This window comes from Mercurialis annua, linkage group LG7 (assembly GCF_937616625.2).
Source record: "Mercurialis annua linkage group LG7, ddMerAnnu1.2, whole genome shotgun sequence".
Classification (NCBI taxonomy): domain Eukaryota; kingdom Viridiplantae; phylum Streptophyta; class Magnoliopsida; order Malpighiales; family Euphorbiaceae; genus Mercurialis; species Mercurialis annua.
The window spans coordinates 29,966,577-30,038,250 of record NC_065576.1 but is presented as its reverse complement, the minus strand read 5'-3'; the positions used below and the strand labels follow the sequence as shown (position 1 = coordinate 30,038,250).

At 38.5% G+C, this 71,674-nt stretch overlaps 4 protein-coding genes and 2 long non-coding RNA genes across 6 annotated transcripts; 2 read left to right on the top strand and 4 right to left on the bottom strand.

Annotated features, from left to right (window-relative positions):
• Positions 1-13,621: 13,621 nt before the first annotated feature.
• LOC126657419 (uncharacterized) lies at positions 13,622-14,821 on the bottom strand. Its single transcript, XM_050352096.2, has 2 exons — positions 14,583-14,821; positions 13,622-14,502 (listed from the first exon to the last, which is right to left on the bottom strand). The coding sequence occupies exons 1-2, from the start codon at positions 14,778-14,780 to the stop codon at positions 13,753-13,755; spliced, it is 948 nt and encodes a 315-aa protein (XP_050208053.1). The 5' UTR covers positions 14,781-14,821; the 3' UTR covers positions 13,622-13,752.
• A 25,129-nt stretch (positions 14,822-39,950) lies between these two features.
• On the bottom strand, positions 39,951-41,090 carry LOC130014872 (uncharacterized). Its single transcript, XM_056103842.1, has 2 exons — positions 40,279-41,090; positions 39,951-40,168 (listed from the first exon to the last, which is right to left on the bottom strand). The coding sequence occupies exon 1, from the start codon at positions 40,862-40,864 to the stop codon at positions 40,280-40,282; it is 585 nt and encodes a 194-aa protein (XP_055959817.1). The 5' UTR covers positions 40,865-41,090; the 3' UTR covers positions 39,951-40,168; position 40,279.
• Positions 41,091-42,307: 1,217 nt separating this feature from the next.
• LOC126657004 (uncharacterized) lies at positions 42,308-44,851 on the top strand. Its single transcript, XM_056103779.1, has 4 exons — positions 42,308-42,544; positions 43,425-44,270; positions 44,357-44,411; positions 44,841-44,851. The coding sequence occupies exons 1-4, from the start codon at positions 42,308-42,310 to the stop codon at positions 44,849-44,851; spliced, it is 1,149 nt and encodes a 382-aa protein (XP_055959754.1).
• Positions 44,852-44,969: 118 nt separating this feature from the next.
• Positions 44,970-45,607, top strand: LOC126657002 (uncharacterized). The gene is made up of 3 exons (XR_008791092.1): positions 44,970-45,164; positions 45,235-45,339; positions 45,417-45,607. It is a non-coding gene; the product is annotated as an uncharacterized LOC126657002 (long non-coding RNA).
• A 2,266-nt stretch (positions 45,608-47,873) lies between these two features.
• Positions 47,874-48,471, bottom strand: LOC126654992 (uncharacterized). The gene is made up of 3 exons (XR_007632835.2): positions 48,399-48,471; positions 48,219-48,306; positions 47,874-48,146 (listed from the first exon to the last, which is right to left on the bottom strand). It is a non-coding gene; the product is annotated as an uncharacterized LOC126654992 (long non-coding RNA).
• Positions 48,472-49,106: 635 nt separating this feature from the next.
• Positions 49,107-51,329, bottom strand: LOC126657001 (uncharacterized). Its single transcript, XM_050351622.2, has 4 exons — positions 51,143-51,329; positions 49,846-51,063; positions 49,471-49,614; positions 49,107-49,138 (listed from the first exon to the last, which is right to left on the bottom strand). The coding sequence occupies exons 1-4, from the start codon at positions 51,144-51,146 to the stop codon at positions 49,107-49,109; spliced, it is 1,398 nt and encodes a 465-aa protein (XP_050207579.1). The 5' UTR covers positions 51,147-51,329.
• Between the last annotated feature and the right edge of the window lie 20,345 nt (positions 51,330-71,674).

Below are 71,674 nucleotides of genomic sequence, written 5' to 3'. Positions count from 1 at the left end.
ATTCGTAATATATATATATATATATATATATCAATTCGAAATTAAGGATAAGTGTTTTCCTTAATTTATTATTTTTTTGAAGATAATAAATATAATAATTAATATATATGGATGATTATCAAAAAGAAGTTTTTGATAAACATAAACTTGTAAGAATTGCAATGAGATTGAAATTCGAATTTGTTTCAAACCCTAGTGTTGTTGTATCACTATAAATACACATTAAGCAATTGGTTTGAAGATAACAAAATTCATTATTCACTAAATCACTAAAATTCGAAATTGCTTGTGAAACAATAGTGCTAGCACACAAGAACTAGTTTTGGCTAAGATCTGTCCGTGTGGATACTCGTAGAGGACGCATTCTTTTGGAGGTGTTTCTGATCCGAGGCCAGGTATCACCAAAGCGAACCACCTCCTTCCTTCCTACATTGCTGTTGAATTCGACATACAAGTAAGCACTTATTCTGTTGTTAATCTATTAAGTCGAATTACATGGATCTTGGTTTGGGTTTTATATAAATTTTTTGAAATTCCGCTGCATTATGAACCTAGAAAACCCAACAGTTATCATCATCGCGCTCAGCCTACACATAACCAGAAAAAGAAGCATAATCTCCACGGCCGCCTTGGCCTCCAAATCCATGGCCTCACCAGGACCCAGCTCAGCTTGTCGCAGCCTACCCTCTATATCCTCAATGCAGTACTACAAGAAACCAGAGAGCAACTAGAGCAATAATTACATACGTGCATACATATAGAATAAAACATTTTGCATTTTGGCATATTTACCCTTATCTGTGCAGATACGGTACATAGCTGATCCCTCCAGTAATATTCAGCGTCAGCCAACTGTATAGCCTCAGACACCGGCACCTATAGAATAAAAACAGGCACTCAGATAAGCGGACAAGAAGTCTCGGTAAATACAAAAGCGCAAGCATGATAAACAGACTCACATGGGTACAGTCGAAGGGCACAAAAGAGTGCTCCATATAAGCAGTACGAATATAATCCTACGTAGCCACGCGCGTGCCACTATAACAGTCTGATCTCTCCGGTATCTGACGTAGCGATCCAGAAATCATTCCAGAACCATGTCTACCAACTAAAACCTTACATAGGGACCCAAGCACATCTATCCTAGCACGGAAAGCACGGGCTCCTCGCCTATCTTCTCCCTGAGATATCATTAGATAGAAAGTCAGAAAGACATCAAATTCGGAGATATAAAGACCAAAATTTTTTTTACATACCTATGGCCTCGCAACCGCACGCTAAACTTGAGCACCAGTAACATTAGGAACCTTCCGTCCTGGCACGCCATCCCGAGGCAACCTACCTAGAAAACGAGGTACCACCAGATCATCCAAATAACTTTGTCGAGGAGTCGATACCTCTATCGTCGGATAGCCTCTAAGGTCCGAACAGAGGGTAGTGTCACAACATCCCTACCACAAAGCATCGACAACGGTGGCACCCTGGGCATTATGCGAGCACTGGGTCCGACCCACCAATGGAGCATGTGCTCCCAAAGAACCAAGATTGAAAGTTTGGGCCATGCATCAGGTAACGCATGCCCGACCTCTCGATAGCTCCACGCAGCCAATAAGGCCAATCTTCTCCCGAAGGGGTATGCCACGATGAGTAGACATGTAAAAGCAGAAGTTGTAAGAAACCAATTCTAATCAAAGAGCTATTCAACTAACAGATGTTGCGGTAGAGTTCGAGAAAAATCTAGGACCTCGGAAGTGGAAAATCCAACATAGGAAGGTCTCCGAATCTAGTCAGAATCCCCATCTGGACAGCCCAAATCTGAGAAAAGAAAACACATAACCGGTTAGATAACACGGAATAGAAATACAAAGTACAAAGCTAGAAGAGTAAAGAATAGAAACACATGTACGACGGGACACATCCCAGAAAGGCGGGATCCTACACGGACGACTCGATCCATACTAAGGTACAAATGGGCAAGAGCAGCAGACTCCAGTCGTAAGTCACGACCCGATCCGGGTCTTCCAAAGTAGGCAATACACATAGGGGGAGGTGTAACTAGAGCTGCTAAACAACGTAAACCCCAGTAGATAGAATATGAATGCTCGGGCAACCAAATCTACCGCGGCCTTGTTCCTATAGTGATCCCACAGCGCCACATACTTGAGGGTCTTCCCCTTCATCCATGGTACAAAACCAAGCATTTCAGTAAAATATGCTTATTTTCGGCGATAGTTGGCCAAACCACCGTCAAAAGGTACCGGCTGACCACCAAAAGCTATCCCTATGATAAGGAAAAAATCCAACAGAGCCACAATCAACTCCCCCACTGACAGATTGAAAAGTATGAGTGGTGTCCATCCACTGTTCCATGAGCACAAGCAATGAAGTGTTGTCACAGAGCAAGCAACGATGTGTTGTCATAGACTTTCGTCCCAGTATACAGCGCACCAGCTAAACGGCCAAAGCGTACCCCTTCTACCCGAATCCGAACATCCTCGGGCAAAGTACGGTACCAAGTTCGAGCAGCGACAAAGTTCTTAGAAATATGGAACGACTTTTCACCCTAAAAACACAGAAAATCAATACCGGAGTTAGAAACGCTAGAAAAAATGCAGAAACGACGAAAATATTAGCCGAAACAGAACATGCAAGGTACACTAGCGCCACCACCACGGCACCAGTACACACTGGTCGCGTCGACAGTGCATAGTGGTGGCAACACCACTTCCATTTGGCGCCGACGCCACTATCCCTTCTCCCCCGGGACTTCATTATTAACAGGTCCGACCCATTTTCGAGCAAAATTTGGACGTATTTCAAACATACAAATAGTCAAACTATCCACAGAATTGGAAAAAGCTCAAAAAACGTACATAGAGCTGAAATCCAGAACAGATGTGACGCTCCAAGCATAGCAAAAGTGAGACCTCTTGGCCCGCCTCTAAGAGAGACTAATGTCGGGAAGCTTGTCTGTCTGAATCTCTACATGGCTCCAAAGATTTCTAGGGTGATACCATATTGTAAACCAGATCGATAGTTGCAAGTTGAGAGAAATGCAAAAACTAGAAAGAGAAAGTGGGAATAAAAGTGAGTAAGGAAATCTCTATCCCAAAGCACTATATATGGGGCAAGATTATAAAAGACAAAAATTACCCCTATGCCTGCAAAATGACATGCCAGAGTTAAAATCTCTCTCCAGACCAACAAATACGCCCTAGAAGATCGAATTAGAAATACAGCCACCCTAGAGGATAGAATCAGAAGACCAATCCCCCAGAGGATCGAATTAGAAATACAGCTTCCCTAGAGGATCGAATTAGAAATGTAGCCACCCTAGAAGATTGGGTCTGAAACACAGTTTTCCCAAAGGATCAGATTAGAAATACAGACGCCCTAGAGGATCAGACAAGAAATGACCTCCTGTGGACCAACTAAAGGAATTCCCCAAGGAACTGAAACCCCCAAAGGACCGGATTAGAAGCACAACTGCCCTAGAGGATCAGCTTAGAAACACAGTTCCCCAAGAGGTTTGGATTAAAGACACAACCACCCCAAAGGCGGATTAGAAATACGACTGCCCTAGAGGGTAGGTTACAAGACCAAAAGAATTACCTAAAAGACGGGATTAAAACAGCCAACGATAGAAATACATCGTCACGCCATCCAATATATGCAGAACGCAACTCCCAGACTAGTATAACAGCGGTCTAGCCCTATGTGCCAGACTCCAGATAGAGGAAAATCTAGTGTCAAGAAGACACCCAGATACTGTGCAAATAAACTTCAGACACTTCCGCTAGTTGTGGAATAACTACGAAATTTAAGCACTTATGCAATAAGGTGGCCCTTAGGACGGCCCAGGGGACGTTGTTCCCTATACGAATATAAGAGGCTCCGAATAAGATAATTACCAAGCACCTAAGAAATAGGGTGGCCCTTGGGACGACCAAGGCGATGTAGTCCCTTCGCAGGTCCAAGCCACTGGATCACTCTCAAGACAGCTAAGAGTTTACAGCTCAATTCCACGGGGCACACAACAGACAGTTCAAGCTCAATGGACGACCATCAGTACCTGAGAAGACCTACTCCTGGGCAGATATGGAGTAAACCAGATCCACGGGGCATGAAGTCAGCGTCATGCACCACCACATGTAATGCTTATGCTAGGGCATTATTAAACCACATACGAGTACCTCCAATAGTGGGCAATATCCTTGTTGCTTGGCTAACAACGAGTTACTTCTTTAACAAGAATTGACCTACTCTGTCAATTCTCGATAAAGAGTGGGCAAACTATAGACACCTATTTTCCAGACAGGTAAAAAGTGAAAAGGGACTGAAGCATCCAATAATGATTTCTAGAGACAAGCATCCGAGTGACGAGCTATCGATTTGGTTGTTGGAATCTGTTTACACCAAAATTAAAAATATGGCTAAAAGGCCATAAAAACCCGTATTCTTTTTCAAAAGATAAAAAGAGTACTGTGAATAATTGGCCTAAAGTAATTTCAAAAGGTTGATTTTCAAAGGTTGACTAATTTTGACTTCAGAGGTTGATTTCCAAAGGTTGATTTCTAGAGGTTGACAAATTGTGACTTCAGAGGTTGATTTCCAAAGGTTGATTTCTAAAGGTCGACAAATTGTGACTTCAGAGGTTGATTTCCAAAGGTTGATTTCTAGAAGTTGACAGATTGTGACTTCAGAGGTTGATTTCCAAAGGTTGATGTCTAGAAGTTGACAAATTTTCTAAAGGATGATTTCCAAAGGTTGATTTCTAGAGGTCGACTACTCCAGAAGTTAAATCAAAAAGGTCAAAGTCCATTTGCAGAAGATTAAGCCCAAATTTGAGATGGCCATTAAATATTAATTTAAATGGCCCATAAGCCCAAGAAGTCTATTCCAGAAGAAAAGAAGTTAAGAAGCACGTGCAGCAGAAACAGAGACACGATTCACAGTTCTTGAAAGTGGGGAAGAACGTGTGCAGTTAACAGTTTTCAAAGGATAAAGCTATGAATAAGAGAAGAACAACCAATTTGCAACCCCCGATCAAATCCAACAAAAACCAGCCCAAAGGCAAAAACACTCAGCACTTAGCATTCTCAATTTTCTTCAATCAGTAAAGAACTTTACGATTGAAATTCTGCAATTTCTACTCAAACACTTGTATTTTCATTTCATTCAATTAGTACACACATTTACAGTTGAATTTCTTTGTTTTAGCATTACTTGACTGGAGTACTTGTTATAAGGTTAACCAAACCCCAATCGCTCGTTTTAAGAAGTTAAGTTACATTTTGGAATCCGCTTTCTGGCACGCCCGCATTTCATACACTTGTTGTTACAAACGCAAAACGCCAATAACAATTTTTGGCACGCCCAGTGGGACACTAAGAGTTATGGCTAGAAGTCGAAGTGAGAAAGGAAAAGACATTATTGTATCCCAGGATACAGTGGATGATCCTACTACTACAAATGTAGGACATGGAGACTATGTGGCTCACATGGTCAGAAGCATTGAAAAAGAAAATTTGCCTCTAGGAGAGGCGAGTGATGATGTGCCTCCTGGCTTTGAAGAGCAACAGACACCAAGTCGGCGAAATTCTGAGCCAAGATTGGTAGAGGCTTTAGACATGCTGTCAAAAGCCATGTTAGACATGCTGTCAAAAGCCATGTTAGACATGAAACAGATTCAGGCTAGCTTTAACCAAGCACATGCCGAGTTGACCAAGAAACATGAGGTGATGGATAAGAAGCAGTTCGAAATGGAACGCTATTTGGCAGAATTGATTGTTGCTGTCAAAGTATCATCTCATGGTGGTGATGTACCAGAGGCTGTCAACACGGGCAAACAAAATCCTAACGGACTCGGGGGGCAGTCATCTGGAGGAATCCAGGAGATTGGGAGCACTAGTCATGTGCCAATCTCGAACCCACCCTCTAAAGAAAGGTATGTACCTCCTCACAAAAGAGATGAACCTGTTCATTTTAATTCATTTAAAACTAATAATCAAACTGGCCGGAATTCTAGGCCGTTTAAAGCAGGTGCTAATCATCCTGCCATGGATGATCCAGAGGTTGACCAAAATTACACTCAACCTCTGGGCACTGGGGGCAATTATTTTCCCCAGGAGAGGAACCAACCTCTGCCACACCAACCTCCAGCACGGCCAATTGACATGGAGGCAGTGAGAGAGGCTGTCTAGGAGTTGTATGGTCCAGGTTTGAGACAAGTTGACCGACCTCAATTCCACAAACCATATCTAGACTATATTGACAGGGAAAATCCTTATCCTAGAGGATATAAGATCCCAAATTTTTAATTATTTTCTAGAGAGGATGGCCACTCCACTATTGAACATGTTGCTAAATTTACTGTTCAGTGTGGGGTTTTGGCCAACCTTGACAATATTGCCAATTTTAAGTTACGTTTGTTCCCTAATTCCTTAACAGGTACGACTTTCACATGGTATGCCACCTTACCAAGGAACTCAGTGTTAACATGGGCAGAGATGGAAAGGTTGTTCCACACCCAGTTCTACCGGGCCGAGCCGGAGATTTGTATTGCTGAATTATCCAGAATTTCTCAAAGGTCGGGAGAGGATGCCGACATGTATATCCACCGCTTCAAAAAGATGAGGAGCAGGTGTAAGATTGTCCTCCCAGAAACTGAGTCTGTGAAAATGGCTCAGAGGGGCTTAGACATTGAGCTCCGGAAAAAATTTCAAGGGATGGAATTTAGGGACTTTTATGAGTTAGCTGCCAAAGTCTCTGAATATGAGGAACTCCTAAGAGAAGAAAGCCACAAGAAGAAGGTGGCAATGGGCACTTACTATCAGGAGGTGGGAGCATATGAAACCGCAGTAGCCGACCTCACGGCCACCGGTGCATGCACCTGCCCTATGTTGATTAAGAAGGCACCTGATGGCTGGAAGAAACAACAAAATTCTAATGCCCAACCTCTGTACACTTTTGAGGTATCAAAAATAGAAGAAATTTTTGATTTTCTGTTGAAAGAGAAGTTCATCACTCTGCTTCCTAATCATAAAATGCCTTCAAAGGAAGAGTTGAAAGGCAGAGAATATTGCAAGTTCCACAACTCCTGGAACCACTCAACCAATTCTTGTTGGGGGTTCAAAAATATTATACAGGATAGGATTGCCAAGGGAGTTTTGAAATTCTCAGAAAAGAAAGAGGCACTTGTAATAGATGAGGATCCTTTCCCAGCAGTGGCGTCTGTGAATGCCAGTGACTTTTCAGAGCTTGACTTGAGGTTGTTGTTGGACATAAAGAGAAAGCTCAGGATCAGAGAACAATATGATCAAAGAGTTGAAAGGGAGAGGAGATCAGAGGTGAAGCGAGATTACAGAGGAGAGAGAAGGCATGTATCTGGTTCTAGAAACTCTAATAATTTTGTTTCTACTAACCGTCCTCCTTTGAAAAGGCAAAACAGGGCCTCTTACTATAAAAGAAGGCCAGAAAGGCATGTCTTCCCGGAGAGGCGATCCTTCGTGTGGAAGAGGGAGGAACAGCCAAAAGCTCCTTTGGCACCTAGGGAGGAAAAGCCAAAAGCTCCTTTGGCACTTAGAGAAAAACAGCCAGAGGTTCCTTCTACCTTTGAAAACTGAAAGAAAGAACAAAGATTTATGGTACCACCATTGGTCTCTCCTAGTCCAAGGTGGCACACCAATTATCACAAGAAGTTTCCGCCTCCACTAACAAGAACTCAGAAGAGGAGGCGCCAGAGGTTGAGGGCTGCTGCAAGAAATGAGTGGCAGTCCAGACACTTGGAAAACCCTAGAAAAGTTGTTGAGGAAAAGGGGTCAAAAGAGATCTTAATTGAGAAGGAGCAACCTGGAAGCCAAAAATCTTCTGAGGCAGTGGAAGTGAAAAATAAAACTTCCCACGTGCCTTCGAAGAAGGAAATTTCAGACATGGAGTTAGAAGCGTTTCTTGAAGGGGAATTTGCAGGAGATAGCATGAACTTAGATGACCTCCTAGAAGATGACATGGAGGTGGATGATCTCGTGGATGAGAAAATCCTAAAGGAGGGCATGAGACTTAATGACCTCTTAAAAGAGGATACTGATGATACTCCACCCGTTAAGGAAAGCGGCAAATTTCAGAGGAGATCTCTAGAAAATGGTGATTCAGAGTCGGACACAGAAGGTGGGAAGCAAATCTCCATCAAAGTGGGTGAAATCGAAATCCCCCTCACTTGCAATGCTTTTACTCTAATCCTGCCAAAAGATTTTAAAGGTCCAGATGTGTATGGGACCTTGGATGATTCTGATGAGGTAGAGGAAATTCAGAGGGAGGAACCTAAATTCCCAAAGGATGGGTGTCGCAATCAGATTACTATACAAGAGCCAACTGATGGAGGGCCAAAGAGGGTAATTTTTGACAAACCAGCAGAGGCGATGACCAAACACATCAAGCCTCTGTATATTAAAGCTCACTTCAATGGCAGGCCAACCTCCAGGGTCCTAATTGATAATGGATCGGCAGTCAACATTATGCCATTCAAAATGTTACACCTTCTGGGAAAACTACAGAAGACCTCATTTCAACAGAGGTTAGTGTGTCTGCCTTTACTGGAGAACTTACAAAAACTATTGGTGTTCTCCCAGTAGTGGTAACGGTTGGAAGCAAGACTTCTCTATCTGCTTTCTTTGTGTTGAATTCCTTAGCTAGCTACCAAGCTCTTTTGGGACGAGATTGGATTCATACTAACTGGTGTGTGCCTTCATCTCTGCATCAATTTTTGCTCTTTTGGAAAGGAAATGAGGTGGAGGTGGTATGGGCAGATACAAAACCATTCACCACCGCCACCAACATGGTTGAAGCCCGTTATTATGATTCATGTGTTGGCCCCATCAAGTTCACTGGAAGAAATAAAAAGGGCAAATCAAAGGAAAGCAAACCTCTGGAGATTCATAAGGAGGTCAAAAAGAAAGTAGAAGAAATTTTGGGATCAACGGCTATTGTTCCTTACAACAAGCCGTGCTCCTCAATCATAATTGAAGAAATTAATGATTAAGCTCACCTCCAGTGAGTTTGCAGCAGCTACATCTGCTATCTTAAAAGAACGTGTGCAGTACATTATGGAAGGAATTATGGAGGAAAATAACTTGGCAGAGGTTCTAGATGCTGAAGTAGTTTATGAAGAAGAAGAAGTTTCTGAAGATCATGAGATTGGCTTGGAGGAGCTAGAACAAGCACCTCCTTGGATAGATGATGAAGCCATCCATGTTAGAGAGGAGTTAGAAGAAGTGAATCTTGGAACCTCTGAGGAACCTCAGGTAACTTTTGTTAGTAAAAACCTAGAGGTTGGTTTAAAAACAAAATTAATTGTACTCTTGCAGGAATACAAGGATTGCTTTGCATGGCAATATTCTGATATGCCGGGGTTAAGCAGGACATTGGTAGAACATTGGCTTCCTATTAAGCCCGAGTTTCAGCCATGCCGCCAACCTCCAAGAAGAGTGTCAAAAGAAGTTGAATTAAAGGTAAAAGAAGAAATTGAAAAATTGTGTAAAGCTGGCTTTATTAGGCCTGCTAAATATAGTAATTGGTTGGCAAATGTTGTTCCAGTGGTTAAAAAGAACGAAAAACTTAGAATATGCATAGACTTTAGGGACATAAATGAAGCAACTCCTAAAGATATTTATGCCATGCCAATTGCTGACACTCTTATTGATGCTACAGCTAATCATTCTCTTTTGTCTTTTATGGATTGTTTTGCTGGATATAACCAGATTATGGTGGCTAATGAAGACATCTCCAAAACGGCATTTAGATGTCCAGGATCTATTGGGAAATTTGAATGGGTGGTCATGCCGTTTGGTTTACGTAATGCTGGTGCAACATATCAGAGGGCTATGAATGCCATCTTCCACGACCTCTTAGGTAAAACTATGGAGGTTTATATTGATGATGTTGTTGTAAAATCAAAACTAGTAAAAGATCATTTGAAAAATCTAGAGGAAGCATTTAGGAGGATGAGAGTTCACTGTTTAAAACTCAATCCTCTGAAATGCGCATTTGGTGTAAAAGCTGGAAATTTTTTGGGGTTTTTGGTCCATGAAAGAGGCATTGAAGTGGACCAAAACAAAACCAAAGCTATTCGAGAAGCTAAACCGCCTAGAAATAAAACAGAACTTCAGAGGTTTCTTGGGCAGGTTAATTACCTAAGGAGATTTATATCTAATCTTGCAGGAAAAACAAAAGTGTTCTCAGAACTGTTGAAATTAAAAAAGGAGGATGTCTTCAGATGGGAAACCATCCATCAAGAGGCTTTTAATGAAATTAAGGATTATCTAATGAAGCCTCATGTATTGATGCCTCCCAAAAAGGGTATACCTTTTAGGTTGTACATTTCAGCAGCTGAAGGTTCAATTGGATGTCTGCTAGCCCAGAGCAACCAAGATGGACATGAACAAGCTATTTATTATTTGAGCCGTTCGATGACATCTACAGAGGTTAGACACACTCCTATCATGAAATTGTGTCTGGCTTTTTTTTTTTTTGCCTGCACTATGTTAAGACACTATCTGCTTAGTAATAGAGTTTATGTGGTGTCTCAAACCAATTTGATGAAATATATGATAAACAAACCTGTTTTATCTGGAAATATTGGAAAATGGTTATTAAGTTTGGTAGACTTTCATCTGATTTATCATCCCCAGAAGTCGGTCAAAGGTCAGGCTCTAGCAGATTTCCTAGCCGACCATCCATGTATAAACCTAGGAGATGAAAGTAAATTTGACTTGCCGGTTTTTATGAATGAACATAGACCTTGGATGCTTAAATTTGATGGGTCTAGTACAGATAGGTCTGCTGGTGCTGGAATCATAATAGTGTCACCTTCTGGAGCTAAGACCTCCTTGTCTTTTAATCTTGACTTTGAATGTACAAATAATCAATCTGAGTATGAGGCTTTGATTATTGGATTAGAAATTCTCCTAGATATAGGTGCTAAAAAGGTCAAAATAATTGGAGATTCTCAATTGGTATTAGACAAGTATCTGGCGAATATAAATGCATGAGTTACTCCTTAACCTCTTATTATGCTATTGCTATATAGTTAATAGAGAGTTTTGAACAGGTTGAATTGGTACATGTTCCTAGAGAGGAAAATTGGGAGGCCGATGAATTATCACAGCTAGCATCTGGCCTACGTCTGTCGGAGGAGTTAACCCACCGACTAGTAATGGTACAAAGAAAAACTCACCCTTCAATTTTTAAAAGAGGAGTACAGCTAGATATTTTCAATATTGATGATAACTTAGTACAAGATTGGAGGAGAGACATTAAAAAGTACTTGGAGAATCCTAGCAAGAAGATGATGTATAAAGTAAGAGTGAGAGCTGTTAACTACGTGCTCATGGAAGATGTTTTATACAGAAGAGGATTCGATAACCTATTGCTAAGATGCCTTGGAACTACAGAGGCACTAGAGGTCATGAAATAAACTCATGAAGGAGTTTGTGGAGCACATCAATCTGGAGTGAATATGAGATGGCTGATCCGAAGGCATGGTTACTTCTGGCCATCTATCCTTAAAGATTGCATGACTTTCGTAAAGGGTTGTCAATCGTGCCAAAGGTATGGAAACATACAAAGACTTTCAGCTGCTGAGTTGAAGTCTGTCATCAAACCATGGCCATTTAGAGGTTGGGCCATAGATTTGATAGTTAAAATATATCCTGCGTCTTCTAAAAATCACAGTTTCATAATTGTAGCTACTGATTATTTTACCAAATGGGTAGTCGCTAAGCCATTGGTAAAACCAGAGCAAAATGATGTGATTAAATTTATTAAAGAGGAAATCATCCATCAATTTGGAATTCCACAATCAGTAACTACTGACCAGGGCACAATGTTCACTGGTAAGGAGATGCAAGAATTTGCCACTGATTATGGAATAAAATTATTGACCTCTACACCTTATTATGCTCAGGCCAATGGCCAAGCTGAATCTTCTAATAAAATTATCATCAACATAGTTCAAAAGATGTTGGAAGAAAATCTAAGGGATTGGCATCGAATTTTATCAGAAGCACTCTGGGCATATCGCACCTCTAGGCGAAATGCTACTGGAGTAAGTCCATTTATGCTAACCTATGGTCATGATGCAGTGTTACCCATGGAGGTGGTGGTGAGGTCGTTGAGAGTAGATAAGCAGAATCATTTGACTCCAGAAGATTACAATGAAACCATGATGATGGAGTTAGAAAATTTAGAAGAAGGGAGACTTCAGGCTTTAAACAATATGATTATACAGAAGAAGAAAGTCTCCAGAAGCTACAACAAGAAAGTTAGACCTAAGACATTTCAAGAGGATGAGCTAGTATGGAAGTTGATCTTACCCCCTGGTACTAAAGACAGAGAATATGGGAAATGGTCTACTAATTGGGAAGGGCCATTCTTAGTCCACAAGGTGATGAAGGGGAATGCATACTGGCTATCAAGTCTAGAGGGTGAGCCTCATAAAAAATTTATTAATGGAAAGTACTTGAAGAAATACACTCCCACCATCTGGGAGAAATACAACTTAGAAATGACTTAATGGCTTTTAGCCATACATGTACTACAGATTATGTAACTTGTTTTAGCAATATCAGTACATGAGTTGTAACATTGTGGCTTTTAGCCGAGTGTATTATCAGATTTTTAGGAATTTGGCTATTTTGGCTAAACCTGTACTTTTTCATTAACTTATGGATTTTGGCACAAGTTGTAATGTGATGGCTTTTAGCCATTTTTGATAATTAAAATTCTAAAGTTTGGCTACTTTAGCTAAATTGGTGAGGCTATAATTAATCGACTATGGAAAATTAATTCCAAAGTTTGTTCTAGAAGTTGACTTCTAAAAGTTGATTCCTAGAAGTTCCATAAGTTGACTGTTCAGTTGATCCTCTAGAAGTTGATTTCAAGAGTTGATTGTCAAAGGTGGAAAGTAATCTAGCCACCACCTAGAAATAATAAAAGAAATATGGGAAATGGTCACTTAGAAAAGACCATGCAAGACACCTTAGAGTTGACTAGCAAGGTTGCCATGAGATTCCATAAAAGCTCATCTAGCAGGAAGATTTATAGAAGCCCATAGGAGGAAGGGGAAAAGATAAGTGATAGAACTTTAATTTGTTTTTCCACTATCCTAGAGTCAAACTCCTACTATAAACAATTTATAAGTTCTCTATTCCTCTAAGACTTCTTAAACTTTGGCTAACTAAGCTAAAAGTATAAAAAGAAAATTCAACAACATTCAACAACAAACAAAAACAGCTCTGTAATGCAATGCATGGCTGTAAGTGACATATGTGCTTTGTTCGTGAAACCAGTCCTGGTATGGACATCACATCACTACACAAGTATATGGCAAAAGCCATCTTCATACCAGGAACATAAACACAAAGTGAAAATGCAATGCATGGCTGTACCTGTAAGTGAATCTTGGTGTGGAACATAACAAGCAAACAAATGGCTGGAGAGCCATTTTCACACCAAGATATTTGAAGTTTAGAAAGTACCTGAATGGCGTCTCTGTAATGCAATGCATGTACAAGTGTATATGTGCAGGTGTACGTGTCACGAAGCAAGTACTGGCCAAAAGGCCGTGTGAGCAAAAGTGTCCTGCTATATAAAAAGAAAATCCAAAAGCCAAAAGCAAAGTCTTTTGGTTCAACAAAAGTCACCAAGTCTAAAGCTAAACTACATAACACAGTTCATACACAAAATAAAAGAAAATCATCAAGGAGCTGTGGTGGTGGTGGAGGTAGAGGAAGCCAACATTGGAGTAGGTGAAGAATCTGAGAGAAGGCCTTGCAACTTGCTCCACCTCGATTGGCAAACAACTTTGTCTTGATGAGCCTTAGCACAATTTTGTACCCATGAAACCATGTCATTTGTCTTCTCTTGAATGGTAGTATGAAGAGGCTGGAGTTCGGAGTTGATTTCTTGATATTCCTCGGCTAGAAGCTTGCGTTCCACCACAAGATCAAGTTGCTTACTCTTTAAAGCTAGAATAGCAGTTTCCAGTTGCTCAATCTCCTTTTCAAAGGCCTCACCACTAGCTTCTAGAACTTGGAGTTTTTGGGCCACTTCTTGCCTTTTAGATCCCAAAGATAAATACATGGCATTATCTGCTTTTGAAGATTTCAGCTTGGGGAGGTCATTTGACTCGATCTCAACACAAGACCTCCACAAGTTGAGCGAGCCCAGAATATCTTTCTCTACTTCATCAGTGACGACGGAGTCAGGAACAAGGCGTAGAGCATGGAGAGAGGAAATGAAATCTTCCTTCTGGGAATCTGTAACAATAGAAATGTGCTGGCCGAGGACATGCTTGACTAAAGAAATAGCTCTCTCGACGTCAGCCGGCAAAGGGACAAAAGAAACACTAGCTTCCGGGGTGCTCATCTCGTCCAAGAAGCTTAAGTCTACCAGGTCTTCGTCTTCTGCTATTATCGAAGAAAGCTTCTTAATTTGCGATAAAGGTTCCTGAAGAAGAATTTGAAGGAAGGTTAATATCCAACCAAAAATATAATAAAAAACTTATCTTAACAAAGTTAGAGATTTACCTCGGATTCAGTGGAGGTAGCAGAATCTTTTTCAGAGGCCGACTTGGAGCCTTTGGAAGCAGACTCAGAAGCTGACTTAGAGCCTTTGGAAGCAGACTCTGACTTGGAGCCTTTGGAAGTTGGCTCAGAGGCTGACTTGGAGCCTTTAGAAGTTGACTCGGAGGCTGACTTGAAGCATTGCTCCTCTGAATGCTCCATACCTGAGAAGATTTCAATGAAATGAGCTAGATAACTATGACAGATAATAAAGAACAAGAAAGATGATTACCTTGTGTGTCAAGGAATCCATCATCCTCCGTATCCATGGTCGCCTTGGAATCAACATCTAGCGTTGTTTCTTCTATATGAGCGGCTTCTGTAAATAAAAAATCAAAAGTCAACGTCAAATGGATGAAACATATTAAGCATAAGAAACGAAAGTGAAACAGATTTACCTTGAAGTAGGTCCGGAAGTTGATCATCCTCTGAATCATCTTCTAAGACCACAGTCTCAGGAGGTCCAGCATGTCGTTTTTTGGGTACTTTGAGGAGTCTCCCTGACTGCCTAGTCTTAGGCAATTCTGTCCTCTCAAAAGACGATTCCGAAGAAGTGTCACGATTCTTCCTTTTAGCTTGTGTCTTAGGCAATTCCGTCTTCTCAAAAGATGACTCCGAAGAGGTGTTGCGATTCTTTTTCTTAGCCTGTTTCTTAGGCTTGCTCACTGAAGTAGGCCTTTGAGGAGGTTGAACTAGCAGCCTTGCTTCTTTCCCCACAAAGGTGTAAAGAATTAAAGGTAGAAAACAAATAGAAGACAAGTTAAAAAGATGAAGTCGTTACCTGCATTTTTGGACAGAATAAGTTGAAACCGCTCGTCCCACCAAGAGGCAAAGTCATATGGAATTAAATTTTCCACCACAGGTCAACGATAATAACCATATACCTTGACAAGCTGCTCTACAATAGATCTTGTCCACTCACCATCATGTTGTTCAAGGAAAGGATGAATTTGAGAAAGGTTAAGCCCAAACTGCCTACCAGAAAGGCTACTCATGTACAAGTTTGACACACAATGTTGACTAGAAGCACGAGTAGAGAAGGCTTGAGATCCTCCTAAAAATAACATCCTAGAGGTAGTAAAGGCACAAAAGAGCTTTCTTTTGATAAGGAGGAGCGCACTTGACTTCCCTGAGAAAATGTCCATCCACTGAGGAATATGTGAGTGATGATCAAAAACGGACAAAGCCGAGGCTTCCTTAGCGGTGCGTTCAATGAGAAAATCAAAGACAGCGGTCTCCCCAAAACAACACTTGACTGCCAATAGATCCACAATAGGAGTGCACAAAGTACCCACTGCTACACCCATTAGCTCTGGGAAGTAGGAAAAAATCCACAACTGCAGCAACCACACATGACCATCTAACTTGGCCAAGAGGTGAGTAGTAACAGACTGCTCAAAAGCATAGTAGAGGGCGCCTAAAAACACAGGCCCCAAAGCCACAAAAGTCTCGTTGGCTAGATTACTTGCAAGCTTCCAATATTCCTTGGTAGAAGTGCCGGAGGAGGGGCACATGATGAACTTGCATATTAGGACCCATAGAAACTCGGTATGTTCTTCTAAAGAAGGAGTTGTTGTTAAGACACTCCACTTGGAAACACACGCCGGGTAACTCGGACAAATTGGATAGGAATAGAGGTCTTTCGTCTCCACCTCAAACAAACAAGGGGCGTCAAATCCAATATCCGGAAGGCCTGTGAGCATGAAGACATATTTTAAAGTAATTGACATCGGACCGAAAGGAAAAATAAAAGAATTGGCCGAACTACTCCAATAGCGAAGAAAGGATCTACACATACCAGCATTCAGCTCAATATGTTTGTCGCTTATCTCTATCAGCTGGAGTAAACCCAGTCTCCGCCAATCCCTCTGAAAGTAAGGACGTAGACGAGCCACCCAATCCGTCCATTTAGGAGGCTGTCGAGGCCATGAATTAATGGCGTAAGTAATATCAGAAGCTCCCGTCACTTCACAATCCCATACTAATACGTCGCTCGCATGCATAGGGTAGGGAGGAGCTTCTGGGGTAGCTTTATTGCCAATGCCCTGGATGATGAGATCTTTTATCAAAAGGGGAGTTAAAGAGGTGTCCCTGCCGAGAAAGCAATAGTTTTAAATAAACAAGACTAAGGTGAAAATTGGCTAAAAAAAATCTCAAGTACAAAACTTACTGGAAGGTGACATAAGGTGGAAAAGTAGCAAGGGCGGATGGATCCAGAATTTGTCTATAGAACTCCTAAAAAAGAGAAGTATTTGCTCACAACATGAAACACAGTCTCAAAAAGAAAAGGGGAGTTCACCATGATATACCTCTGCAATAGCATCCTTACGGCTAGGAATCCCCACTAGGAGAGAAGAAATAGGGACATTCACAGTCCTGCTGACTGGTGCCGTAGTAATTGTCCAAAACCTGTAAGTGCAAATTTGAATATTCGTATGCATCTTCAAAATTGGCTAAAACAAAAGCAAAAGAAATTGGTTTTTGCAAATTCGCAAAGTAAAATAAAGGCTTAATTGCGTAAAAAATCACCAACTTTCGCGTATTTTTGGTATTTAACATAATCTTTTTTTATTGGCATAAAAAATCACCAACTTCTGTTTTTTGGCATATTTATCCACGGGATGTGAAACGGCGCCGTTTTGAATGTAAAACGGCGTCGTTTTGTGCTAAAACGACATCATTTTGCGGTTAATTTTTCAAAGGAAACAGTTATGTGGACGAATATGCCAAAAAATGAAAGTTGATGATTTTTTATGCCAAGAAAAAAAGATTATGTTAAATACCAAAAACACACGAAAGTTGGTGAATTGTGGTGCAATTAAGCCTAAAATAAACATAAACCAATCACTTAGCCAATTTGAGTTTCTAAATGGTTGAAGTAAAACCAAAACAAACATGGTTCAAGTGGAATATCAAAATTTAGGCCTAAAAAGTCACAAGGCCTTAAGTGTTGATTAAACTTAACCACCTAGAAAATTGCAACTTCTAAAGGCTTAGATTATTCTATCTAAATCAATAGCCTCAAGAATTTACAAATTCCTGGTAGCATTATTGGTATCCTAAACCATTAAGATAAAACCTGCATCAAAATTCTTACCAACCAATCCACTCACAAAAGCAGGTAATATAGTGGTCTACCTTTGCCTGAAGGAGAAGAGGTGGATGGTATAGCAAAAGGGTTGAAAGCCGGCTTTTGAGCCGCGAAGTTAGAGAAAGTAGTAGCTACCAACTTAGGAGGACCTGCAAGTACCAAGATATAGATGTATTCAACCATCCAGAAGACAAAATGCATCTAAAGTCCTAAAAATCAATTCTTACCCGTTGACAGGGTTACAGTTTGTTGCAAATATTTGGTCACTATATTGGGTTGGAAGGGTGGTGTAAATAAAGTACCATCAGCAAGATAAAGGACCAACGACTCTTTAGAAGCCAAAGCAAGGTCTAAAATTGATGCCAAACACTATTAAGCAATTGATCTAAATGGTTCTTGGCACTAAGTTAAAATTTTGAATAATTGAACTTAGTTGTTTTTAGCATTGAATTAAATGTTAAACAATTAAATTCAGATTGTTTAAAATTGAAGTGTATAGGCAAAAATCACAATTTTAGGTAAACCAAAAAGGATCAAGCATCACATCACAGTAGCTAAATCCCAGGAGTTTGATTTCAAAAGAAATTTACCTGAGGTGTTGGTTGGCGGAAAACTAGAAGTTGTTGCCTTTGAAATCGCCAAGCCAGAAGTTTGTGTCTTAGAACAAAAGGCAGGTGTAGTAGCTACAATTTCCGCCACCAAACTGGTTGGCAAACCGCCATCTACAGAAGTAGTAAAGAAGTCAAAATCACAGCATGCTAAAATCTTTAACATTTAAAGTTCAAATGTTGACATTGAATTAAATTTTAACAATTTTAAAGTTCAAATGTTAACATTGAATCAAGCTTTAGCATTTAAAGTTCAAATGTTGACATTGAATTAAATTTTAACAATTTTAAAGTTCAAATGTTAACATTGAATCAAGCTCAGAGAATTGAAAGTTCAAATGTTGACGTTGAATCAAATTTGAACAAATCGAAGCTTAAATGTCGACATTAAACCGAATTTTGACAAGTAAATTCGAGTATTAACACAAACCAAAATTTCAAAGGGAGTTCATACATTTTACCTAATGAATTCTAAATTCCTTCAAAATCACCCAAAATTACACAATTTCTTTTCCTATTTTTCTTTTAGTGAATTAATTAATCCTAAACAATTAATTAATTAAATCTGAAATAATTAACTAATTGAAAACAAAAAAAAGAAGAGAAAAGAAACTTACCTGCTGCAATGGCCGGAGAAAAGCTCGCTGCCATGGCTGCCGTGGGGAAGCGGTTGTCTGCCCTGGCTGCCGCGGAAGTCAGCTGCTGGGAGAAGCCGCCGGTTAGCAGTTGCTGGCCAGAACCTCCGGACACCTGCTGCTGAAGGATGCCGCCGCTTTTGCTGGGCAAAGAAGACGCCGCTGCTGCCAAGGAGGACGCTGCCGCTGAAGGAAAAGAAGTTGCCGGTGTGGTCACCATCGGGTTGCAGCTGGAGCTTGGCGAGAGAAAAGACGGCGAGCTGTTGGGGCAGAATGTTGTGGCTGCTGGCGAAGAACGGGCCGCTGTTGGAGATGTTGAGGCGGACGGAGCTGCTGCCGGCGATGAAAGAGCAGACGCTGCTGCTAGAGAGGAGCTGGACGTCGCGGTGATCAGCGAGTCGCTGACTGCTACAAGCGAGGAGCTGGACGGCGAGAGAGGAGCTGCTGTCGTGGGAGACGAAACGCCAAAGCTGCTAACCGCTGGATCGTTGTTGGTTGGCAGCATGGTGGGCGTTGACAAGGAGCTGACCGCCGGAGATGTGGTGGTGATGACCGGCGGTTGTTCTCCCTCTACTCCAATTTGTGACATTGGTTGAGGCTTAGTGATTTTTGGGGAAAATTGGATTTAATTTTTGAATTAGAGTTTTGTTTTAAATTTTTTGGAGAAGATGAATTTGAATTTTTTTGATCTTCTAAAACCTTTTCACCCTTTGGACTTTTGTATACTTTTGAAACTTTTGAAACCATGTTTTCTAGAGGATTTTCACCCTTCCATAAATCCTTATCAATTTCAGAAAATAAAACCTTAGGCCTAACCATTGTGAAAACCTAAAAATTTTAAATTTTGGTTAAAAGAAATATATATAAATGGCTTTATTTCTAAAAAGCCAATTATATAGGGGGCATTGTTTACACCAAAATTAAAAATATGGCTAAAAGGCCATAAAAACCCGTATTCTTTTTCAAAAGATAAAAAGAGTACTATGAATAATTGGCCTAAAGTAATTTTCAAAGGTTGATTTCCAAGGGTTGACTAATTTTGACTTCAGAGGTTGATTTCCAAAAGTAGATTTCTAGAGGTTGACAAATTGTGACTTCAGAGGTTGATTTCCAAAGGTTGATTTCTAGAGGTCGACAAATTGTGACTTCAGAGGTTGATTTCCAAAGGTTGATTTCTAGAAGTTGACAAATTGTGACTTCAGAGGTTGATTTCCAAAGGTTGATGTCTAGAAGTTGACAAATTTTCTAAAGGATGATTTCCAAAGGTTGATTTCTAGAGGTCGACTACTCCAGAAGTTAAATCAAAAAGGTCAAAGTCCATTTGCAGAAGATTAAGCCCAAATTTGAGATGGCCATTAAATATTAATTTAAATGGCCCATAAGCCCAAAAAGTCTATTCCAGAAGAAAAGAAGTTAAAAAGCACGAGCAGCAGAAACAGAGATACGATTGACAGTTCTTGAAAGTAGGGAAGAACGTGTGCAGTTAACAGTTTTCAAAGGATAAAGCTATAAATAAGAGAAGAGCAGCCAATTTGCAACCCCCGATCAAATCTAACAAAAACCAGCCCAAAGACAAAAACACTCAACACTTAGCATTCTCAATTTTCTTCAATCAGTAAAGAACTTTACGATTGAACTTCTGCAATTTCTACTCAAACACTTGTATTTTCATTTCATTCAATTAGTAAACATATTTACAGTTGAATTTCTTTGTTTTAGCATTACTTGATTGGAGTACTTGTTATAAGGTTAACCAAACCCCAATCGCTCGTTTTAAGAAGTTAAGTTACATTTTGGAATCCGCTTCCTGGCACGCCCGCATTTCACACGCTTGTTGTTACAAACGCAAAACGCCAGTAACAGAATCTAAGCAAGTGTAATCAGTGCATAGTTGTGAACTTGAAGGATTAAAGCATAATTAGATGTGAGTAGCCTATAAATATCCAAAGAGATTGTAGCCTAAGTCCATAAATTGGACTAGTTGCAATATCTTAGAAGTTTATGGGCCAATTTGCAAATTTGACGAACTGAAATTGACCACACCCAAACCTATAGGACCTTTATGTGACTTTTAAGTACTTTCAAACACTAAAATGGACATTTTGACAAACTTTGCATAGCCATAATAATAAATCCAAAATTGATTAATTTAAAAGAGGTTTTCCCTAATCCAAACACTCCTAACCAAACTCAACCTCTAGCTAAACCTAGGTCTACCTTACCCCTATAAATACCACCCCTAGACAGCCTAGCTAGAGGTCGGCAATTTCAAATAACAAAAGCACATACCAAACCCTAAAATTAGAGGAGCTAGGCCGAACCCTACACCCTACAGGCACACACACCAGTCGATCAAACTAATATAAAACGCTAGAATCACTCAAGAATGCAGTCTTGCACATAATTCAAAGCTGGATTCCGCATCCACTTTTCCAGTAAACAAGCCAAGGACTTAGAACGGTACGTTTAAGGACCCTATGAATGTTTATATCACTTTTATTATCATGCCTATCAAATTGCATATTTAGAGTTAAATATTTAGGCTGATTCTAATAGTTTTGCCATAAGTGTTGTCTTAACACTCCAAAAACTGCCATGAATTTGTAATAGGGAGCATGTTTTAGGTCTTTCCTGGTGTTTTAATCTATTAAAATTGAAATTATTCAAATCCAGCACTTAGGAAGCATGTTAGAATTAAAACTGCCTCTTTTTATTTTCTTGGCGTGCATGTCGTCTTTCCATTAAAACTTCCTTAAAGGCATTATTTAGGGTGTTAAATGATTGTTAAATCAAATTAGATGATTCCTGAATGTTTGTATATTCATTTTTGTGCGTTTAATGTCTTTTAAGTGTGTTTGGCATGAAAAACGAATGGAAAATGAACAAAAACGACCAAACTGTTGCCTTTGCTCGAACCGGCGCCGCCGCCACTTCAAACAGCGCCCCGCCACTTAAACCGGTGCCGTCCCCACTGCAACTGCCGCCGTCGCCAGTATGGACCGGCACCACCGTCACTGCAACCATCGCCGAGTTCGTCCTTCCTTGCTTCCCATAATCGCTTCAAGATCATTCTACCTTCGGTCCAAATTTGTTTTTAGGTTTACGGGCTTGTTTGAACATGGAAATAAGTCCAGTTTGAGCCTAAATTTAGGTTTTTTCATGTACTTTAAGTTTCTTCTTTGTAATGGGTCAGAGCTAGTGTAATTTGGGCCTCAAAGCCCACACCTGTAACCGTTAATATAAACCATGCCCATGAGCCAACAATCGGCAAACCCAACAACTTCTAAACCGGATTCCGAGTCCACCCAAACTTGGAATGTACCTCGTTTTAAACCAGTGGAACCATATTAATGAGATGGGAGGCTTCTATGTTCTACTTGAGAACCAATTCTGACCACACCGACAGTCAAAATGTGGCAAGCGCCAGACGCTCAAGTCAACGAGGCTTAAAAGTATCCTTCACCTTGTATTTTTAAAAGTATCCCTCACCTTAGATGAATGTTAGGACTAATTACTACTTGATAGTCCAGATAGAGTCATATGCGCGGCCAACGTGTTTACCATTTTCATAAGTGTTTACATTTCCAACATTATATTCTGTGAGTTGCAATGTATGCCGAGATGATACAAATACATCGAATAAGTAAACAAAATGGAGGTTAATAAGCCAAGCGCGTGAGTCTCGAGGAGGTCCACGAACTCGGTTTTTGGTGGGCGTACGGTATTCTTACCCATAAGCGAGTAAGATTATCGAGTCAATGTAAAAGGCGTTTTCTAACTGAGTTAGGTGGCGACTCCACACTTATTTCAAAAACTTGTCCAAATAGAGTCCTACTATAAACTTCCCCGAGACTCGTGTGTTTGGCTTATCAGAAACTGCTTTATTTACCGGACATATTCGTTTATTCTCATCTCAACATTTGATAGCAATCCATAGGATATATTTCTGGAAATAAACAAGTTTGAAAGCAGGGTAAAAACGTTTGACGCGAATATGACTCAATCTGGACTGGACATGCAAAGCAAGTACGAGGTACTCCTAAACATACATCATAACATGGCGGTTTCTCGCAAATAACATAAGTTCGGATGGGCTAGATTCACAAAGCCTAAGAAATGGATGTCGAATTTTGATTGATGTTATTAAGTCATCTTGAATGCCCTATAGAACCATTTACTACTTTTTCGTGGTAGTCCTAAGATGTCTAAGTGACTGACTGGAATTGATTTGATTTGCTAATTTAATGTGATTAGTCCTTTAGCCTGTTAATATTGGTTTTGGCATGATTTTTGAAAGCAGTACACATTATAAACTGGCCCATGTTCAGTTTATATGCATACAAGGTTTAGAATACTTTTGAACCTCGTGAACTTTTGAGTGCCTTACACTCGCGCGGGTTTGACCGTCGATGTGGTAAGAATTGGCTCTCGATCAGAATATGGAAGGTGTTAGTCTCGTCGATATGATTCAATCGGTTCAAACCGCGGTTCATTCCAAGTTATGGAGAACCTAGAATCTGTTATGAAAATTGTCGGGTTTGCAGGCCTCGGGCTCGTGGGCCCGGTTTATAATTTATGTTACATATTTAGCCTCATGGGCTCATTAATAGAGGGTATGACCCATTACAGTTTATAAAATTAAATTACATTAAATTGCCTACGTCTGGGTTCAAACTGGGCCTGATTCTGAGCTTAAACAAGCCCAAAAACATGTCTGGATGTTTGCATTAAAGTCTAGCGGATCCAGGAGTCTTGTTCTAGAATTTGGGAACTAAGAACACGGCGCCGGTGTGACTGCTAGCGCCGGCAGTCTATGATGGCAACGCCTCAATTTTATTCTGGCGGCGCTGCCGATTACAGTGACGGCGACAGCGGCAGACAGTAGGGGCAACATATCATTTTTCAGCTTTGTTCTCACTCGTTTCAGCTCCGTTTTTTAGGAAAAAAATAGTCATAGCGCATAAAGAGAATAAGGAAAATAAATATGATAGTCTAGAAGTGTTTTAAAGCGAACTAAACAATGAAAACAACGATTTACAGCATCTTTAGGTGTTTATTTTTCATGGCCATTTAGCTCAAAACAGCATAAACATGCATTCTAGGTGTTCTAAACTACTGGGTTCTGGATTTAAGCATATAGAACATATTAAGTCATTAATCAACATGCCTTTTCATTGATTTCATAACAATTTGACAAAAATATTAATTTTAGCTAATATGGCACTTTCATGAAAAAAGTGACAAGTAGCTAAGCATACACCCTAATTCACCTAAATTCAACAAATATGATGATTATGGCATACAAATTAGCATGAGGTATACAGAGGGTCCTCATAATTATTGGTCTAAGTCCTTGGCTTGATTGTTGGCGAAGTGGATGTGGAACCCAGCTTCAAGTCTGTGCAGGGTTGTATTTTTGGAGAATTAATGCGTATACTAAGTATTATATAGACTAGAATTGAAGAATTTGTTTGTGTGTGTGTGCGCGCTATTGTTCGGCCAACTACGGATTTTTCAGGGGGAGGGTATCGAATTTCTTAAGCTAGGGTTTTTACCTTTCTGGTCCGACCCTTGACTCAGTTGTCTTAAGGCTGTTTATATAGAGGTCAATTAGCTTTAGGGTTTAGGGGTTGAAGTTGAAGAAGTGTTAAGTGATAAGTAATTAGGATTAGAATTATCTTTAAATTATTTACCTTAAAATTTTACTTTTAATTTCGGATTTGGACTGACTAGCTATTAAAAAGGGGCAAAACCTATACTGAGGCCCCTTTACTTTACCGTTTTTGTTCGAGAGGCTCCTACCCCAAAGTTGTTCACGTTCGGGTCCATGTACTTGCCAAATTTCCATTTTCATGTCCTTTTGAGGGACTTGAGGAACAAAAAATTTGTAAGTAGAGGGACTATAAAAAACTAAAAAAGGACCTGAAAATCCAAAATTAGGTAAGTAGAGGCACCTGAAGAATAAAAAAATAGTACAAGGACCTCCTGAACAAAAATGGTATAGTACAAGGACTTCTACATGAGTTTAGCCTTAAAAAGATGCTAAAAGTCCGTTTTAGTGCTTAAAAGTGTTAAAAAAGGCTACTAAGACCCTATGGGTTTGGGTATGGTCAATTTGAGTCCGTAAAACTTATAAATTGGCCCATAAACTTCTAAGATGTTGCAATTAGTCCAATTTCTAGAGTTAGACTGCAATTTCTTTAGATTTTTATAGGCTATTTGCGGCTAATTATGTTTTAATCCTCTAAGTTTGCAGCTATGCACAGATTTTGCCTACTTGAAGTCTAGCAAGCAAATCGATAGTTCATCACCCGGAAAGATTTCTCTAGAAATCATCATTGGACGCTTCAGTCCCTTATCACTTTTTTACCTGTCCCAAAAATAGGTGTATAGTTTTCTCCCTCCTTAATGAGAATTGAGAAAGTAGGTAAATTCTTGTTAAAGAAGTGACTCACTATTAGACAAGCGACAGGGATACGGCCCTTCGGAGGTTCTTGCTCGCCTGGTTGTCTGGTAATACCCTAGGTTGAGAATTACCAATCGTGGTGTATGACTCTGGATGCATGCCCCCTGGTTCTAGTTTACTCAGCATTTGGCCGTGAGTAGGTCTTCTTAGCTGTACTGAAGGTCGTCTGTTGAACCGGGACTGCCCGTTGTGTGTCCCGTGGAAAGGAGCTATAAACTCTCAGCCGTCCCGAGAGTGATCCAATGGCTTGGATCCTGTGACTATCCTGTCTGGTACTTCTCAGATTATCAGAAAGGACATCATCTCCTCGGTCGTCCCAAGGGCCACCCTATTGAATAGGCGTCGGATTCCGTAATTATTCCACAATTAACGCATGCTGGTGTCTTTCTACCAGACTTTGGCATCTTTATGCCATACTTTGGTGTCTTCCTACCGTTATTAGTCTCTTTCTACCTTTTTTTTGGGTGTCTTCATACCATAATTTGTATGTAGAGTCTGGCTCTGTTATGTCTCGGATACTGTGGTGTCTTTCTACCATATCTCGGTGTCTTTCCTCCAGGGTTATTTTGATCCTCTGGGGCGTCCGCATTTCTAATTCTAGTCCTTTGGGGCGCCTATATCTCTAGTTTCCGGTCCTCTAGGGCGTCTGTATCTATAGTTTCCGGTCCTCTGGGGCGTCTGCATCTCTAGTTTCCACCGTCTGAGGTGTTTGTATTTTTGATGTCCATCACTTGAGGTGTCTGTATTTCTGATGTCCACCATCTGAGGTGTCTATATTTCTGATGTCCACCGTCTGAGGTGCTTATATTTCTGTTGTCCACCGTCTGAGATGCCTATATTTCTAATATTCGCCGTTTGAGGTGTTTGTATTTCCGACGTCCATTATTTGAGGTGTCTGTATTTCTAATGTCCACCATCTGAGGTGTCTATATTTCTGATGTCCACCATTTTAGATGTCTGTATTTCTGATGTCCACCGTCAGAGTTTGTATTTCTAACATCCACTGTCTGAGGTGTCTGTATTTTTAACGTCCACCGTTTGAGGTGTCTGTATTTCTGATGTCCACTGTCTGAGGTGTCTGTAGTTCTAATGTCCACCGTTTTAGGTGTTTGTATTTCTGACGGAGAATTCTGCATTCTGTCTTCTTCCGTCTTAGGAAATTTTCTAATATAACTTTCTATGATCTAGTCAAATTCCTTGGGGGATGCATATTTTGTGTCCTCTGAGGTACTTTTCTTGCATACTCTTTAAGAGTGTACATTTTTGTCCTTTAGTGGCCTTGTGCCTTTTAAGAGAGCAATCCCCTCATTTTTCATTTCTATTTATCTCTCTTCACTTTGCATTCTTTGACCCTGCAAACTTATTTCCTTTTATTCTGGACTATGGCACCACAGAGAGCTGTGTAGCGATCCTGACCGGCAGGCTATCTAGCATGCTGCGTTACTCGAGTTGGGCGAGGAGGTTCCATTCTTGTCGCATCAGGAGCAGCATTTATGCGCCAAGGCTCACTTTAAGGCGCATTTTACTGCATTTTAGCTTTCAAATAGACCTTTTTACTTCCTCTATGTTTGAAATATGTCCAAAATATTCTCAAAACTCAGTCAAAAACTGGGGTCGGACCCCTAAACTATGATCCGGAGAAGAGAAATTATTGGTGACGGCGCCGAGTCATAGTGGAGCCGCCGCCACTATACTCCAGCGGTGCAACCAGAATAGACTGGTGGCGCCGCTAGTGAGACTAACACCGTGATGGTGGCGGAAATGCTCTTCTGGCACGCTTTCTCTGGGCTGCGTCTGGCTTTTTTCAGTTCATGATTTTGACGCCGGTTTTTTATCTTTATGTGTTTTCAGGAGAAGGATGTGTTCCGTAATTCTGGGAACTTTGTTGACGCGCGCATTTGGTACGATTCTTTGCCCGCTGCTGTTTATTCTCGGGTAGATGCTACAGGCTTTGGCCTTTTTTCTAGCGGCTTGTTCACTGCAAAGAGAGTGTGTGACAGCGCTTCTCTGTGTAAGATGATGAAGCGGTGGATGGATACTACCCATACTTTTCACTTGCCAGTTGGGGAGTTAACAATGACTCCTTTGGATTTCTCGTTGATCACGGGGATGACTTTTGGGAGTCCGCATGTGCCTTTCGATTGCGGTTTAGCATCCTATGGATAGAGAGATGCATATATCTTTGAGATGCTGGGTTTTATACCGGAGATGAAGGGTCGTAGTCTCCGACATAGTGAGTTGTACGAGCCTTACCGGGAGTGCATTCCCAGGACTAGTAACGAGGTTGACCTAATCGCCCGTGCTTTCATCCGTTATCTGCTGGGGTCCATATTGTTTTTGTAGCTCAAGTGTGACTCTGCCTCTTTATGTGCTGCCGGCCTTGGATCAGGTCGGGTCTTACGACTGGAGGTCTGCTACTTTAGCCTATTTGTACACTAGCATGGACCGAGTGCTTTGTAGGGGATCCCGTCTTTCTGGGATGTGGCCTATTGTACACGTGAGTTATTTTATTACCCTTTATTTGCGTCGTGTTTTTATTTTCTGTGTTATCTAATCCATTTTTTCTTCTGTTGCAGATCTGGCCCGTCCAGATGGGCCTCTTGACTGGTTCGGCACCCTTTTGGGGGTTGGGGTTCCCTCTGCTGAGATTTTGGGATTTTTCATGTACTCTCGTGCAGAGTCAGGGAGTTGAGTGTAGAGGCCAGCTGAGTGAGTTGGCGTGGATAGATGTGAGTGCTGAACTCTTTTCTTGAACTATTCTGTGTCTGGATTGTGGTACTGGCCCATATTTACTACTTGGAACACTCCACCCAGAGCTTGTTGGCTTCAGTGGGTACAGGGAGCTGTAGAAAGGTCTAGCATGTGATATCTGATGCATGGCCCTAGTTGTCGGTCCTAGATTCCGGGGGAGCGTGTGCTCCATTGATAGGGTGGCCCACGTGCATGTATGGTCCCTATTGAACTTCCACTTCCGATGCTGCATGGCAGGGACGTGGTATCACCTGTTCTTCGACCGGACCTGGGAGCTTATCCGGCTACAAATATGGTATATATCCCTTAGTTAAGTTATATGGAAGACTTTTCGAGATATCATCTTCTACGGAGGCTTCCACTATATGGGGTGCCTGTCATTCAGGTTCAGCGGGTGGCTGTAGGGCCACATGAAGTTGTTATTTTTCTGGTTTTTGCTTTTTGGATTTCTACATCTGCTTGAGTTCTTTTTTTGGTGTACTCCTAGGGAGGTGCTAGACGCGGGACTCGTTTCATCCATGCTAGGGTAGACGTTCCTGTGTCTCTAAGTCGATTCCTTGCTAGTGGGCAAGCTGGCGCTGCTGGCATGGTCTCTGGTTCTTTGAGGCAGATGCTAGAGATCTGCTCGCTACGCTGACGTGCGTGGACCTTTGCGGGATTCTGTTCCTCTGTTCTACATGACGCATTAATTTACGCATGCTGACTGTATTACGTGAGTATTTTTCTTTTTTATGCTTTTATTTTGAGAACTTGTTTGCCCCCTTATACTGAGCCTCCTCTTCTGGTTTTTAGGTACCAGTATCTGATGTGGTTGAGTTGGCTGACGCTGCCTACTACTGGAGTGATCGCTTGTGTGTTATCTCTACACAAATGAGGGTTAAAACAAAATGCAATATTTCTATCCTATATGTATGCATGTGTGCAACTCTATAGCTCTGACTTCTCTCTGGTTTCTTCCGTAGTTGTGCATCAACAATTTGGAGGAGTAGTTGTGTCTAACCGACCTGGGTCTTGCTAACAATGATATCCCTCCTGGGTTCCCTGACGATGGATGTGGATTTTGTGCAGGTGGTCATAGCCTGAGAGCCCATGGTAGCCGAGGACCTGGCGTCCGTGGAGGTCCTGGAGACTTTGCCTCGTCTTCTGGTGGTGCGCAAACTTGATGCTACGCTAGTGACACGCCCTCTGGGAGCCATTATACAGACTCAGAGACCTTAGAGAAGGATTCGGACTCTGATGATTAGGCTTGTATTATTGTATAATCCTTATACATTTTAAATGTTTTCCTTTGTCTGTTTTTATAGCTTAGTTTTTGTTTTCTGCTATATTTAGCCTAACTTTTCCAACATTTGTAACTGGATTTTTGTTGATCTGGCATAAATTTAATGGGTTTGGCTGGTAGAGACTTGATGCCCCCTTATTTCTGGTTGTCAGAGAACTGCTGCCCCCCTGTTTTCTGACTAGTGGAGACCTGATGCTCCTTAGTTCAGGCTGTCGGAGACCTAGTGCCCCCGTCTTTCTAGACGATGGGGACCTGATGCCCCTGGGTTTTGGTTGTTGGAGTAGATGGGGGCTCGGAGCCTGTGTTTTCTAGAGAGATGGGAACCTTAAGTCCCTAACTTCTAGGTGATGTAAGGCTAGCGCCTCTGGTTTCTGAAGGGATGGGGACCATAAGTTCCCAACTTCTAGGTGATGTAAGGCTAACGCCTGTGGTTTCTGGAGGGATAAGGACCTTAAGCCCCCAATTTTCTTGACGAGGAGTTCTTTTGCCCCTGCTGTCTGGCTGAGGAAGTCTTCTGCTCTCCTATTTTTTGTTAATGAAGGACTTTGATGCCCCCTGCTGTCTCGATTTCCTTCTCTGCATAGCGGAGGCATGTTGCCTGTTCTGTGTGTCTTTAGTGGTAAAGGCATGTCGCCTGTTGTGAGGGTTTTGATTGCCCCTGTTATCCGGATTTTTTCTACGGGTACTAGAGGCATGGTGCCTATTTTGGGTGGTTCTAGGGAAGGTGGGCTTGGCGCCCGGTGATTCTGGTGTTGAATTTTGAAGGTAGAGGCCTGGTGCCTATTGTTTCTGGTGTTTCTGAGGCTTAATTTTGCAAAAATTTGCCCTATTTTCCACTTTCCTAGTGGAATGAGCTCTTCTACTTGCGTCTGTGCTCTGTGTTGCCCCCTCATCAAAATGTTCAGTTTTGTGGTCTGGGAAACTGGATGATTTGACGAATAGTCTTATCTTTGACTGGGTTTGCTCCGGGCGGTGTTGTTTATTCTAGCGGAGCTGTGCTTGTTTCTATGACAGTTTTTGCGCATTGCAACATTTACTTGGCGGAACTGGAAAATGCATGAGGAAATTTTGAATTTTTTGAAAAGGTTTTGAAATTTTTTGTTCCATTGTATCAAAGATTTATGTTGTACGGATTCATGACCTTTGTCTGTCCTTTTTAGGAACATGCACTAGTCGATGATTACGATATGCAGATATTATAAAAGATTTGTTTAACCAGTTCATTCAATGGTACAACTGAGATATTTCCTGTTTCAAGCGGTTGTACTGCTGTTATCAATTAGTCCTTGCGGATTTTCATAATGGACTATTTTCTATATGAGTGTTCTACTCGATAGTAACTGATGATCTGGAGAGGACTTCTAGTGAAGTGTTGCGGCTCACTACTTAGACTGTCCCGCTCCAAGATAGGCTACTGGGCGGTGGACTTCATTGATTGTGTCCTATCTGGGCTAGACAATCAGTTTTAGCGTGTTCCTCCCCTTCGTAAAACTTTTTATGGTCAAGTCGTTTTTAGCTAGTGGGGCAGAACCCACTAGCAGGTCGCTATCCTTTTTGAGACAGTTTGATCAACTCATATTTTATCAAGGGTAGAACCTATTGAAACATGATTATCTCTGGGAGTGTTCACTTCCTTATACCGGTTATTGAATAGACTGGAAAAATAGCTCGATTTTATCGTATATGCATATTGAAGCAATTGAAAATAATATGCCCATCAGGCAAGACATCATATGAATGAGCAAAGCTGGAATTCATCATTGACTCTAGACTATAAAGAAATCAAATAAACAAAACAAATTGTTCAAAATATCTGGATGCAAAAAGAAACGAAATTAAAGCTAAGCTAAGCTATTACATAGATGGATAGTTTGGGAGAACATATCTCCAGATGCTCCAAACATGAGCAGAGCCACTAGTTCTGTCTCGCTGGCGGTATCATGGATACTGAGGGTTACCAAGTCTATAAAAGACCGAGTTCGCTTGTTTCAAGTATTTGTATCCTTCCTTCTCAATCTGGGCGTCTGCCAGTTCTCTGACCCTTTTGCCTTTCAGTAGACTTGTTGCATCGTTTGTGTGCAGAGAGACCCAAACTTTGTAGTTCTCTCTTGCGGTATCATTTCAGTTAGTGATCATGTACCTTTCTATTTGTCTCTTCGGCCAGCAAGCCATGAGCTTTTCCAAGAATTCATGGCACAACGATACTGCAGAGAAATGAGATGGAAATTCCATAATTTTCTGCTTTACTCCATACTGTCAGCATAATCGGGTTGGTTTGTAGCATGATACTGCATGCAATCCTGGTAGGGAACGCATCCTCCGTTGACCTCTATGATGACGTGGCTGATTCTCCACCAGGGACATCTCCAACGGATCTCGGTTTCAGAGATGGTTTCAAACCAGATGTTCCAACTGTTATGCTTGCGTATGATTATGTGGTGGCTTAGTAAGCTCTTTGGCAAGTACAACATAGGATTGGCAGGCAGAGCTATCATTCATTGTTTTTCTTGCAGCCAGATCTGCAGGAGGAGAGGACTTCTGGAAAGTCGTCGAGTAGTTTTGAAATTGTGTAACCCGACTATTGTTTCGCCTTATATCCCTTGGAGAGGATTAGCCCCTTCTTCCACTTATTCCATTATGCGTGCAATCATGATATCAACATGCCCTTGATCGAGCATAGTAGGTACTGTGCGTAGAGACAGAAACCGGTTATCCTAACCTAGTTGTTGCTTGTCCTGTCTGTTTCTTCAGCCATGACTATGGTAGAAGGAAGGTGGAGATGATCCCTTTCTCTCAATGTTCCTATCTTACCAGGTGGAAGTGAGAACCAAGGTACAAGTCCTCTTACTACTGGGTATTCTGTGGTGGGCAAAGCGACATCTCGGGTAACATCCCTGTGATCGGAGCGGGGTTCGAGAGCCGCTCGCCCAGGCTTATGGCTAACTTCTTGATCTAGAAATGGTTTGAAAAATGGAGTCGCCACCTAGTTCAACTAGGAAATGCCTTTTCTAACGGCTGGATAACCTTACTCACCTCCGGCAAGATTATCGTATATCGGACCAAAAGACCGGGTTCATGGACCTTCCCGAGACTCGCATGCTTGGCTTATCAGTTACCGACTTTATTTATTGGACATATTTGTTTTATTCTCATCTCTACATTTGATAGCAGTCCATAGGATACATTGCTGGAAGTAAAAAAGTTTGAAAGCAGTAAACACGTTTGACGCGCATATGACTCGATCTGGACTGGACATGCAAAGCAAGCAGCAAGTACTCCTAAGCATACATCTAAATCTGGCGGTTTCTAGCAAATAACATAAGTCTGGATGGCCTGGATTGATTACATGCATAAAGCCTAAAAACCGGATGTCTAGTTTGATTGATTTTATTAAGTCATCTTGAATTCCCTATATAACCGTTTACAACTTTTTTGTGGTAGTCCTAAGATGTCTAAGCGAATGGCTAGAATTGATTTGATTTGCTAATTTAACGTGGTTAGTCCTTTAGCCTGTTAATACTAGGTTTGGCATGCTTTTTGGAAAGCAGTAAACATTGTAAACTGGCCCATGTGCAGTTGGTATACATACAAGGTGAGGAATACTTTTAAACCTCGTTAACTTTTGAGTGCCTTGCGCTCATGCGGGTTTGACCGTCAGTGTTATCAGAACTTGTTCTCGTTCGAAACACAAAAGTTGTCCGCCTTGTCGATACGGTTCTATCAGTTTAGACCCCAGTTGATTCCGAGTTCTAGTGAATCCGGAATCTGCTCTGGAAGTTGTTGGGTTTGCGAGCCTCGGGCTCGTGGGCCCGTTTTATGATTTATGTTATATATTTGGGCTCATGTGCCCAATTTACAGTGGGTTTGATCCATTACAGTATATAAAATTAAACTACATTAAAATCTCTACGTGTGGGTTTAAACCGGGACTAATTCCGAGTCTGAACGAGCCCGGAAACGCGTCCGGAAATCTGAATCGAAGTCTGGGAGATCTGGGAAGCAAGTTTCTAGGGAGCAGGGAACGATGAACACGGATTCGATGTGACTGCCGGTTCCAGCATTGTGAGGTGGCGGCGCCACCACTTTGTTCTGGCGACGCTGTCGGTCTGAATGACGGCGGCGGAGGCGCTGCAGGTAGCAGCAGCAGTTTATACCAGTCGTTTTTTAGCATTTTCAACTCATTTCAGCTTGTTTTTAATCCGTTTTTCATGCAAATATAATAATCTGGAAGTGTTTAAAAGTGAATTAAACACTAAAATCATCGATTTACAGCAACTTTAAGCTATTATCCTTCATGTCAAATAAACTCAAAAGGAGCTTAAACATGCATTGTAGGTGTTCTAAACTACCGGATTTCTGAATCTAAGCATATAAAACATCTTAATTCAGTCATTAACATGCTTATTCATCGAATTCATGGCAATTTGATAAAAATATAAATTTTAGCTAGAATAGCAATTTTTATGAAAAAATTGACAAATAAGCTAAGCATACACCCTAATTCACACAAAATTGATGATTATGGCATACAAATTAATATGAGACATTAAGAGGGTCATCAGAATTATTAGTCTGAGTCCTTGGCTCGTTTGTGGCAAAGTGGATGCGGAATCTAGCTTCGAGTCTTTGCAGGGTTGTGTTCTTGGAGAATTAACACGTATTTAGTGTTTTAAGACTGTGATTAAACAAGATTTGGTGTGTGTGTGTAGTGCAAAATTTAGCTATGTAGGATTATCTTTAAATTATTTACCTTAGAATATTATTTTTATTTTTAGATTTGGACTTGCTAGCTAATTAAAAAGGTGCTAAAAGTCCATTTTGGTGCCTGAAAGTGTTAAATTAAGTCCCTATGGGTTTTGGTATGGTCAATTTTAGTCTAGAAAACTTGAAAATTGGCCCATAAACTTCTATGATATTGCAATTAGTCCAATTTCTAGACTTAAACTATAATCTCTTTACATTTTTATAGGCTTTTTGCGGCTAATTACGTTTTAATCCTCCAAGTTTGCAACACGGACTTTGCCTGCTTAGATTCCAGCAAGCAAATCGATAGCTCGTCACCCGGACGGATTTCTCTAGAAATTGTTATTGGACGCTTTAGTGCCTTATCACTTTTTACCTGTCCGGAAAATAGGTGTCTACATTTTGGGGTTATGCTTTAGAAACCGCTGCATTCATTTTGAATAGAGTTCCATCAAAGGCAGTTGAAAAGACACCATATGAGATATGGACTGGAAAAACTCCTAGTTTGTCTTTTCTTAAGATTTGGGGATGTCAAGCTTATGTGAAGCGACTAATTTCAGATAAATTAGCACCCAAATCTGACAAATGCCTTTTTGTAGGATATCCTAAAGAAACTAAAGGATATTACTTCTACAATGCTTATGAGAACAAAGTGTTTGTTGCTCGAAATGGTATCTTTTTGGAAAGAGAATTTATTTCCAAAGGAACCAGTGGGAGTACAGTACAACTTGAAGAAATTCAAGAACCACAAACACTACAAAAAATTTGGCTTCTTGTGACGAATAAAATTTATCATGTTAAGCCCAAAATTTGTCACAACAACGTTATTGTGACTACTTTGTGACGAATTTTGTTGGTCACAACAAACAAGTCACAATAAGTCAATTTTATAGTTTGTCACCATAAATTTTCTATTGTGATAAAATTGTTTTGTCACATTCATATTTATTGTGACGAAAATGTATATCACAAGTAATCCAATGTTGTCAAAATTTGTCGTAATATACATCGACTTCTAGTGACAAAACGCTAATAACATGACAAAAAAATATTTATCACAATTCATATAAATTTGTCACTACATACACCGAGTTATTAGTGACAAAAAGATTGTATGGTGATAAAACCATATTTATCACAATTAATATACATTTGTCACCACATACGCCGAGTTATTAGTGACAAAAAGATTGTGAAGTGACAAAAAAATATTTATCACAAGTAATTAATCATAAAGTGACGAAATTGATTGCCATAATAATTAATTAATTGTGATACATGTAATTTATCACAACAAGTAATTTAACATAATGTGACGAGATTAATTGTCATTATAATTAGGTAGTTGTGATAAATTTAATTTATCATAAGAAGTAATTTAACTTAACGTGACGAAATTAATTGTCATAATAATTAGTTAGTTGTGATAAATTTAATTTATCACAACACGTAATATAATGATAATGTGACAAATACTCGGCGAAGTACAAGCATTTTCTCGAGTTATGTTAATTATGTAGACATCTGAACTCGAGGTAAGGCATAAAACTCGAAGAGTTTCAAGCCTTTCATCGAGTTTGAGCTTCTCAGATATGAACTAACTCGAGGAAGGAAAAAATACTCTACGAGATCATTCATTCCTCGAGATTTTCATTTCTGTATAAGCTCATTTTCGTGGAGAGGCTTTAAACTCGAAGTGTTTCAAGTCTAACCTCGAGCTTAAGCTTATTCAGAGTTAAAATAAATCATGAAAAGGTTAAAAATCATTTAATATTGAAATCCTTTGAACAAACCTCGTATTTTCGTTCAGAACACAATATGTGAAGCTAATTTAGATATAATTGGAAACATACTACCAACTAATTAGATAATAAAGTACTCATTTTTAGCAAACGATAATAGACAATTGTATATAAAATTGAAACATTACCTTAAAGTGTGCATGTTCATCAAAATGTTCACATAGGTTCTTCCAATCGTTAATTTTTACATCCTTGGGTGGATGTTTTCAGCTTCTTCACGAGTAAGGAACGTCTTATAGTGTAAGTGACACTGATACTTGAAATTTCTAAATCGTCTAGCCATCATTCCATATACTACTTCTCTTGCATGTGGATCACTTAAATCAATCTCAAATTCACCATATCAATAAAAAAACATATGAATAGTCACATATTATAAGAATACAATTATTCGAAATAACAAGTATGCTATAAAATAATTATTAATTTTACCTGAATAGTTGTAAGTAAGGCTTTCTTTTGTTCAGCGCTTATTTGAGACCAATAAAGTTTACCTAGCGGTGCCATTAATCGAGTGACAATACCAATTTCCATTTTGAATATCTTTTCTGAAGGACCAATTGGTAATCTATTTGTTTTTGCAATCACAATTCCACCAATTTTTGAACCATCTTTAGTCATTTTTTTAACTTCAAATCCTCTAGATTTACCTCTACCATTCTTTTTTGGAAGAGGACCTAAGAATTACAACAGTTTACCTCATGTTAGTTTGCTTTTTGTTTCCAAGTTGATATGTACCTTTTTAAAAAAATAATTTATATGCAGTTTGTAAACGTTATAGTGACTGAATATAAACTATATGTGAACCATAAGTCAACCTCAGAAAACAAAAAACAAACACAGAATAGAGAAATACGTAAGAAATACAAAACTTTACCTCATACTAGTTTGCTGCTCTATTAAACTTTATATGTAATTATCATACTATTTTAAAATTTCATATGTATGTCTTATACTATTTTTAAATTTAAATGCAGTTTTTAAGACGTTTTTGTGCCCAAATATGAATCTTATGTCAACCGCATGAAACACAAAATAATCACAAAAAAGAGAAACAAATTGATATGTATGTCTTATACTATTCTTAAACTATTTTTAAATTAAAACACATTTCTTTTTGGGAAGAAGACCTAAGAAATACTACAGTTTATCTCATGTTAGTTTTCTTCTCAATTCAAATTGATATGTATCTCTTATACTATTTTTAATTTTTATTTAGATGCAGTTTTTTATAGGTTTTTGTAACCTAATATGAACCTTATGTCAACCGTATGTCAACTTTATGAAACACAAAATAGAGAAAAAAAAAACGAATTGCAAAAAATATAAGGTAAAAAATAACTTGAAAACAATATTTCCATTCCAGAAAAAGCATTGAAACACAATTTCATTTGTTAATTATATCAATTCTCTAAGCAAAATAAATGAAACACAAAATAAATTCAACCTAACCTTCATCAACGTTTGTTGGTTCACCGGACATGGTTTCAGTTTCACCATCCCTGTTAACTTCAGCAGCCACTGGTATTGCAGTTGAATCATCACGGTGGTTGTGATGTTCAATACTATTTGGGTTTTGAATTGGAGGAGACGGAGATGTTGTGTTCACCAAAGGAGGAATAGGTTCCGACTCAGTTTCGGTAGTCTGAGATTGTTGTGATATATTTTTCATCGATGGTTTGTCATTCCCCTTCCTCAAATGAGCTTTCAGTCTAGCTGATCTTTGTAATTCGTTAAACGATATAACTCTTTTTCTAGTATTAAGTGATATTGTTCAGAAAATCGTTGAAACAAATTGAATTGAAGAACAAGTATGGTGAGAATTGTTTGTAATTTTTTTTATGATCGATATTTTGATAAGAACAAAGAAACCACTTTATTTTGTCATTCAACAACGTGATTCCTGCAATTATGGTTAATGCCAAAGAAGTTTCCTTTTAGAGGGAACTTCTTTAATTAAAAAATTAAATAAGGAACAAATTATTTTCGTTTCCCTCTCTTTTTTTTTCGTTTCCCTCCTATTTTAATATTTTTTCCCTCCTAATAAATTCGTTTTTAAATTTTCCTGATTTGATTTGCCAAAATCGTGTCAAATCTAATCAGTTTGAGATATATTCTGAAAATCTTGTTGCAGAAATATTGTTTTTTACTCGAGGTAGTAGAGAAAGTCGACGAGTTTTATATGTTTCATCGAATATATGCTCTACTGAACTCGTCATAACTCGATGACATGGAAAATATTCGACGAGTTTAAACAATATACTCGAGTTAAAATCTATTTTTTTCAACTTAATCCAAATATCACCACTTTCCTTTAGATATAGAAGCAAAGTGCAAAATAAAAAGTCTTTGTTTCCCATATTAAAAGCAAAACAAAGAGTCTAATGTTGATAAATGGTTGATTTTATGCTTATTTATGATTAGATATCAAAAATTTATGTGTTATTCAACGTAATAGTTGACCACTCCATTTTTATCGCTCTAACATAAATATTTCAAAACAATATTTTGTCTTAATTTTTTTGGAGGTAATATATGCCTTTTGCAAATAAATTGCAACAATAAGAAATTTTTCCACTTTTGCCTATTCTTATAATTTATTTTAATGTTTTTAATTAGTATAATTTGAATTTTTAATAGCTAAATTTATTCCGTTGAATATGATTTTACTCGCATAACCATTATTAAAATTGTATTTTAGGGTTTAGGGTTTAGGGCTTAATTAGGGTTTAGGGTTTAGGGTTTAGGGCTTAGGGTTTAGGGTTTAGGGTTTAGGGCTTAGGGTTAGGGTTTAGGGTTTTGGGTTAGGATTAGTGTTAGGGTTAGAAAAAACAACATTAATTAGCAACATTCAATTTTTTTTAATGACCGCTAAAAAAATAAAACAATATTTAATTTATTTTTTTAATGACCGCTAAAAAAATAAAACAATTAATATTTTATTTAGTTTTCCAAGGACATCCATTTTTCATATCGTTGACATAAAAAACCTCATGTATACTTGAGAACTGAACATGAAAGAATGATTTGTTTCAATTCCATTTTTACATTAACAAAGCAATGTGGCAAAATTTACATGAAGTTAATTTTATGAATTTTGATAAAAATTAAGAGAACATAAAATATACGTTACATGTGCCTCAATTTAACGTTGCATGTGCCTCAACTTACGTGAGATGTAAAAATAAACCTACAACTTCAACCTACTCGTAAAATAAGACATGATTTTATCACAAATAAACTAACTCGTTTTTAAGTACATAAATCTCAAATTCATGTACATATCTTGCAACCAAGCACTTTTGCAATTTTGAAAACATATTGGTTCAGGCAGTACACACTTTAATAATCACAAGTTATGAGTAGCACACACAGACATGTTATTATGTCGTTGCATTCTATAAAGTTTATACATTTAATAATGTACGTAATTTAAAATTTTATGAAACAAATTATCAAAAATATATAGATCATATCATAATATATTAATAATTTTAAATGTTTAAATATTAAAAAATCGACTCAACCAAAAAATAAAAGCTTAAAGACTGATGTAATCAAAATATTAATTACATATTTTTAAAATTTAAATATTTAAATTTGTAAAATATTAACATTTATTCAAATTTTCTAGATCATAATCCTTTTTTCTACGGATTTAGATATTTAAATATTAAAAATTGGTGGAAAAGAAAAATAAAAGCTAAAAGACCGATGTAACAAATTAATTACATATTTGTAATTCATAAATATTTAAATTTATCAATTTTTATTCTTTAGCTTTATAAGAAAAGTTAATCAATAAAAGTCATCTAATTATCCTAATTTATAACAATTTAACAAACTTAAATTTAAAGTTTTGTCAAAAAAAATATTAGTGTACAATGATCTAGAATTAACAAGTGTTAATATTCAAATTTGATAATAGCATTCAGAAATATTCATACTTGGTAATAACATTTCAGACCTACTAATAACACATGAGTTTATCACAATTAAACCTACTTATGTTCAAATACATAAACCTCCAAATTCAAAATACTAAATCCATAATCAACAGCTATGCATATACATCTGCTCCACGTCTTCAAAACTGCACCTCCAAGTCTCCAAAACAGCGTATCCAGAATTAGATATTTAGAACCAACTATGCAATCAGCCACCCATCTTATCTGCAATTTGGAAAACAGAGGATATTTCAGGAAGAAAAGTAATGCCCTGAAACCAAATGAATGACAGCATACAGATATGAAATAATCAAAATATTTTGGTTGTTACTAACCTTAACTCTCCGGTGTATGTGGAGGTGAAGGATCATGTGCTCCCAAGGTGCCGAAACAAGCCTTCCATCGGCGATGTGACCTTCGTTGTTCTCTTTTAATCTCTTCGATAGATGTTTCAATATTAGTCAACCTGGACTTTGTTTCATTTAACAAAGAAAGTACTTCCTCTTCAAAAGCTCCCCTTCGCTTCGGCTTTCTTGGTCGCCTCACTTCCTCCTCTCTTGGTTGATCTATACCGACATCATCCCTCACCACCTCACCTTGACCATTCTCGGTTTCCAGTTCTCTACTTACATTATCCTCATCTTCGTCACAGTCATCTTCTATTTCTGCTTTTCTTCCCTTTCCTCTTCTCGGCTGGCCAATTTTAATTAAATAACAATTTCGGTCCTTTACATTCATCAATTCTCCATCCATATCAAGAATGTCGGCTTTACGGAGCATAGTTTCATTAAGATACGCATCCCCCAAACATTCCATCTTATGCAAATCATCCTCATCAATAGCACTATGAAGCAATGCTATACAAGTTACTAAATGACCATTTCCAAGTGCAACTTTAGATGATGTTGCCATGGTCATCATGCTTTTAAAAATTAAGTGTATGAAATCAACACTTTTTGCCGAACGTCGCACTAAATAGTCAAGTACTAGTAAATCATCCTTCGTTACTCTATTCGACTCCTTTTTACCACATATAGAATGACAAAGGAATTTATGAAATATAAGATATGATGGTTCAATTATGAGTCCATTAGGAGCTTGTTGTAAATCGACCGAGTCTTCACCGGTCAATTGCTTCCATACTCTATTAACATCAAAATTTGAAAGACAACCTCTAATGCCACCTTTAGGCAACTTCAATTTCTGATTCATAAAATCATACCCTATGCTATAATCAACCCCTTTTATTCTAAAAGAAATTGCTTTTTCATTCTTAGAGGCATAATTCAAGGTGGTATAAAATTCTCTAGTTAACTCTTTATAAACTTGATACTTACCATGTGCAATAAAATTTAAACCCATTCTACCAACTATTTCATCAATTTTTGATTTCAAACCCATCCTAGTCAACAAAGCATAATCAAAATATCTAGGTATAACAATAGGCTTGCGTGAAATAGTTTCGTAACGAATACCTTCTTCGTCGGAGAAAATTGGAAATGGGCAATCATAATTTGAGGACAAATATTCTCTTCTAACAAATTTCGGAGGCATAGTTGAACTTGATGATTTCCCTTTTGAAGCAACTCTTTTAGCTCGTCCCTTTGTTGATGCCATAATTTTGGTTAATGATTTGATAAGATTATGATAGCAATTTGATGAATTTAGAGGCTAGGTTTCGGGTTGTGGAATGGGGAAGATTTAGAGAATTTTTTTTTTCACTTGTTTTGATTCTAGGTTTCTAAAGAAAAGTGGGAGGTTTAATTTTCAATTGCAGTAATTTTCAAAATAAATCGAGGTGGGTCTAAATACTCGACGAAAACAAAGCCTGAAATCGAGTTTGGCATAACTGGACTAGCATAAACTCGATGTTAGGTTTAAACTCGTCGAATATTAACCCATCATCGAGTTTATGGAGCACTGAACAGAAACAAACTCGATGTTAGGCTTAAAACTCGTCGAGTATTTAGCCAGACATCGAGTATTTACTTGTCCAGTTCTTTATATGCACATACCCTAATTAAAATAATAATTTTAATCATTTAAATTATTAAAACTATAACAAATTAATTGAAATCTCAAAATTTTAAATTATTGATTTCATTTTTTTACCCTTGAAAAAATGCCTCTATTGAAAACATTAATTTATTTTCAACACCCTTTAAATTTTTTATTCCAATTTTATCCTCATCTAAGGTATATGTCTCTTTAGTGTGTGTCTAATGTATCATATAATTTACCTCTCCTTTTTTCATATAGCGGGAAATACCCATTTGATATTGCAAAATTTGATTTCATTCCTAAATAATCAAAACTCTTTTCTTCCTTCCTAATTTGCCGTGTTCTTCTTTATGACCTAAATCCATGGTGACTACACGGGCTGCCACTGAGAACGACGGTAATATCAAAATCGCTGATATGGGTAAGAAATCCGTTGCAAAAAAAGCTTCAAAAAACAAAAAGGTAGTGTCAACCGGAGAAGTTTCAGTTCCTCCATCTCCTGTGCAGTTGAGTAAGAAGAGACATGCAAATGATTCACCTCCGAAATCGAAGAAACACAAAGGCATTTCCAGAACTGAATCCAAGAAATCTCCTCCTAAGGTATGATTTCATTAGTTTATAAGTCAATTAAGAACCTACTGCATTAGAATTGTTTGATGTCTTAAAATAATAAATTGACTCTGTTTATATGATTGTTTGAAATTATGTTTAAGTATGATTGTTTGGAATTATGTTTATATAAAATTGTGGTTAGGTTGGTTGGTAGATAGTTTTGAAGGTACAGTTATGAACTCTATTTTTTTAGGGTACTGAAATTTCAGTTTTTGAAGGTTAATTCCTCCATTCTACTGGGTTTGACAATGAAATTTCAGGTTTTGATTTGGTTATTTTTGGGCATTGTATTGAGAGGAATGTTAGAAATTGTTATGAACTCTAAATTACCCTTACTTGGCAGCTAAATAGGATGGACAATTTACTCAATCAACATTCATGTATTGGAAACTTGGCGTTTCAGACACAAAATTGCAATTTTTATTATGGAAAATCTTGAAATAACAATGACTTGACGTCTACGTGTCCATATCTAAGTGTCTTGTTTACAAGTTTCTGAGTCCGTGTTACATAGCTTGGCAGTTTTAGTGTACATTTATGTAGATACTGGGAGACTTTTATGTTGGAGCTCTAAAATTTGAAAGCTTGAAGTGAACCTGAGCCAGCTTAGTGTTGTTTTACTTGCCTTGGAGGTTTATTACCTTAACCTACAAAATGTTACTTTTTGCACTGCTGAATTGGACCAGCAGTTTTACTTTGACAAGCACTATAAATATCTGAAAAAGAGTGTTGTAAATCTGTGTGCATACTATGGGTTTAATTTCTGGCTTTTCTTATTTTCCGAATTCCTATTTTCGTCTGGCTCATGTCAACATGTTCTTTGTGAAATTTTTGATATCTAACAGTTTTCACTCTAATTTCCATACAGCTATGGCAGTTTAAAGTAAGCCGAGAAGATCGTGTTCACTCGAAGATTGATACGCGCATGTCATACGATGTCATTTCTGATATCAAATCGACTCTGACTCCAGGTGAATTGGAAAAGTTTAGACAATCTTGCTTTGGCTACTTTCTTGATATTCCCAAGATCAAAGTGCAAAATCAGATCATACATTGTTTATTGTTGAGGGAGGTGGAGCAGCTAAACAAGTCTGAATTGTGGTTTGAGGTTGGCGGTCATAGGCTGAAATTCGGAATCGACGAATTTGCTTTGATCTCGGGTTTAAACTGTCAAGGTGACAGCAGTAAGTATGCCTATACAAAAGTTGAAAACGGCATTTTGGATAAGTACTTCAGCGGGCTGCAATCTGTTTCTAAACAGACCCTTCAGGATTTTTTCAAAGCTAGGCGTTGGGAGTCGGAGGAGGATGGGTTTAAGATAGCATTTATGCATTTTTTGCATAACTTCTTGCTTGCTTCACCGAGGACTGCTCGTATCCCTTTGAAGGACTTTGACGTAGTTGATTCGGCTGATTTGAACGACTATCCATGGGGTATTGACGTTTTCAAGTACACGTTTGATTCTTTGTCAAAAAGAGTTGTTCTTAGTCCGGGATCTCTTATTATTGAAGACAACATTTACCAGTATCGACTTCAAGGTTTACCATATGCACTGGTATGTTGGTTCTACGAGTGTTGCCCGGCGGTGGAAAATACCTTTGCTCAGCTAGTGAACAAAGATGCTATCCCGCGGATTCTGAGGTGGCAAGCATTCGTTCCTGCAAAATACATTGCTGTTGACAGGGATTTATTTGTTGAGATTGCATCCGATGAGGTTCGTATGTGTTAAATTTTCAATTTTTCAAATGTAATTTATCATTGACTCTGTTTTCATATATGGTGTTCATTTGTTATGTGTAGATGATTTTCCGATCAATTGTTCCAACCCCGGCAGAGATGAATGCCCTTCGTCTAGGTGACTTATTCAAAAAAAATTAAGGGAAACGAGGAGGGTTATTGTCCGGCATTTAATATATTGAAGGACGGTGAATCAACGTCGAACACTTCGAATTTAAATGTTATGGAAGAGAGGCTGGAAATTTTGATGGCTGGTCAAAAGACGATTAAGGATGATATAATGGATTTGAAACGTTTATTCACTTCCAAATGTTCCGAACTTTTGACAGTTGTCAATTCATTGAATGATAGGCTAACTCTGATTGGTGATTCTAAAACGGTAATTTGTTTTGATTTATGTATTTTGTACTTTTATCACTTAGAGTTTAGTTAAATATAATTTATGTTATTTCATATTATGTTATTGTAACCTGATGGGAACCTAATGTGAACTCCATATCTATATCAGGTTGAAATTGAGAAACATGATGTTTCTGATGGCTTGCAGACAAGGGTTGACAAAGGAAAAAAGGTTGTTCTTCCTGCAGAGGACATTTCAGTGAAACCAAGTAAAAATGGTACTTATATAGTAACGGAACGAGAAGAAAGGGATGGTAGGGAGTCTGTTATTCCTGTTTCTGCTGATACTAAAGCTACTTCCAGCAAAGAAAGGGATGGTAGGGAGTCTGCTGATGAAGAAGAAGGTGCTGAAAAAGTCGAATTGGAAGATTTGGTTTGCGAGAAGGCTGTACTTGAAGGCAAGGATGACCGTGGTGAACCTTGTGTTATTGTTTCTTCCGAACACGTTGATGTTATCTCTCCGAATTTTGAGGTATATTTAATAATTTGAAATTAAGCTGTTTTGATTAACTATATTAAATTGTTTATTGTCAATTTACTAGGTTTCGCGACAAAGCGAGTTGAATTTAAAATCTCCACCAGATGACACCATCAATCAGACTAAAAAAAATGCAAGTGAATCGATTGCTGAATTCAAATCAAAGGAGGTATTGTTTGCTTTAAATTATATTTATAGTTTAATTTTATAGTTTACTTACTGTATCCTCTCTTATGTTTTTGGTAGTCTGGTCCTTCTTCAAGCCGCTTCATACCGACGCAAACTGGTTGTAAAGTCCGTATTTGTCCATTTGATGCTAATCACATTTTATTCAGTGATGCCACCAAACAAGACATCATTCAGAATTGGCTGGAAGAAGGACGTCCTAAAGGGGCCAAGTTCGTATCTCGACTAACTTTTTTCAGTTCTGTTTTAATGCTCACTTATTTAATTTTTTTTTTCTTTATTTGTTTAGAAGGCAAAGCTGGATATACGATCCAAAGATTGATAAATTCCATCCTCGTCTTTCTCTTGGCGTGGTTGATATTGAAACGGAATCCTGGTTTTACCATCTCTACCACGTTGGAAAGCCTCTTGAGTGTTCTGTAAGTATATCCATATTTCTTTTATTTGTTCTTTTTATTTTATTTTATGTGTTTATTATTTGAATTACTCACGATAGTTTTGTTAATAACATTGTTGTGACTGTATGGCTACTTAACCTTGAATTTTGTTTATTTGGCAGCATGTAGATGTTCTCTTTTATTATCTGAGAAAGAAAATAAAATCTGGATGTGCTGCAAACAGTAGATGTACGTCAACTGATAATTTTTTTGATCGGCGTATTCAAACTCTCTACACAGCATACAAGAAAAAGCAAGATGTGTCACTTGTTTCTTTGAAACATACAGTGGCTATCTACATTAAAGGTGGTGCTATGCGTTGCAATACGAATTGGGCTAATGTTGACGATGTTCTTTTTCCGATCAATTGTGTTAACGATTGGCATTGGATTTTGGCTCGCCTGAATTTCAAGGAACGATGCATCTATATCTACAATTCGTTGAGGTCGGTGCAATATGACAGATCAGCAACTGAATATGTTACTTCCTATAGTGTGTTGCTTCCACTATTCCTTCAAGCTACCAATTTTTATGATTCTCGAGATGACATCGATACTACTGCCGGTGCTTATGAGGGAAAGAGAATAACTGATCCGTTCAGAATAGAGATTGTGGAAAACATGCCTATCCAAAATGATGTGTAAGTCTATAATTTGTTTTTAACTTTAGTTGGTTGGGTTATATTAAAGAGTTATGGTGACAGAATAGGAACCTAATGTCAACCTTGTTTGTTATGTTTTTTTATTTTTTTCTCACTTTTCGTAGTGATTGTGGAGTTCATATGTTTTCCGCTGCTGAGTTCTTTGTTGATGGGAAAGTTATGGGGCATGATTATGATGTCAAAGAACACCGTGCTCGTTACGCTTCGTCATTATATTTGTATGCTCGTTGGAAGGAAAGCTCTTCTTGTGTTAGTGAAGATGAGGGTCCTCTAAAACTCAAGAGAACATCTGCCTAGGGAGTGAAGAGGAAGCTAATTTATGGAGGTTCAAGATGAAGAATGTTATTGATTTTTGTTTGCAAAGAAAGTCTCCTTTTTGTCACACTTTTATTTTGCTTGGAGGACATAAATGTCCATTTATTTCTTATTTGAAGTCTATTTTAGAGTATTTGTAAAAACAGGTAATTACAATATGTGTAGTGTTTTAGCAAATTTCCACAAAATTGTGAATTGTCAATAGTTATATTAAAAGGCAGGAGTTCAATTCTATTTTTCTGTTCTGTTCTATAGTAGAAGTACAAAATTGAGAAAAAATAATTGGTATTACACCAAACCTTAAAATCAAACTAAACCAAAGGAATCAATTGAATGTTTGGCTGATATCTCATATATAATTCCATAAGTTCAAACTCGATGTGTGGCTAATATCTCGACGAGTTTTCATCAACACATCGAGTTTCTGCTATCCAGTTTTCCACAAATTTCATGTTGGGCTGCATAACTACTGCCATAAAACACCAAAATTCTACAATCTACATTCAAGGCAATATAAAAAAGCATCTCTCAGTAAAATTCATACTTTCAAACAAGCTACAAGAATCCAAAAAGAGTTCAATAAGCGGTAAATTTCAGTCACTAATCATCGTCTTCGTCTTCATTGTCACTGTCATTTGAGTCTTCTAGTACATCAGTGTCGGCATCATCATAATTGATCGTAGTATCATCCTCCTCATCGCTAGAATAAATCGGGTTTGAGTTTTGACCTTGAAACATTTGACCAACATCAACTTCATCCGGTAATACATCTATAGGATGCAAGAGTTCCAAATTTTCACCACCATTTTGATCGACTTCGTGACTATGATCTGCCTCGTATTGCTGATAGGGCTCATCATTCAATATTGAATCTTCATTGCACACTTTTTCCTTTTCTGGCACATCAAATATATTCCTGTGAAATGATTTTTGCACAATTTTCCAATGACCTCCATTTTTCAAATCGCTGACATAAAAAACCTGCTGTACTTGAGAACTCAACACGAAAGAATCACCTGTATAGCATTTACGGCTCACATTAACAGAAACTAAGTTGCCATCTGTTTTAATTCCATTTTTATCGCCAACATCCCACCAATCACATTTAAACAAGAAAACATGATTCCCATTAACATATTGGAGGTCAATGATATCTGTTAGCACACCATAAAACTCGATTTCTTTCGACTTATGCTCTCCCGTTACTGAAACTCCATTATTTTGAGTCCGACGAAAATTATCACGCTCAACTGTGTGAAACCTAACTCCATTGACAATTATCCCACTGTACCTAGCAATTCGTATATCAGGACCTAATCCCAACGCATATATATGATCTGTTGCTGCAACCAAACCAATAGCACGTAAGCGTCCAACCTGAAAAATAAGTTTAATGGTGAAATTAGAGGCATAATTCAATATTTAGTACTTTTATAGCATCATACTTACACACTCCTTGAACCAACTGGCAAATCCTGCCTGGTGTCTTTTTTGCACATCTATAACACTTTCCTTTTGTAATTCTTCAATGTGAATCCTGCTTAACGTTTATAAAATTAGATAAAAAGTGTAAAATAAAGCTATTTTGAAACTCTAAAGTCTTTGTTTTTTCAAAATAAAATAACTTACTTAAGATATTCATCAACATCCTCACAATTGTTAAGCACATACCACTGCAATTTTTCAAAATCAGAATGGGATAGTGTTTTATATTCTGTAGCTCCTAAAGGTCTTGCATTGTTTGAAAATATGGAAAATCCATTTTCCACTCCTATTTGCACAGGAAAATTATTTCTCTCAACGCGATTATATATTGTCTCAACACCATGAAAATACAGTGAACAAAAGTTCAAACATTCTTTAGTGATATACGCTTCAGCAATTGAACCCTCCGGTCGAGCTAAGTTACGTACATAATTTTTCAAAGTACGTAAGAACCTGCACAACAAATTTGTTGTAAATGTGAATAAACCATATAGATATATAAAAATTAGTTAAAACTGCAGCAAGAAAACTAAAAACAAAATTTCCTTATCAACTAACCTCTCAATAAAGTACATCCACCTATAGTGAACAGGGCCTCCTAATTCTACTTCACGTGGCAGATGAATTGCCAAATGCATCATTACCACGAAAAAAGATGGAGGATATATCATCTCAAGTTTACATATTATCAAAATGATATCGCTCTGCAACTTTTTAACTGTAGATCTTTTTAAAGTCTTCGAACAAAGCTCCTTAAAGAAAGAGCTCAACTCTGATAATGCAGTGTAAACCTCACTACGCAAAGACCCACAAATTGATGCTGGAAGTAACCGTTGCAAGAATATATGATAATCATGGCTTTTCATCCCCATAACTTTGCAGTCCTGAACACTTACACATCGAGAAAGATTGGAAGCATATCCGTCTGGCAACCGGATTGACTGCAACCATTCGCAAAACTTTCTCCTTTCAGGCTTCGGTAATGTATAACAAGCAAGTGGCATAAAAAATTTATTTCCCTTTTGCTGTAAATGTAACTCTTTTCTTATACCCATTGCTTCTAAATCCATTCGAGCCTTAATGTTATCCTTAGATTTTCCATCAATATTCATCAACGTACCCAATATATTTTCACATATATTCTTCTCAATATGCATTACATCTAAATTATGACGTAATTTTAATGTTTTCCAGTAAGGCAATTCAAAGAATATACTTCTCTTTGTCCAATTGAGCTCTTCAGGACCACGTGCACGCTTTTTTTGGTTAGGTGTCTTCCCAAAAACAAGGCTTTTTGGAAGCAAATCTAATTGCCTTAGAACTTCATCTCCTGACAACTCTTCAGGCTTTGACCCGTGCTCTGGTTTGCCATCAAATTTTCTGTTTTTTCTCCAAGAATGTTGGGCATGTAAATATCTCCGATGACCCATGTAACATTGCTTCACTCCATTTTTTAATGTTAGCGAACACGTCCACTTATTACACACAGGACATGCCAATTTTCCTTTTGTGCTCCATCCAGATAACATTCCATATGCTGGAAAGTCATTTATTGTCCATAATAATGCAGCATGTAATTGAAAATTCTTACCGCTATATGCATCATATGTTGTCACACCGGTCTCCCATAACTCTTTTAACTCATCAATTAATGGCCTTAAATATACATCGATATTATTTCCGGGAGATTCCTTACCAGGAATAAGCAAAGATAACATCAAAAAATTCTCCTTCATGCATTTCCATGGTGGTAAATTATATGGCGTCACAATCACCGGCCACATGCTATAACTCGTGCTCATATTTCCAAAAGGGTTAAATCCATCACTAGCAAGCCCAAGTCGCACGTTACGAGCATCTTTGCCAAACCAAGCATAATTCTGGTCAAAATCTTTCCATTCCGTAGCATCAGCTGGATGTCTAATCGTATCATCATCTACACGTTTCTCCTTATGCCACCTCATATTTTCACCAATATCTTTAGACATAAATAACCTCTGAAGTCTAGGTACTAAAGGGAAGTGTCTAAGAATTTTTTGAGCAACCTTCTTGCGTTTTCCGAAACCTAATTTCCATCTAGGGGCCTTACAAGTTGGACACGTGTCAAGATTTTCATTTTCCTTCCAAAATAGCACACAATCATTTACACAAGCATCAATAGTTACGTAACCGAGTCCTAAATCACGCATCAATTTTTTAACCTCATAACTTGAGCTTGGAAGTGTTTCTCCTCTCGGGAGTGCATCCTTGAACAACTCCAAATTCGAAAAAAATGACTTATTACTAGAATTTGTGAGTGCTTTGATATTAATCATCTTAAGAAGAAAAGAGAGCTTTGAATATTTTTGACTTCCAGGATATAGTTCACAATGAGAATCATTCCACAATTTAGCAAATTTTGCTACTTCTCCTTCTAGCATGTTATTATCTTGATTGGGAAGTCTGTCTTCCATGTCGGTGTCCATAAAAGTTGCATTACACATATCATCTAACATTTCTGAAACATCATTTCCACTATCCTCCAATTCATTGTCCGAATTAATAGAGCCATCTAAACTATCACGAGGTTGAGAAGTCTCACCATGGTGCACCCAGTTTGTGTAGTTTTCACTAATTCCATATTGATATAGATCCATTTTTACTTCTTGCAATGGCTTCAAATAAATATTGATGCAGTTCTTGCATGGACATCGAACTCTGCCATTTGAATCAGTAAAGTCTTTTGCAACATTCAGAAAATTTTTGACCCCTTGAATATAACATGAACTAAATCGGTACGACGTCATCCAACTTTTGTCTGATGGCGTCCCTTTAATACCAAAATAATATATTAGGCAACATCAATATTTGGTACAAATCTATCAATTGAAAATATAATTAAAACTTACCCATTACAAATCAGATACCGTTAGCTATTTTAAAAATATATCCAATTTCTTTCCCTGAACTACCTGCAGTTCTAAAACAAGGCTAACATTTGGTTAGTGTTACTGTTAAAACATACTCGAGGTCAGCCTATATAGTCGACGAATTTTTAAACTTAACTCGAGTTTATACGTCGTTTGCAATGTTAAACTCGATGACATGCTTAATAGTCGACGAGTTACATCCTTAACTCGACTTTTTTATCTCTGTCAAAGCACAAACTTGATGTAAGTCTTAATACTCGACGAAATGGAAGCAAAACCTCGAGTTCTTGATTTTACTGAGCTAATAAACTCGAGAATAGGTGATAAGTCGTCTAGTTTTAAGCCCGACCTCGAGTTTGTACGAATCAGTTAAAAAATTAAATTATCAATTGAACAAATAAGCAATTTGAATGTGAAATTCATCCTACATTAATCAATTTAGTCTCTTTTCATAAGTTAAAAAATACCTGGACAAATAAGCATCAACAAACACAAATCAATGAAAGTGCGGCGGCGTGAGAAGCGTACAAACGTATGGAATTGATGCGGTAGTGTGGTGTCAATATTCAGCAAAAAAAGTTTTTCCCTAATGAAGAGTGCTTCGATTAACCTAATTTGGATATTTGAATCTTAATTGTCATATACCTTTTTTTATCAAAATAAAATATAATTTCATAACCCATTTAAACCTGTTATCATAATTTTTTTTTTCAATTCCATGGTGACAAAACATTTATTAATCACAATATCATTTAATTTCGCTTAATTGCTGAAAAATAAAATTATTCACAATATTTTTACATATTATGATAAAATTTATTTTATCATAATAACTGTATTTTTAATATACAGTGACAAAACAGTTTTTGTCAAAACCCATTGTCACAACAAACACAATTAATTGCTATAGTGACAAAAATATTTGACACAATATTTAATTATCACAACATTATATAAGTTTAATTAATTGCTGAAAAATAAATTTGTTACTAAAGTCTTTAAATATTATGCTAAAATTTATTTTTTCATTATAACTGTATATATTTTCTATTTTACCATTTATTTTCTGCAATTAGTTTTTCTTTCTCTATTTTGTGTGTATTTTGTGTTTCATGAGGTTGACATATGGTCAATAAACGGTTTATTTACGGTTATTATAACTATAGTTTAAAATACAGGCACAAAACATTTGTTTTGGCAAATTACTTTGTCACAACAATATATTTACTTTTTTATATAGTGACAAATAAATATGACACAATAAATATTATAATTGTCTTTTTAAAATATCGGAACCAAACATTTGTTTTGGCAAAATATTTTGTCAGAAAAACAAATTTACTTTTTTTATTGACAAATAAATTTGACACAATAAACAGTAGTGGAAAGAGTTTATGTTTGTGTTTTATAAGGTTGACATACGGTTGACATCAGGTCCATATGCAGTCGTTATAACTGTAGGTTTAAAATACGAAAACAAAACATTTGTTTTGGCAAAATACATTGTCACAAAGACATATTTACTTTTTTATAAGTGACGACAAAATTTGACACAATATTAATTTATTACAATATCTTTTATTGGCAAAATACTTTGTCACAACAAACGTAATTAAATTTTATAGTGACAAAATATATCTAATTGCTGCAAAATAAAATTTGTCACAACTTTTTTAAATATTATGATAAGAATAATTTTGTCATAATAAAAATATTTTAAATTACGGCGACAAAACATGTTTTTGTCAAAATAGTTAGTCACAACAAACATAATTATTTTTTATAGTGACAAAAATGGTTGACACAATATGTATTTGTCGCAATATCATTTCATTGAACTCTCATTGTGACAAAATAATTTTTTTTGTCACAACTAACCTATTTATTATGACAAAATATAGTTTGTCACATATTTTTTTGTCACAAGAAGCCAAATTTTTTGTAGTGAAAGTAGCACTGTACCAAGAATGGAACCTCAAAAGAATCAACAAGCAATTGTTGAACCAGTACAAGTACCACAAGGCCAAAGGAGGTCTGATAGGACACGTCACAATCCTATGAGATATGGATTTCTCACTACTGAGAATAATGATGTGATGATTGTGGATCAAGAAGAACCCACATCCTACCAAGAGGCCATAAATAGTCCTGACTCTGAAAAATGGCTCGAAGCCATGAGATTTGAAATGCAATCCATGTATGATAATCAAGTTTGGACCTTGATTGACCCAACGGATGGTGTAAAAACCATTGGGTGCAAATGGGTCTTCAAAATGAAGACTGACATGGATGGCAATGTGCATACCTATAAAGCAAGACTAGTTGCAAAAGGTTTCAGACAAATACATGGTATAGACTATGATGAAACCATTTCACCAGTTGCTATGCTCAAATCCATTCGAATTCTTCTTGCCATAGCTGCATATTATGACTATGAGATATGGCAAATGAATGTCAAAACAGCGTTTCTTAATGGAAACTTACATCAGGATGTGTACATGACACAACCTGAGGGTTTTGCCAGTCCCGAGAATTCTGAAAAGGTTTGCAAGCTTCAAAAATCCATTTATGGATTAAAGCAAGCTTCTCAAAGTTGGAATCTTCGTTTTGATGAAGCAATCAAAGAGTTTGGATTCATCAAGAATGAAGATGAACCTTGTATATACAAGAAGGTTAGTGGGAGCGCGATTGTTTTCTTAGTGCTTTATGTTGATGACATACTACTCATTGGAAACGACATTCCCATACTGTAAAATGTTAAATCATGGTTAGGGAAGTGTTTTTCAATGAAAGACTTGGGCGATGCTACTTATATATTAGGCATCAAGATCTATAGAGATAGATCTAGAAGACTCATTGGCCTAAGTCAAAGCACTTATGTTGATAAGGTATTAAACAGGTTTAGTATGCAAGACTCCAAGAGAGGATTCTTGCCAATGTCACATGGCATCAGTCTCAGCAAGACTCAGTGTCCTAAGACACAGGATGAGCGAGACCGCATGAGTAAGATTCCATATGCTTCTGTTATTGGATCTATCATGCATGCAATGTTGTGCACTCAACCTGATGTCTCGTATGCTTTGAGTACAATGAGCAGAAACCAGTCAAATCCAGGTGAAAGTCACTGGGCAGCAGTTAAGAACATCCTTAAGTACTTGAGAAGAACCAAGGATGCATTCTTGCTATATGGTGGTCAGGAAGATGAGCTGATTGTAAAGGGTTACACAGACGCTAGCTTCCAAACTGACATTGATGATTATAAATCACAGTCAGGATATGTGTTTTGTTTGAATGGAGGTTCTTTCAGCTGGAAGAGCTCAAAGCAGGACACCGTTGCTGATTCTACAACAGAAGCTGAGTATATAGCTGCTTCAGACGCAGCTAAGGAGGCTGTTTGGATCAAGAAGTTCATAACTGGATTAGGAGTTGTTCCTAGTATATCTGATCCAGTGAACTTGTATGTGATAACAATGGGGCCATAGCACAAGCAAAGGAGCCCATATCACATCAGCGATCCAAACACATACTTAGACGTTATCATCTCATTCGAGAAATCATTGAGAGAGGAGACGTGAAGATATGCAGAGTTTCAACAAATGATAATGTTGCTGATCCGCTAACTAAGGCTCTTCCACAGCCTATGCATGAGAGTCATACTAGGTCCATGGGAATTAGATTTAATGTAGATTTGGCCTAGTGCAAGTGAGAGATTGTTAGTGATATGCAGTAGGTCAATCATGTTTGACCATGTTTTGACTTTATCATTTTGTTATTTATTGATTGGCAGTTTTTATCATTTTATATTAATGATTAAAATACTTGAATAGTTAATTCTTTCTAAGGTCATCAAGTATGTGACTTGATAGTAGAACCCTTAGGTTTTATAAAAAAATTATATACCATCTATCCCTAGTCTTAATAAAACATTGAGACTAGTATGATGTTGACTGATGATTATATTTTACTAATCATGTATATGAGATATTAAGTCAATCATGGGTGTTATTTGAGAAATAAGGCACTGGATGACCCACTATGAGAATACTACATAAATCACTGTCATAAGTAATTCTCATTACAGTTCTATTAGTATAATCCTTTGACATTGAAATCATCATGGATTTCTACATAGCTATTTCATATTTTGATACAGTCTTACATTATGTTTAACAGGATAATGGAATAGATTGTCATTGGATATGAAAGTAACTATGTGAGAAATGTGAGTGACTGAGAAGGAATTTGTCCCTCATTTATTTGAGTAAGATATCTATGGGCCCCTTGAAGAAGATAGACTGAAGGAAATCCATGGCCATGCTAAATGAATTGATAAAGAGTTATCATTTTCAGTCTACTTAGAATCAAGAAACTAATTATTGAATATTATAAGGATGACTGGACGATGCCTTATATTCAATCAGGATATCGAGTGACAAAGGGATTAAAATATTATTATAATTGGTTAAATCGGATAATCTGTATTCACATAACTTGGGTAGTCATAATGTCTTGCTAGAGGCCACTTATGACTTGTGGGATGAAATAGAGATTTCGGGTCTACTGCCAACGTTATATGAACTTACAGGGTCGCACACTAAGAATAGGCCCAAAACAGTTATGGGTTGTACAGCCCCAATGTGATTAAGTGATTAATTATTATATATATATATATATATTAATAAATATTTATTAATTCGAAATTTAAGGAAAGTGTTTTCCTTAATTTATTATTTTTTGAAGATAATAAATATAATAATTAATATATATGGATGATTATCAAAAAGGAGTTTTTGATAAACATAAACTTGTAAGAATTGCAATGAGATTGAAATTCGAATTTGTCTCAAACCCTAGTGTTGTTGTATGACTATAAATACACATTAAGGAATAGTTTTGAGAATAACGAAATTTATTATTCACTAAATCACTAAATTCGAAATTGCTTGTGAAGCAATAGTGCTAGCACACAAGCACTAGTTTTGGCTAAGGTATATTCATGTGGATACTCGTAGAGGACGCATTCTTTTGGAGGCGTTTCTGATCCAAGGCCAGGTATCACCAAAGTGAACCACCTCCTTCCTTCCTACATTGCTGTTGAATTCGACATACAAGTAAGTATTAATTCTGTTGTTAATCTATTTATTTGAATTATATGGATCTTGGTTTGGGTTTTAGATAAAAATTTTGAAATTCCGCTGCGTTATGAACCTAGAAAACCCAACAGTTTCTAGTAAATAACATAAGTCTGACTCGTCTGGATTGATTGCATGCACAAAGCCTAAAAACTGGATGTCTAAGTTTGATTGATTTTATTAAGTCATCTTGAATGTCCTATACAACTGTTTACTACTTTTTCGTGGTAGTCCTAAAATGTCTAAGTGACTGGCTGGAATTGATTTTATTTGCTTATTTAACGTGTTAGTCCTTTAGCCTGTTAATATTGGTTTTGGCATGCTTTTGGAAACCAGTAAACATTATAAACTGGCCCATGTTCAGTTGATATGCATACAAGGTTAAGAATACTTTTGAAACTCGTTGACTTTTGAGTGCCTTGCACTCGCGCGGGTTTGACCGTCGATGTGATCAGAATTGGCTCTCAGTCAAAACACGAAAGTTGTTTGTCTCATTGATACAGCTCTATCAGTTTGAACCGCGGTTGATTCCGGGTATTTGGCAAACCCAGAATCTGTTCTGGAAGTTCTGGATTTGCGGGCCTCGGTCTCGTGGCTCATTTTATAATTTATGTTACATATATGGCCATATAGGCCCGATTTACAATGGGTTTGACCCATTACAATACATAAAATTAAAGTACATTAAATTGTCTATGTCTGAGTTCCAACTCGGTATGATCCCGAGCCCGAAAACATGTCTACAAGTCTGGATCGAAGTCTGGCGAATATGGGAGTCTTGTTCTGGGAGTATGGGCAGGAAGAACATGGCGCCGGTGTGACTATCTGATAGGAGTAAAATAATCATATATTACGAGTTACTTTTCCATCGCTTTGTATACTTTTATTGCATGTTTCGAGTGATTATATCACTTATTACATGTGTTAGTGTTTCAGGATAAACGGAGCGTATGTGAAGGGTTTTGAGTCCAAAAGAGCAAAAAATCGATGATATTTGGAAGTCGGAAGATGGATTGAAGCAAAGAGCGAATTGAAGATCGAAAAAAAATTCTGCCCCTGCATGGTCTCGATCAAGAAGCATGTTTTGGCCTTGGCTTCTCGATCGAGAAGAAGAGCCAATTTCGGCAGCAAATCAGGATTTCATGCTTCTCGATCGAGAAGCTGATTTTAATGAAGCTTCTCGATCGAGAAGGTCCAGAATTCAGCATTTCAAATCAGTTTTAGATCTTGTGCTCTCTTGGCCCACTTCCACTTTTGGACAAACAAGCTTGTAATAGGGTGTTTTTATTTCCTTTTTGGGCTTGACTATATAAAGACACCTTATGTCATATTTTAGGTTAAGCCTCTTTTTGTAGAAACAATTAATGCCCTAGCAATTATTCTCTTTTAGTTTTTGCTTGTTCTTGGAGATTCCTCCATTGTTGAAGGCTTCAAGCTTTTATTTTTCAGATTTTTGGGTTTGATATCATCTTTAATACAAGTGTAGTTATCGAATCTTCATTATCTTGTTCATGCCATTATTCTATTTACTCATTGAGGTAATACTTCTTACTTTTGTTATGTCTATTAATTATTATCTTGTGATGAATATTAGATTAACTATGGTTGGCTAAATTCCTAAGTCTAGGGGTTGTTTGTGATTACCTTGTGTGTTGAATAGGTGATTAGCTGTGGCTTTTTGGATTAAGGTTTGTTGTGCTAGTTTGAACCTAATGCTTAGGTTAAGTTGATCCCTTAATCTTTTTGATTGCTCGATTAATGAGAGTGAGTTAAATTAGTTGAGCGGACCTAATTAGCATTAGCTCGAAACCTAGATGCACGAGAGTGATTTAGGGTTTGTGTGATTTTGTAGTTTGCGAATCAATCGTCTTGATTAGTCCTATCGAAATCTAATTGCGCGAGAGTGAGTTAGATTTCGGTGTTTTAATCAAGTAGCGATTCTTTCAACCTCCGGCTCGAGAGAGCGGACTTGATACCTTTGAATAGCTTGATCCGAACCATTATCCTTATACCCGACCTATTTATCCTAGGATTCGATTGGCATGATTAGACAACCCTTAGGCGTTTTTAATTATCGTATTTGATCTTATTTCTCAATTAGTTGTTTGTTGTTGCGTTTCTTTAATTGTTAAGTGATTAGTTGTTTGAGTTTAGTTGTAGTGTTAATCAAAACAATATCTTTTCTTTGCTTTCCGAATTGAACTTCAAGATCGTATTTCACTCACTTAAACATCTAGTCCTTGTGGGTTCGACCTCGACTTGTCGAGTACTACGAGTTGGCTTTTTGCTAACAAGTTTTTGGCGCCGTTGCCGGGGACTAGGTTGCATTTAATTGATTGAAAGTATTTTGAAATTCGGTCGAGTTAGCGTTATTTTCTGTTTTTATTTGTTTTATTTATTCTTGCGTTTTCGTGATTTACGCTCGGTTCTCTTGTTTTTGCTTGTGTAGGAAATTGCCCTTTGTGTATGAATAATACACGTCGTGCTAATCTTCCATTAGAACCCTTCCAAGAGAATCTCGGTAGTTACAAAAGAGGTGTAAGAAGAAGAGCCCGAATTCCTTTAGTTGTGAATAACGAAGGGAATGAATATGAGGATGAGGAGAGGTTTAATCCTCTAGTGGACGAAGGGGAACAACAATATCCACCCCCTCCTCCACTTGAGAATGTAAACCAACAAAGGCATCAAGAACACCCAAGGAATGATCGCCCCCAAGTGCACCCTCAAGTGCAAAATCAACCAAGACGAACCTTAGGCGAGTTCTTCTTGCCGAATGTGGATAATGCTACGTTTGGATGTTTCGCAATGCCGGTTCAAGCGGTAACCTTCGAGATCAAGCCGAGTACCATCCAACTCTTGGAGAACCGTTGTGCCTTTTATGGGTTAAGTCATGAGGATCCAAATGCGCACATTGCTAGTTTCTTGGATGTGCTCAGTACGTTCAAGCTTCATGGGATAACCGCGGATCAAATCAAGCTTCGGATGTTCCCATTTTCTTTGAGGGACAAGGCTAGTGTATGGCTCCATTCTCTACCTAATGAATCAATTCACAATTGGATGGAGTTAGCTCAAGCATTCCTCAACAAGTACTTTCCCCATGGCAAGACTACGAAGCTAACCAAGGATATTCTTGAGTTTGTTCAATTAGAAGGGGAGTCACTTCATGAGGCTTGGGAGCGGTTCAAGGATTTGCAAAGGAGTGTTCCGCATCATTGGCTCAATAGAGAGCACGTTATTCAAATTTTTATGATGGGACAACCATTACTACTCGAGCTACCATTGATGCAGCGTCGGGGGGATCGCTCATGCAAAAGACTTATGAAGAAGCTCTTGATTTAGTGGAGAAATTGGCCATAGTTAGTAGTACATGGGGCCCCGTAGAAAGAAGAGCATCGCCGAGTCAAAAGGCAGTAATGACTCTTGGCCAAGTAAGGGAGATAAAGGCCATAAAAGCAACGAATGTTTTGCTCCAAGCTCAAGTAGATGCCTCAAGAAACAAGTGGGTCATATTCAAAGAAATGCTCTGGTGGCTTATGTTCAAGTCGGTTGTGAATTTTGTGGTGATTTCAACCATTCCGGAGGAGAATGCCTAGTTACGGGGCAAGCTTTAAGTGAAAAAGTAAACTATGTCGGGGGTCAAAGGCAAGTAAATGATCCTTATTCCAACACCTACAATCCCGGATGGAGGAATCATCCAAACTTCGGATGGCGGAATAAAGAGGGGCAAGGCAATGCTCAAGGGTCTAATCAAGTGGGTCCAAGCTTTCAAAGTCACAATAGACCTCCACAACAATAAGGTCACTATCAAGGAAACCCAAACCATGGTAACAACTTTGGTGGTAGACCGCAACACCCTCCCGGTTTCCAACAACCAAGGAACACGGATGAGGGAGATTTGCTTTCCAAGGTACTAGAAAAGTTGGAAAAAATGGAGCAAAGGGAGAAGAACCAAGCTTCCACTATCCATCACTTGGAAACTCAAATTTCCCAAATGGCAATTTCGCTTCAGGTAGACCTCAAGGGGGATTGCCATCCACTGCGGAAAATAATCCAAGAGAGCAAGTTAAAGCGGTAGAGCTTCGAAGTGGGAGGAACCTTGAGAAAGCCAATGGGAAGAAGCATGTTGTTGAGGAGGATGAGCCTCAAGTGGTGATTGATGTTGCTAGCTCTAGTCAAGATCCACCAAGTGCTTCTGAGGGGGTGGCTATTGATGTTGAAGAACCATATATGAGACCACCGCCACCTCCACCGTTTGTACCACCGGTCTCGTTTCCAAGCCGGTTAAGGAAAGCTCAAGGGAACGAAAAGTTTCATAGGTTCCTTGAGATCTTCAAGAAATTGCAAATTAATCTTAGCTTGGCGGATGCGCTTCGAGAGATGCCACAATATGCCAAGTTCTTGAAGGACATCATTACCAACAAAAGAAGTTGGGATAGTGGCGCAACGGTTCCCATTCCGGAAGTGTGTAGCTCCATTATTTTGAATGACTTACCGGCTAAGTTGAAGGATCTAGGGAGTTTCTCTATACCTTGCACTATAGGAAACATGAGTTCTATAAGTTTCTTATGTGATCTAGGTGCTAGTATTAATCTTATGCCTTTGACTCTTTTCAGGACACTATGTGGAGAGCAAACCGTGAAGAGCACCTCGATGGAACTCCAACTAGCGGATCATTCATTGAAAAGGCCGTACGGGATTATTGAAGATGTGCTTGTGAAAGTTGATAAGTTCATATTCCCGGTGGACTTTGTGATCTTGGACTATGCGGTAGATAAGGAATGTCCAATGATCTTAAGGCAGCCCTTTATGAACACCGGGAGAGATTTGATTGATGTGCATGGTGGAAAATTGACTTTGCAAATTGATGAAGAAATGGTTGAGTTTGATATGAAGAAAGCCATGAGGGGTACCATTGAGGAAGAAGAGTGTATGAGGGTTGATTTGGTAGATGAAGTTGTGAGGCATCAAATTGAGGAAAACGTGGAAGCTTTCAACCGGGGAACATTGGAAAAATTTGATGATTTCACTTGTGCTCAGGAGCTTCTTGATCGAGAAGCCCAAAATGCCTTGGCTTCTCGATCAAGAAGAAGAGGTGAAAATGGCAGAGAATTGGAAAAAGGAGCTTCTCGATCGAGAAGCAATTCTCAGACCACTTCTCGATCGTGAAGCACAGAAAAGAAGGAATCTTCGCAAGTTTCAAAGGTTGTCTTCCATTCCGATGATCCTAGTGATGAGTATTCCGATGAAGACGAGCCCACACCAGAGGTTTTGATAAAGAATGGGGGAGTCACACCTCCATCCTCCAAGGTGCCACCCCAAGTGGAAATGAAACCGTTACCTCTTCATCTCTGGTACGCTTTTGTGGGAGACAACAAGACACTTCCGATCATCATTTCGAACAAGCTTTCGGGAACTCAAGAGAAGCGAGTGGTTGAAGTAGTGAAGAGTCATGTCTTAGCCATGGGATGGCAAATATCCGATATCTGGGGACTAAGCCCACAAGTAGTGATGCACAAGATTCACTTGGAAGATGAGTCCAAGAAATGTACACAAAGACAAAGGAGATTGAACCCTAACATGAAAGAAGTTGTGCACAAGGAAATAGTGAAGCTTCTCGACGCCGGGATCATCTATCCAATCTCCGATAGCGGTTGGGTTAGTCCGATTCAATGCGTACCCAAGAAGGGAGGAACGACGGTGGTTAAAAATGACAAAGGGGAACAAATCTCTACGAGAACGGTGACCGGATGGAGAGTTTGTATCGACTATCGGAGGTTGAATGCAGAGACTCGCAAGGACCACTACCCCCTACCGTTCATTGATCAAATGCTTGAAAGAGTAGCGGGCCACAAATACTATTGTTTTCTCGATGGATACTCCGGTTACAACCAAATCTTGATCTTTCCGGATGACCAAGAGAAAACGACATTTACTTGCCCTTAAGGTACGTTTGCTTATAGACGGATGCCTTTTGGGTTGTGCAATGCCCCCGCAACTTTTCAATGATGTATGACCTCGATCTTCGATGATATGGTGGAGGACATAATGGAGGTATTTATGGATGATTTTTCTGTGTTTGGTGATTCATTTGATGGTTGTTTGGCAAACCTTGAGCGGGAGTTGGCACGGTGTGAGGAGACCAACTTGGTGCTTAATTGGGAGAAATGCCATTTCATGGTAGAAGAGGGTATTGTGCTTGGGCATAGAATCTCGAAAGCGGGTATTGAAGTAGAAAGAGCGAAGACGGAGGTTATTGAGAAGTTAGTTGCTCTGGTTACGGTTAAAGGAGTCCGAGCATTCTTAGGCCATGCGGGTTTTTATCGCCGGTTCATTAAGGACTTCTCATCTATTGCGAGGCCATTGACAAGTTTACTAGTGAATGATGCTCCGTTTGAGTTCACCAAGGAGTGTCATGAGGCCTTTGAGAGATTGAAGGAGGCTCTTGCGACCACTGCTATTATTTCATCTCCGGATTGGAGTTTGCCTTTTGAGCTTATGTGTGATGCTAGCGATCAAGCCTTGGGATGTGTACTGGGTCAACAAAAGGAAAAAAAGTGCATGTGATCTATTATGCAAGCTGGGCAATGGCGGGAGCGCAACTCAACTACACTACCACCGAGAAAGAGATGTCCTCGATAAATTTCGACAATATTTTCCTTGTTCCAAGTGTATCATCTACACCGACCATACCGCTTTGAAGTACCTCTTCACCAGATGCCAAGCCAAGACTCATCTGATGGATTCTCCTAATGCAAGAATTCGACATAGAGATCTGGGATAAAAAGGGCACGGAGAACGTGGTAGCGGACCACTTGTCGAGATTCGAGAATCCGGAGCCAATTCCTATCGGTATTGAGATCAACGAGTGGTTTCCGGACGAGACACTCATGGTGATCCAGGAAATGGAAACTCCATGGTATGCCGATATTGCTAATTTTCTTTCATCTAAGGTGATGCCTTCATATTTGACACACCATCAAAGGAAGAAGTTCCTTTCCGATGCTAAGAGATTTCTTTGGGATGAGCCGTATTTGTTTAAGGAATGTGGAGACGGGATGTGAGTCGATGTGTTGCTTTGAAGGAAATGATGCCCATCTTGGAGGCTTGTCATACATCCGATTACACCAGTCATTATGGAGTGGCGAGAACCGCCGCTAAGGTGTTAGAGAGTGGATTCTTTTGGCCTACCTTGTTCCGTAATGCAAAGGACTTCGTAAGCCACTGTGATAGATGCCAATGGGTTGGAAACATTTCTAAAGGGGATGAGATGCCCTTGACGTCCGTACAAGAGGTAGAGATCTTCGATGTTTGGGGGATTGACTTCATGGGTCCGTTTTCGATGTCGCATGGGAACCTATACATTCTAGTCGGCGTGTGCTATGTCTCAAAATGGGTAGGAGCGGAAGTTCTACCTACCAATGATGCCAAAGTGGTTTTGAAGTTCCTTAAGAGGTTGATGAATAGTTTCCAGACGAGACACTCATGGTGATCAAGGAAATGGAAACTCCATGGTATGCCGATACTGCTAATTTTCTTTCATCTAAGGTGATGCCTCCATATTTGACACACCATCAAAGGAAGAAGTTCCTTTCCGATGCTAAGAGATTTCTTTGGGATGAGCCGTATTTGTTTAAGGAATGTGGAGACGGGATGTTGAGGCGATGTGTTGCTTTGAAGGAAATGATGCCCATCTTGGAGGCTTGTCATACATCCGATTACGCCAGTCATTATGGAGTGGCGAGAACCGCCGTTAAGGTGTTAAAGAGTGGATTCTTTTGGCCTACCTTGTTCCGTGATGCTGAGGACTTCGTAAGCCACTGTGATAGATGCCAATGGGTTGGAAACATCTCTAAACGGGATGAGATGCCCTTGACGTCCGTACAAGAGGTAGAGATCTTCGATGTTTGGGGGATTGACTTCATGGGTCCGTTTTCGATGTCGCATGGGAACCTATACATTCTAGTCGGCGTGTGCTATGTCTCAAAATGGGTAGGAGCAGAAGCTCTACCTACCAATGACGCCAAAGTGGTTTTGAAGTTCCTTAAGAGGTTGATGAATAGGTTTGGTACCCCTCGGGTTATTATTAGCGACAGTGGCTCCAATTTTTGCTACCGGCAATTCGATGCCTTGATGAAAAAGTGCAATGTATCACCGGGTTGCTACCCCCTACCATCCGCAAACAAGTGGGCAAGTTGAGATCTCTAACCGGGAGTTGAAGCGGATACTAGAGAAGACGGTGAATGGCACTCGAAAGGATTGGATCTTGAAGCTTGACGATGCATTATGGGCATATCGCACGGCATTCAAAACGCCATCAGGTATGACCCCTTATCGCATTGTGTATGGGAAAGCGTGTCATTTGCCCTTGGAATTGGAGCACCGGGCTTATTGGGCAATTAAATAGTTGAACTTTGATCTTAAAGCGGCGGGGGAAAAACGTTTGTTTTAAATGAATGAATTGGAGGAATTCCGGTTCTCGGCTTATGAAAATGTGAAGCTCTATAAGGAGAAGACTAAGAGGTGGCATGATGCCCACATTTCCCCCAAAACTTTTGAAGTAGGGACTTATATGTTGGTGTATAATTCAAGGTTGAGATTGTTCCCGGGAAAGCTTAAGTCCCGATGGAGTGGGCCATTTAAAATACGGAGTGTGGCGAACCATGATGCCATTGAATTGGAGAATCAAGGAGGTGAAACGTTTAAGGTCAACGGACACCGTTGCAAGCCTTACTTGGGGCCTCTAACGGATCAAAGTGGGGAGCAATGTTATCTCGACCCCACCTCTTAAGTTCCACAAGCAAGAATGGTCGAGCTTTCGACTTAAAACAAGCGCACTTGGCAGGCATTCCCAAGCGGTTCGTTTTTCTTCTTTTTGTTTAGTTCTTGAGTCATTCACTTTGTGCAATTTTCATTTTGAATTAGTTTAGTTTTGTTTATATCTTTTATTCTATTTAATGTCAGGGTGCTTCGTGTTTTTGGTTGTATAGGGATTGGAGAAGCATTAAATCAAGTTTGGGGAATATTGAGCAAGTTTTGGTGAATGTAAGATTGAGAAGCCAAGCTTCTCGATCGAGAAGCTCATTTGGCCTTAGCTTCTCGACTGAGACCGTTAGAGAAAAACGACAGGATTCTTTCAAAGATTACTTCTCGATCGAGAAGCTGAGTTAAGAGGTGCTTCTCGATCGAGAAGCATTATTGGAAAACGGTTCTTTTGGTTTCTCAAGAGTCAACAAGTGCACATGGGGGAGTGAGGTGGCCTAATCTCTATCATTAAAAAACAAACACAAAACACAAGAATAGATGAGTTGTCTCTATCTCAAATTCAAATTTCAAAAAGTAAGTTTCTTTTCCTTAAAAAGACCACCCCACTTCATCTTCTTCCCCATATTTTACCATTATTAGAAAAATCAAAAGCTTCATCTTCTCTCCTCTAAGAAATTCGAACTTCAAACTAAACACATTTCCGACTACCTTTTTGCCTCTACTTAACATGGCCGGAACTTCAAAGTCATCCAAGAGCAAAGCCGCCGCCACTAAATCCGCCCCCGCTCCAAGATCTCTCTGAAAAGGGAAGCAAACCGCTTCCGGAGCAAGAGTTGTGGGAGCTAACACACCGGCTTCTTTGACAAGAAGATTTGAGGCACCTTTTGAGATATGCTCTCTGGAAGAAGGAAAGCGGTTTGAAGCTATTAAAGCACGTAAGTTTGCCATTCCCTTTCAAATTAATTGGGAAGAAATGGCCAGATTACGTTTGACGAAGGATGTGGAAAAATACTTGGAAATATTGGGAGTGTTGCGGCTTGCTAAGAACCCGGGAATCGGGTATGAGGAGTTAACGAGGAAGTCCTTCACGACTCTCCGACGTTGGGAGGATAGTAGTATGGTGCTTTATTTTCGGTTGTTTGGTGTGGAATATGAGTTGACGGTGGCTACACTAAATCGGCACCACGGAATGAGGAGGACCGGATTGACAAAAAACCCGAAGAAATTTGATTACAAAGCGGTTTGGGAGGAAGTCTCGGATTTGGGCGGATATCAAGCAAAAACAACAACGGTGAATGACATCAAGGATTCCGCTTTAGTGGTGGCGGTAAAATGGCTCGGCCACACTTTTGAGGGGCGCCATGAATATAGCAAAGTAGGCGAAACCGAGGTGCTCATGATGAATGCCATGCTACACCCGGAAGTGAATGATTACAAAATCGACTCGGCCTCCTTTGTGATCAACGCTTTGAGAATGACTCCGGAGGCGGATACAAAGATTGGGTTCGGATGGTTGATAACTCGGTTGGCTCGGGCATACGGCATACCCGATGAAAAATTTGAAGGGCTCACCCCTATTCCGTCTCGGCTCATCGACGAGAAACACTTGGACAAAGCCGGCTATGTTAAGAAGGGTGAAGTTGTCCCCTATTTCAAGAGAGGAGCATGGGTCAAGGCTCATGGAGCGGAAGCGGCAAGAAGAGCGGAATTTAGGGACGATGCGAGTGTCCAAGAGGAGGAGCAACCGGCCCCTAGAAGAGAAAAGGAACCGGTGAGCCGAGGTGGAAAGGCGCCGGCCGAATCAAGCGCTCAAGGCGCGGAAATACCGGAAAATGTGCAATGGGAGCAACCGGCTCCGAGTACCTATATGGGGAGCACCTTTGAGGAAGAGCAACGCCGGTTCATGGCAGAGCAAAGGCGAGTTTGGAAGGAAACGCAATATGAGATGCGAAGGCTCCGACTTAGGCAAAGAAGAGAGGCGGAAAAATTACAAGCATATTTCAATGCTCAAGGAGGAGCCCGCTACCCATCACCTACTCCATCTCCCGAACCCCCGGTGTTCGATTAAACCAAGATTTGCATTTCTCTAACTCAACTCATACAATTCTGTGTTTCTTTATTTCTCGCTTAGGGACTAAGCTTAAAAATAATGTGAGGAGGGTTAGTGAATTATATTTCGTTTTGTTAAGCTTTATTTTAGTGTTTGCTTTGTGTTTGTTCTATTTTGTTTCTAGAGTCTACTTGTGTTAGGTTGTTTGAGTCGCCTCCACTAAACTCTTGTGCCAAGCTTGTGAAATGATCTTTGTGATAAAATTAGTGTTTTGGTAATGATTTGAATTGTATCAACATTTACTATCTCTTGTGCTTTAATGTCATTATGCATTTTTCTAGCCTAGACAACTATGTTCAATGCTTGCTTAATGAAATTTTAATCAATATGATATGTTGCGAAGGGATAGTTGTAAAATTGATCTTTAGTTGTTGATTCTCGAATTCGATGGTTTAGCTTAATACGGATGCATGATGTGTGAAAAAGTTTGAAAAATTTGTGTTAACGCAATTTTAGGCATAAGTGGCATAAGAACATAGGAATTAAGCATTAGGCATAACACCACATATTTTTCGAGATTTTTCGAGCCTATTTGTTTATTGTGAGTGTCATTTGTCCGGAATTCCTAGAATTTGCTCGGTGTCCATTCAAGATTACATTGTTGAGTGGTTGATGGTTAGATGAGTATGGAATTAGGTGTAACCAATTCTAGAGACCAATTTAAAACTTACCTTTTACCTCTAGATAGCCAATTTTGGGCCTGGACCTTTGTTGATATTTCCATGTTCACATCGTATTCCGTTCTTCAATTTCCACTTTTAATCACCCAAACTTGACTTGAGAACTAATGTGAGGAGGATAGGGTATTAGCTTGATGAAAATGTAGAAGTTTGAACTTTAGCTCTAAAGACAAAAAAAATTACGCCTAAGAAAAAAAAAAGAAAAAATTCAAAAACAAAGAAAAAGTGAGAAAGGAAAAGAAAAACACAAAAAATAGAAGTAAGGAAAGAAATAAAGGCGTTAGAATGAAAAGAGAAGTTCAATTATGCTAAAAATTTCAAACTAGCCTAAAAAGTTCGATGTTAATATAAGTTTTAACCGAAATATCAACTTCACCTACCCCGACCTTGGCCACATTACAACCTGTACAAAGTCCATAGGATAATTGTCGATCACCGAGTTAAGTTGTAGAGTTTAGGACTATGAGCAAACCTATGGGAATTCCGTGTTTGTGTGCTTCATTTCTTTGCTTTAAACACTTGTGTGTTATAGTGATACCTTGTGAGGATTTTAGTGCCTTTGTTCAATGCATATGTTTGATTTTGCCATAACTTACCCAATGTTCTTGTTTGACCAAGTATTCGCATGTCCCGTAGATGATGGTAATAACTTGAGTATTCGAGATTGACTTTAGGCTAATACAATTGTTTTCTCTTTGTCTTCACACTATGTCATGACAATTTGCATTGTTCATTTGTTTGCATCGTTTATAGTTGTTGATGTTAGACGTTTGCATTTGAGAATTTTTGATACTAGAGTATGATTGTTGATGCGTATTCAATCTTACCAATTTACTAGTTTTAAGTTATGTCTGATGCATTTATTGCTTGAGGACAAGCAAAGTTTAGTGTGAGGAGGTTTGATAGGAGTAAAATACTCCTATATTATGAGTTACTTTTGCATCACTTTGTATACTTTTATTGCATGTTTCGAGTGATTATATCACTTATTACATGTGTTAGTGTTTCAGGATAAACGGAGCGTATGTGAAGGGTTTTGAGTCCAAAAGAGCAAAAAATCGATGATATTTGGAAGTCGGAAGATGGATTGAAGCAAAGAGCGAATTGAAGATCGAAAGAAATCCTCCCCCTGCATGGTCTCGATCGAGAAGCATGTTTTGGCCTTGGCTTCTCGATCGAGAAGAAGAGCCAATTTCGGCAGCAAATCAGGATTTCATGCTTCTCGATCGAGAAGCTGATTGTAATGAAGCTTCTCGATCGAGAAAGTCCAGAATTCAGCATTTCAAATCAGTTTTGGGTCTAGTGCTCTCTTGGCCCACTTCCACTTTTGGCCAAACAAGCTTGTAATAGGGTGTTTTTATTTCCTTTTTGGGCTTGACTATATAAAGACACCTTATGTCATATTTTAGGTTAAGCCTCTTTTGTAGAAACAATTAATGCCCTAGAAATTATTCTCTTTTAGTTTTTGCTTGTTCTTGGAGATTCCTCCATTATTGAAGGCTTCAAGCTTTTATTTTCCAGATTTTGGGTTTGATATCATCTTTAATACAAGTGTAGTTATTGAATCTTCATTATCTTGTTCATGTCATTATTCTATTTACTTATTGAAATAATTCTTCTTACTTTTGTTATGTCTACTAATTATTATCTTGTGATGAATGTTAGATTAGCAATGGTTGGCTAAATTCCTAAGTCTAGGGGTTGTTTATGATTACCATGTGTGTTGAATAGGTGATTAGGTGTGGGTTTTTGGATTAAGGTTTGTTGTGCTAGTTTGAACCTAATGCTTAGATTAATCTTTGTTATTGCTCGATTAATGAGAGCGAGAGTTACATTAGTTGAGCGGACCTAGTTAGCATTAGCTCGAAACCTAGATGCACGAGAGTGATTTAGGGTTTGTGCGATTGTGCAGTTTGCGAATCAATCGGCTTGATTAGTCCTATCGAAATCTAATTGCGCGAGAGTGAGTTAGAGTTTCGGTGTAAGTAGCGATTCTTTCAACCTCTGGCTCGAGAGAGCGGACTTGATACCTTCGAATAGCTTGATTTGAACCATTATCCTTAGACCCGACCTATTTATCCTAGGATTCGATTGGCATGATCAGACAACCCTTAGGCGTTTTTAATTATCGTATTTGATCTTATTTTTCAATTAGTTGTTTGTTGTTGCGTTTCTTTAATTGTTAAGTGATTAGTTGTTTGAGTTTAGTTGTAGTGTTAATCAAAACAATCTCTTTTCTTTGCTTTCCGAATTGAACTTCAAGATCGTATTTCACTCACTTTAAACCTCTAGTCCTTGTGGGTTCGACCTCGACTTGTCGAGTACTACGAGTTGGCTTTTTGCTAATACTATCGGCGCCGGAAGTCTATGGTGCGGCCTTGCCACTTCATTCTGGCGGCGTCACCGGTTACAGTGACGGCGGCGGTGGCTGACAACAAGGGCATCAGCTTGTTTTTTAGCTTCGTTCTCACTCGTTTCAACTTTGTTTTTCGTGCAAAAATAGTCAAAAACGCATAAACAAAAACAAGGAAAACAAATATGATAGCCTGAAAGTGTTTAAAAGCGAATTAAACACTGAAAACATCAATTTACAGCAGTTTTAGGTGTTTATTTTTCATAACTTCTTAGCTGAAAAATAGTCTAAACATGCATTCTAAGTGTTCTAAACTACTCGATTTCTAGATTTAAGCATATAAAATACATTATTCAGATATCAACATGCATTTTCATTGATTTCATAGCAATTTGACAAAAATTTGATTTTAGCTAATATGGCAATTTCATGACAAAAGTGACAAGTAGCTAAGCATACACCCTAATTCACATAAATTCAGAAAAATATAATGATTATGGCATACAAATTAGCATGAGGTATACAGAGGGTCCTCAGAATTACTAGTCTGAGTCCTTAGCTCGTTTTTTGGCAAAGTGGATGCGGAATCCAGCTTCGACTCTCTACAGGGCTGTGTTTTCGGAGAATTAATGCATATACTAGGTGTTTTAAAGATCGGAATTGAATTATTTGTGTGTATGTGTGTGCTATTGGTCGGCCAACTAGGGCTTTTTTAGGAGGAAGGGATCAAATTTCTTAAGTTAGGGTTTTTACCTTTCTGGTCCGGCCCTTGACTCAGTTGTCTAGCTGTTTATATAGAGATCAATTAGGTTTAGGGTTTAGGTTAAGTTAATTTATTGTTTTACCTAATTAGATTTTGGATTGAAGTTGAAGAAGTGTTAAGTGATAAGTGATTAGGATTAGGATTAGGATTAAGATTAGGATTAGGATTAGAATTAGAATTATGTTTAAATTATTTACCTTAGAATTTTACTTTTAATTTTCGGATTTGAACTTAAAAGTTAATTAAAAAGGTGCTAAAAATCCGTTTTGGTGCCTAAAAATGTTAAAAAGGGCCACTAAGACCCTATGGATTTGGGTATGCTCATTTTAATCCGTAAAATTTAGTAATTGGCCCATAAACTTCTAAGATATTGCACTTAGTCCAATTTCTAGACTAGAGTACAATTTCTTTGGATTTTTATAGGCTATTTGCCGCTAATTACGTTTTAATTCTCCAAATTTGCAGCTAGCACATATTTTGCCTGCTTGAATTTCAGCAGTCAAATCAATAACTCGTCACTCAGACAAATTTCTCTAGAAATCATCATTTGATGCTTCAATCCCTTATCACTTTTTACTTGTCCGAAAAATAGGTGTCTACAATCGGTTTTGGAAAAATCCAAACCGAACCGAGCGAACCCATGCTCAGCCCTAGTTCGAACTAAGCTGCCCATACCGCTGCAAATTGGGCTTTCGGGCTGGGCCTGTTTT

What these genes read in the sequence shown, in the direction of transcription:
- LOC130014872 (XM_056103842.1), bottom strand. Translation starts at nt 40,864, where the DNA reads ATGATGACCATGGCAACATCATCTAAAGTTGCACTTGGAAATGGTCAT.
- LOC126657001 (XM_050351622.2), bottom strand. An exon ending in AACATATGATGCATATAGCG is followed by an intron (nt 49,615 to 49,845) that starts GTAAGAATTTTC and finishes ATGGCAAACCAG; the next exon opens with AGCACGGGTCAAAGCCTGAA. An exon ending in GCTCAATTGGACAAAGAGAA is followed by an intron (nt 49,139 to 49,470) that starts GTATATTCTTTG and finishes GTAAGTGTTCAG; the next exon opens with GACTGCAAAGTTATGGGGAT.
- LOC126657004 (XM_056103779.1), top strand. Translation starts at nt 42,308, where the DNA reads ATGGTGACTACACGGGCTGCCACTGAGAACGACGGTAATATCAAAATC. An exon ending in CCAAGAAATCTCCTCCTAAG is followed by an intron (nt 42,545 to 43,424) that starts GTATGATTTCAT and finishes ATTTCCATACAG; the next exon opens with CTATGGCAGTTTAAAGTAAG. An exon ending in TTGAGATTGCATCCGATGAG is followed by an intron (nt 44,271 to 44,356) that starts GTTCGTATGTGT and finishes TGTTATGTGTAG; the next exon opens with ATGATTTTCCGATCAATTGT.
- LOC126657419 (XM_050352096.2), bottom strand. Translation starts at nt 14,780, where the DNA reads ATGGAGCATTCAGAGGAGCAATGCTTCAAGTCAGCCTCCGAGTCAACT. An exon ending in CTACCTCCACTGAATCCGAG is followed by an intron (nt 14,503 to 14,582) that starts GTAAATCTCTAA and finishes ATTCTTCTTCAG; the next exon opens with GAACCTTTATCGCAAATTAA.